Genomic DNA, 68,997 nt, shown 5'->3' with positions numbered 1-68,997 from the left:
CAACACCCCCCCGGGGGTTGGATTCTCTTGTTATCACTTCAAAGACGCTCATTCTTGTGAAAGTTGAGTTTCTTGTTAGAGTAAGCCTTATTTATGGCATAAGCAATAAATTTCAATTCCACTTATCTCTTTATTTTCTGTCTTGTTTTCGTTTCATAGTTGTGTTTCATTAGGTGACTCTGTCCTTGTGGCTCTCAACATCCTTGAGATGTTGAGACATCAGAACTGTTTAAAGTTATGAAAACATAGTTTAAGGAAACCTTAACATGACCTGCAGAATACAAGGCAGCCTCTTCATAAAAGACAGAGAAACCTGTTAAGCAATGCAGCAGTACATATTACATAGGTTTTTAATGCTTTTATCACAGCTGCATCACACTAGCGAATTGTAGGGTAGAAACTGTGAGACAAGACTATTTAGTCTAGAGCACTATTTATTTTAATTAAGGTGTATTAATAGATATAGTATGCCAGAGTCCCAGAGGTGCAGCAATAGGTCTCGAGAGGAATGTATGCAAAACATCCTCTCCTCGTACGGGAGATCTGCCTCATGTGCTGTATCTCCTGTGCAAAAAGTACTCGCAGAGGAAAACAACTACCTCTTGTAAGTGCTTAGGAAATATCGTTATGCTGGTGAACATGAGAAATGGAGTTTCAGGGGGAAAATATTGCTGCAACTCAGGGACTGAACATGTGGCAGAAGAGTCTCTCAGCTCCTGACCTAATGCATATTGATGGTGAACAAGTTTTGCTGGTTGGTGGCCTGGGGACATCCCTTGCTCGCTGCAGATGGTCTTACCTGTGGGCTGGCATCAGGCTGCGGTGAAGGGGCAGTGCAGGGGAAAGGGAGCCCTGCCCGGTGGCATCATCTCTGCCCACATGAGGGACACTTGGACCATGTCTAGCAGGCGAACGCTCCAGAGCAAAGCCACCAGGAGATCTGTGTTTTGTCCCTTTGAATGCATGTTCCCTATAAACGGAGAGGTGAGTTTTCCAGTGTTTCTTTTCCAGGCTCAGGGAGCACAGTTGTACCTGCACATCTTTCACCGGTGTCAAACAAAACTTCTGCCTAACATGGGCTGAGCTCGGAGCCACTGCCTGAAGTGGGGAGACACCGTAAACGGTGCTTTTGGTGTTTTCTGATGTTCCCAGCTGAACAGAAAAGCAGATAAAGGAAAAACGTCACACCCCAAAACCTACCCGGCCATCTATCCGGCTTTCCACCTGCTGAGCCTACCCTGGATGCTGCTCCCTGTGTCCTTGTCTGGATGGCAGCAGATGTCCCTGGGTTTGGCAGCTGCAGCCCTGCCTGTGCCATGGCCCCCGCTTGCCTCTCGGAGCTCCTGGGAGAAGAGCAGCCAAACCACCCAGCACAAGGCATCTCCTCGGGTAACACCGCTTTTGGATAAAACAATACTGTAAGATGAGCTTAGATAAAATGTCATGTACAGGGAGAGGCAATAGCTAAAAACGGAGCAGTCGCACCAAAGACTGAACTCAGACAATCTTTCACCCCGCAACTCAGGTTGCTAAATCCACGGGCAGAAATCCTAAACCCACAAGAGAGGGCGCTGAAGCAGGGATCAGGAGGAGCCTGGTGTTATGGCAAACAGGCAAACAGACCCTGGCAGGCAGCACCCTTCTCCCGCTGTTTCTACAGAGGAGATGGATCTCACCCTCCTGCTTTATGCCCACGATCAGTAGCCTTGGAGATCCCACACTAGGACGACAAGATTTCTCCTGGAATGCCCTAGGGCTTGGGGGTATTTTTAACAATGTTTCAGAACAGCTACTCATTTTAAGCCACTTCAGGAAAGTTACAACGCTTAATCACTACCATTTCCAGGAGTGGAAAAAAAAAGACCAGAAGTATCTCCAGAGAAAGCCTTCATCCCTGAAGACCAGAAAAACTGATTCCTGCCTCTTTGCAAGCAAGATCAGAAGGAAGAATTTTAATGTGTGCTTCTGCATGTGATTAACACCATGCGAGAAGATGGCAGCGGTGCTGCTGCCTTTCTGGAGAACTTAAGATTCACGTTGGCGGGGGAAGGAGAGGACAGACAAAGGTTATGGCAGGATCCAGGGATGTCCTCTGCAAGATCTCCTTTGCTCTCAGCGCACATGGAAGCAGCATTGACTGAGCTCTGCTCTGGGTTAATGCAACATATGGCCGGTGCAATCCCAGTCCAGCACCGCTTCGCCAGCCCATTTGACACCATCTTTGGTGTTGATGTATGAGTGGGGAAGAAGGAGCTGCCAAGAGCAGCCAGTGAGTCGGCATCTTTGTTGCACTTCCCCGTCTATAGTTATTGTTTTCTTGCACGCATGGATACCGAGGGGTCAGGCGAACCAGCCTAGCGTGAAGCCTCCCCACACCAGACACATGATCTCACATTATCTTGACTCCTTCACCTTTAAAAGCTGATCCGATTAATTGGACTCAAAAACCACAGGTGTCTACCAGGTAGGCGCCGGCGCCTGGGAGGGAGCCTCGGCTGGATGCAGGTCGAGGCAAGGTGATCTTCGGAGTCATCCTCAAGTAAAATAAGCAGTGAAACACGGCAGATGAGCCGTTCTCCAGGAGTGCAGCAGTAGCCCAGCCTGGGCAGCTTTGGATTGTGTGAGAGGCTGCAAAACGTCAGCAACAAACACTACCAGGCCACAAGCAGACGGGAGCAGGGATTTGTTCCTGGGACCATCTGAAGGTAGGAATTAAGCCCAAAGAAAAGCGATCTGGTAAACAGGAATTGTTTTTCTGTGTTATGCTGATGCCACATCTGCCTGCAACTTTCAGCTCATTCCACTTTTAATAAAGCTAAAACTGGAGTGAAAATGCTTAAGTGGCTTTGTTAAATTGCCGCCAAGAATACGAAGAGCAGAGCTGTAGAGTGTCTGCCCCTCCTTTTCCTGGGAGGTTTTTCTAGGGCGAGGGGAATCCCACAGACCCCGTGAGAGGAGGCTGCTCCTCAGCCCCCCGTCTCCCCGCGCCTCTGCTGTGGGCACACGGCGCTCCCTCTCTCCATCTCCGCCTCTAACGGAGGGACTAAAATCAATCGTATTGAAAAAAGGGAAGTCAAATTAACACAGTCCATACTAATGCTTATTAAACGGAGAGGAGAGCCTTTTCACAGCAACCTACGCAGATGCACACATCCACAATTATCTTTTTAAATTCTAAATCAAAGCAAATTAGCAGTCTAGCGCTGAGCAGTAAACATGATTTGATTAGGCGTTTCATACCCAGGATACAACAGGATTTTTTTTTTAAGAATTCAATTACGCTGGTGAATCCGGCTTTCGCTGGGTTATGAAGAGCTCACCACCCAGCAGTGACAGCTCAGACCACAGGGTCAGATTTTCAACCACAGCTCCAGCTCCTGGAGTCACCAAGTACAAGGTCCTGCAGCTGGGTGGGGGCAATCCCCAGCATGAATACGGGCTGGGGGACGAAGGGACTGAGAGCAGCCCTGCAGAGAAGGACCTGGGGACACTGGTGGATGAAAAGTTGGTGATGAGCCATCAATGTGCACTCACAGCCCCGAAAGCACAGAATCACAGAATCTTCAGAGTTGGAAGGGACCTCTAGAGATCATCTAGTCCAACTCCCCTGCTAAAGCAGGATTGCCCAGAGCACATTACTCAGGACCGCATCCAGGCGAGTCCTGAAAGTCTCCAGAGAAGGGGACTCCACACCCTCCCTGGGCAGCCTGTTCCAGTGCTCTGTCACCCTCACCGTAAAGAAGTTTTTCCTCATATTTGATCGGAACTTCCTGTGTTCCAACTTGTGCCCGTTACTCCTCGTCCTGTTACTGGGAACCATTGAAAAGAGTCTGGATCCATCCTCCTTCAACCCACCCTTTAGATACTTGTATGCCATAATAAGATCTCCCCTCAGCCTTCTCTTCTCCAGGCTAAAGAGTCCCAGCTCTCTCAGCCTTTCCTCATAAGGGAGATGCTCCAATCCCTTCATCATCTTTGTTGCCCTTCGCTGGACTCTCTCCAGCAGTTCCCTGTCCCTCTTGAACTGGGGAGCCCAGAGCTGGACACAGTATTCCAGTTGTGGCCTCACCAGTGCAGAGTAGAGGGGGAGAATGACCTCCTTCGACCTACTGGCCACACTCTTCTTGATGCACCCCAGGATGCCATTGGCCTTCTTGGCGACAAGGGCACACTGCTGGCTCATGGATAATTTGCTGTCTACCAGGACCCCCAGATCCTTCTCCTCAGAACTACTTCCCAGCAGGTCCACCCCTAACCTATACTGGTGCTTAGCATTCTTCCTCCCCAGGTGGAGGACCTTGCACTCGCTTTTGTTGAACCTCATTAGGTTCTTCTCTGCCCAGCTCTCCAGCCTGTCCAGGTCACGCTGGATGGCAGCATGGCCCTCTGGAGTGTCAGCCACCCCACCCAGTTTGGTATCATCAGCAAACTTGCTGAGGATACACTCTGTCCCCTCATCCAGGTCATTAATGAATATACTGAACAAAATTGGACCGAGTATTGACACCTGGGGGACACCACTGGTTACAGGCCTCCAACTAGAGTCTGTGCTGCTGATCACAACCCTCTGAGTTCTGTCACACAGCCAGCTCTCAATCCACCTCACTGTCACCTCATCTAGCCCATACTTCCTTAGCTTCCTAATGAGGATGTTATGGGAGACAGTGTCAAAAGCCTTGCTAAAGTCAAGGTAGATGACATCTATGGCTCTCCCCTCATCCAGCCAACCCGTTATAACATCATAGAAAGCTATCAGATCGGTCAAGCATGATTTACCCTTGGTAAATCCATGTTGACCACTTCCAATAACTTCCTGTTCCTCAACGTGTTTGGAGATGACATCCAGAATGAGTCGCTCCATTACCTTCCCAGGGACAGAGGTGAGACTAACCGGCCTGTAGTTCCCTGGGTCCTCCTTCTTGCCTCTTTTGAAGATTGGAGTGATGTTAGCCTTCCTCCAGTCCTCAGGCACCTCTCCTGTTCCCCATGACCTTTCAAAGACGATGGAGAGTGGTCTAGCAATAACATCTGCCAGCTCTCTCAGCACTCGCGGGTGCATCCCATCAGGGCCCATGGACTTACGAATGTCCAGCTTGGCCAAGTGGTCTCTGACCCGGTCCTCCTCAACTAAGGGAAAATCTTCCTCTCTCCAGACCTTCCCCCTTGCCTCCAGGGTATGGGATTCGTGAGGGACAGCTTTATCAGTGAAGACCGAAGAAAAGAAGGCATTCAGTAACTCCGCCTTCTCTGTGTCTTCCACCGCTAGGGCACCCGTCTCATTCATCCGTGGGCCTACATTTTCCCTAGTCTTCCTTTTCCTGTTGATATACTGAAAGAATCTCTTCTTATTGTCTTTAACTGCCGTGGCCAAGCTGAGTTCTGATTGAGCTTTGGCCCTTCTAATCTTCCCCCTGCATAGCTTCGTTATATCTTGATAATCTTCATAAGTCACCAACCTCCTTTTCCAGAGAATGTAAGCTTTCCTTTTTTTCCTGAGGTCCAGCCAAAGCTCTCTATTTAGCCAGGCTGGCCTTCTTCCCCATCGGCTCGTTTTTCGAGACATGGGGATGGCCTTCTCCTGTGCTTCTAAGAGCACCTCCTTGAAGTACGACCAGCCTTCCTGGGCACCTTTGCTCTTCAAAACTGCCTCCCAAGGGACACTCTCGACCATGCTCCTAAACAGGCTAAAGTCTGCCCTTTGGAAATCCAAGGTGTCAGTTCTGCTGGCTCCCCGCCTTGCTTCACCAAGAATTGAAAATTCTACCATTTCATGGTCACTGTGCCCAATCGTATGTGTACATCATATCCTGGGCTGCATCAAAAGAAGCGTGGCCAGCAGACCAAGAGAGGTGATTCTCCCACTCTACTCTGCTCTGGTGAGACCCCACCTGCAGTACTGCGTCCAGCTCTGGAGCCCTCAGCACACAAAGGACATGGACCTGTTGGAGGGGGTCCAGAGGAGGCCCACAAAAATAGTCAGAGGGGTGGAACACATCTCCTGTGAAGATGTGAAGAAATTTTTTATGCTGAAGGCGATGAGACTATGGAATATGTTGCCCAGACAACTTGTAGATCCTCCATCATCAGAAGTGTTCAGGGCCAGGTTGGATGGGGCTTTGAGCAACCTGATCTAGTGAGAGATGCCCCTGCCCATGGTGGAGGGGGGTGGGAACTAGATGATCTTTGAAGGTCCCTGCCAACCCTTCTATGATTCTAAGAATAACACCAACAACTTAGTTATCTAATTCCCTATTTAAAAGCATGTTTCTAACCCTGTGACTAATGAGAAAAGTTTGCCAATATGCTTTAATTGCCCAAAATTAGATGGCAAATCCGTGTTTTAAGTGTCATAAATCTCAAATCAGCTTCTGAATCCTAAGCCCTCTGGGGTGGCAATAGTGAGTGTTGGTGTTCACGTCACTCAAGTGAACCGCATAATTTCAGGTGGTCCTTGCACAGACAACCCCTTCTGCATGATGCTGCCGGACCGACAGAGGATGGGAGGGTCCAGAGGAACTTTACAATGACTTTGTCCATCACAAATGTCATGGCTTTGTGCTCAACAACTATATGGCAGGTGAACTCCAACATGAAACACAAGGATGTGTCTTTGGGAGACTCGGCATACAAATGCCTCAGCAGCCCATTAGAGTTGAATATACAGCTTTAGAGAAATGTTTAATGCTCACTTGCATTAGATATAAATAAATATATTCTTACAGGAGGGACATTTGCATTTGTGTCCAGCAAACATCACATGCTTAAAGCCGTTGTGATGGTGGATAAATAAACACTAAATCTCAGTTAACGAACCTGTCTGTAAATGGCTTGTTTCTCACAAGCTTCCGATGTACTCTAAAGGCGAAGCAGGAGGCGAACATCAGGAACACAGTGTTCTGCCAGGCTGCAGAGCCCAAGAAAATCAACAAACAAAATAAACCGGCATTAACAAGCTCATTACAGCCGCGGCAGAGCAAGACTCCACTATTCAATCTGGTCCTTCCAAGCACTTTTTTCCATGGCATCCTAAAGAAAAACCCTCTTGTGTTCAAGGCTGCCTTTAAAGCCGAAGGGTTTGGCCGTGCTTCTGCACGAGCAGCGCCGAGTCAAATATGAAGAACACAGCTGGGAGGAGAGGTGGAGTGTAGGTGCCAGATTGCAGGTGGACATGCCATGATTCCTTCCCTCCTTCCAGAAGGAGCATCCCTGCCCTTGCCGTGACCACGGAGCCCAAATGATCCTCTTTTTCCTGTTAGAAGTCACGGGACCCTGAAACTACAGCCAGTTTTGCTGAGAAAGCAGCACACTGGTGTGCCTCTACTCTGTGACACTGCCTTGCCTCTCTCTATTGTCACCTCCCGCCTGCTTTTAACAGGGCCTGGCAGGACCTATTCGTGTAGGAGGAGCAGCATGTTGAGGAGCTGCAAGTAATAATTATGATGGAAACCTTTGCCACATGTGTTAACCGGTAACTTGTCACTCAAAGAAGCTGAAGCTGCGGGTGGCAGATGACAGTGCAGAACTTGTCAGGCACCAGGAACGTGTCTTGACCTACGGTCTGGAAGAGGACAGGTGGCAAACACTCAACCGGGACTGAAAGAACCGTACAAGGCAACAGATCACGCTGTAAAGACTAGCAGTGTCTTCTACGCAGACACAATAACTAGCGTCGTCACACAGATTCACTGTTGTATCAAAGCAAGTTGCATATTCAGGGCGTTTTATGGGCAGGAGGAGTGAGGCAGGGATTATTATTCTTTTTTAACGCTGCTGAGTTATTATTATGAGTTTTCACCCATGCTGGAATCGGGATTCACTGCGAATTGGCAGAGCACAGAATCGCAAGAGACGCGTCGTCAATGCGACCAGAGGTCTGGCTGCGGGTGTTGGCAGCCACAAACCACACCTTTGGGGAGAAAACTGCCACGATGGGTAACGTTCACGGGGAGGATGGAGCCGTGTCGATGCAGGGGGGTGGGACTAGACGTCTGCGTTTCTGTCCGAGTAGCTCATTGGTAGGATGTCCTTCTGGTCCTTGGTTACCCTCAGCTTCGGTGCTCCCGCTGTGGGTTTAAATTTGGGGATGACCGCAAGAGAGGTCAGTACGGCTGCTTCCCCGCTTCACGTGAAACATGTGGTTTCATTCCCCAGGGGCTGAAGCTCCCTAGACTTCACTGGATTCAGCAGCTAAAGGGCAAAACCCAGGGGGAGCCATTGCTGATATACTAAATTCTTTTTTCAGGACACAAAGGGGTATATTGCCTTGCCGAAAATCCAGGGAGCCGTATTCACTGCGGCAAAGCAAAACAGACCATCCACAGAAAGAAGCAAAGCAAAACAACGCTGGGTGCAACAGCTCCTTCGACCTCCTTTGTCATTTCTGATTTGATAAGCAGAGAAGCCCAGGAATTGTATTTTCCACTATGAAACATAACCCAGTGCAGGCTGGGCTTTGGGAAAAGTATTTATCAGAGGGGAAGAAATGGAATTAAATTCCTTATAGGTAGAAAAAGAGCTCGGTTTCTGCCTTTATTTCCCAAGCTGTGCTTTTTAAGTTCATAGGATGGTGCTATCAAAGCTGTAATTTTCCTGACAGTCCTTTGAAGGACGCGCCTCTCCTTAGACTCCTGCCCCTCTTCTTTCTTGGCCCACTTGTGCAGAGGATGCTCAAGATGGAAACTCCTCTCGGTAGGGGCTAGAACAGCTCTTTGCAGCTTTTACGTGGAGGGTGGGTGATGAACTTCTGAAGGTCTGCGTAAGCGAAGGTTAAACAATTAATAACATCAGTAACGATCACCAAAATAAAAGACTGAACTGGCCTGAAGTGCTGCGTGATGTTGTGCTAGCAATTTTGTTAGAGGTGCTACAAGAAGTAGCTGGTAAGTTAGCAGTTATGCCCAGCGCGGCGCTTGAGGAAAAAATACACTTGAAAATTTCTCTCTTTATGTGTTCAGAGTTTGGATAAACCGCAACCTTCTGCAGCGTTTCAGCAGTTATCAAACAACGCTGCTGCAAAACTGGAAATGCGAATCCCCGCTTGAGTTTCCCTGCGGTGAACAGGTTTGATTACAGGGGTACAAAATGTCTTGTTTCGGCTTTGTTTTCTCAGGTAGTTTCATTCCAATTACTTCATTAGTTGATACTTTAATAATTCGTTTTGCTTTCCTAGTCAAAAAGTCCCAAACTAGTTTCATCAAAATTGACAGCTTCTTGTTTTGGGAGGAGGGTACATTTTCTTCCAGTGCCTGTAGGCACTAGCATGGAGTTCTCCCTATCGCTTGGTATTATCCCTGCATCTCTTCCAAAGCAAGCAGGGTAGTGCTATGCCTCCAGGGGATGCTCAGCTGTCCCAGTGACTCAGCTCTCCAGAACCATCCCAGCATGTACCTTCACATCTGTTGCACTCCCTCCTTGTCCTCGTTGACCCAACTATGGAGCTCAGTATTTCATTTAGCCTTTACACCTTTCTCGATTCTTAGAAAGTCCCTGCATCTCACATCCATGTGAAAATAGGTTTTATAATGGCTCTGTAAATAGTTTATCATTTGGAATGACCTGCAGAGAGAAGCACCACAGCTCCAGCCCGTGGGCAGGTTTTGTTCCCTTGCCATCATATTGCTCACGAGCGGCTGATGCTCCCAGGGGTTCACATGGCCCAGCTCACTGAAGCAGGGCAGCAAACGTGTTGGGAGGGATCACAGAATGCTTTGGGTTGGAAGGGACCTTAAAGATCACTTAGTTCCAACCCCCTGCCATGGGCAGGGACACCTCCCACTAGACCAGGCTGCTCAAAGCCCCATCCAGCCTGGCCTTGAACACCTCCAGGGATGGGGCATCCACAGCTTCTCTGGGCAGCCCGTTCCAGTGTCCAGTGATGTCTTTCACTTAATCAGGTGACATCGTCAGATAAAATACAGGAGTTTTCAATCAGAAAAGTCTTTCTCCAGGTGCACGCATGATCCAGATCTTGGCCACTTTGATCATCCATACCAGCTACCCTAGGAAGAGATTCTTGCTCTCCTTCTAAAGCTTTCTCTGATATTTCTGGGTCATCACAGAAATCACTGTAACAGCGTTTCCAAGGGTTTGTTAATATTGGCATTTCACCACAAATGTAAATTAATGGATATTCGATGGAGCCTGCATTTGATCCATGTGCATTTCCCTACCTTACAGCAAAACGCATCAGAGCAGTTTACGAACGTTGTTTTCTTCTACCTAACCTCTGTCTCCAAGATCCAGAGAGATACTTCTTGTAATAACTAGACTTTATTATATCATCTGTTCCGCGGAAGTAGAAATGCAGTTCGCAATAAAAAACTCCTCGGCAGGGTAGGGGAGGAAATGAAGGCGCATCAGTCACTGCCGACCGAGAGGGACGGGCTCTGTAAAACAGACACGTTGAGACATTCATTGCAAAGGAACTCTGGGGAACTTGCTCGCGAGCCAACTGCACGATTTCCTCTCCAGAGCCGTGCTGTGACCCCACGTTCATGTGAGGAACAGACAAGTCGAAGAGCACAGGAGGAAACGAGAGCTGCTGCTCACGCTGCAGACAGCATCCCGCAGGGTTTAGAGTCTGATCAGAGGCTGAGGATGCAAAATAATGCCCTCAGAAGCATTTTTAATATCCTGGATAGTTTATACACCACGCTGGGCACTCTATCAGAGAGATGGCGGTATTTGGGAGGCCAGGTAAAGCAGTCTTCAGCCCAAAAAGAGCTAGCAAGTCTGGCAAGTGAAATACACGGCCATTGCAGCCTCCTCTGGACAGAGAGGGAAAAGGAGGAGCCGTTGGGAAAAGCGGCATGGAATGGGAGGGTAAGAAGCACTGGACTGACCAACACGCTGCATGAGAAGCAAAGATGCTGGTATTGCCAGGGAGATGGGAGTCTCATTCCCACTCTCTCCAGGCAGAGCCAGAAATAGGAAAGATGGGCTTGCTGCCATTGAAACTCTGCTAAAGAGGTGATTTAAATTGCCTTGGACCACAGCTCCTCCGAGTCCTCCCCTTAGGTGATGCGAGCTGCAACCATTGAGCCCCTCAGCAGAAGGATGCTGGAAGATGAAGAGTATGTCTGTGTTTTGATTCCTCTTTCCCCCCCAGCACGTTTCAGTCATGTCTGCGGGGTCTCTCCCCCAGGCTCCCCTCCAGATGGGCTTAGAGCGCAAAAACGCGCTTGCCGGTACCATTTCTGTAACTACAGCAATATTCGGGTTTGAACCCTGGAGCGAGTCACCACAGAAGGGCTCTAACGGATGCACAAAACTTCACTGCACACAAAACGAAGCCGGTTTATTTCACATCTGTCCCAGCCTTGGAGTCCACAGCCCAGCCAGCGATCTCGAACTTTCTAACGCATCCTGATTCATCTGCAATTCAGATCCTTCTCCAGTCTAGCCCAGTGGCTCCCAGTCTGCCTCTCTCCATGCTGGGCTGGAAGCCACCATCATCATGTGAAAAATCAAACTCTTCTCTCCCCTTTTTTCTTCTTTGAAAATATTTCACTGCTTTATGGAACATAGAAAATTCTGAGCAGGTGAAAAATACTCAGATATTTTTCTTCAGAGGGTTCTTCCTGGGATGGCTAACCGCCTTCGGCTTGTCTCTTGGCTGGTGTATCCCTGAGCTCCTCTTCCTTTCTCTGCTCCAGCCTGGCCTCTGGAAGGCTGATGGGCTCCAGTTGTTTTGGGCCCCGTGGGTTAACCCCTCCCTTCCCAAATGTAGCTCAAATACAGAGCTTTTCCGACCAAAGCCATTTCTCCATCTTCTCTCACACAAAGGGATTGTAGGACATAGTTTTTTGTCCCTAAGAAGCTGCGAGTTTATCCAATTTAAATGTCAAATTCCAAATGCCATGAAAACCACGAGGAGGTATCATTGTTCAGTAAGATATTTTCAGTATCTGGAAAGAGAAACCTCCTGCCCACCAGCAAGGACTGCGCAATTTCCCACAACCCCAACGCCCCGAGATGAATGAAACCAAGTGAGGATCAGCCCTCTAAAGCCACGGAGAGCAGGGAGGGAATCCGCTGTTTCATCTCCTTTCTCTTTGATGTAGCTGCTTCATTTAAAAGTGCTTTAGTTGCCATACTAATAAAATCTGACCTCTGGAGCTTAAAATAGGATTGTGTTGGTTTTTTTCTTTTTAGCATAGCCTGCTATGAGGAAACATCGTAGGCAGGCCCAGTCAAAGCTGTGTCCGATCTGCCTGATCTGGGGTGCCCCTGACTACCATGCTTTCCCCTGGCAGACACAGCCTGGTCTCCTGACAAAACACTGCTTGAGGACCAGAGAGGTACCATACTGATATGGGTGGGAATACTTTTCCAAGCATCACTCGCTCATCACAATTGTCTGCGTATGTACTCCGTAGGTTAAAATTCCCTTGGCAGAGCTCCGAGCATCTCCCAAGGGCTCAGGCAGTCACTCTCCACTTGGCTTCCTCTAGGGAAAGCTCCTGTATCCCGCTGAGGAATCTTCTCAAGCATGCCTTTCCCTTGGGAGGGGCCTGTTGTATTTCAAAGAGACACGGGATGGCTTTTTTAAGAAAACCTAACCCACTTAGGTGCTAGCCTAACCCGCTCTTCCCTGAACAGACAGTACAGGGATCACATCCTCTCATCCGAAGAGCGTGGATGGGCAGCAAGCTCACGATGTTGACACGGAAAGTACCATCATTAGCATCCCAATGAAATGGGTTGGCTACTGCTGCTTGTGTCAGGGCTGCTGGTCCACGGTCTGCACAGGCCACAGCAATAGCCAGGCAGAGAGACGTTCAGGAACCATAATAACCAGAAAATATTTTTTTTTTTTTTTAACACTCGGAAGATTAAGAAAGCAGCAAGAAGGAAGCACCCGTAGCCTGCAGTGCTTCCTGCAGAGTTTGCAGAATGCGAAAGGACCCATTTTGGAGATAGTGTCTCTCAATCTCCCAGCCCTACAGGTAAAGTGAAACACATCCGCAACTTCCTTATTAACATTTTTTGTATTCGTTAGCGCCATTCCATAGAAATTCTAGGAAAACTTACTCCTAGTAAACCCTTTGAATTTAGCTAACCTGGGTTTTATTCCCTGCTTCACCACTCCAAGCGCAAACTTCTCTCTGAATCTTAATTTCTATCCATAAAAAGGGTAATTCTTCCTTAACATAGCCTACGTAATCTCCTAGCACCTTTTAAGGCATCGTGATATTTAAACATAAAACATATAAACACCAACAGAACTGTCTTCTCATCTACCCCTCTGCCTTGAGGCAGGACAAACTAACTAAACTGCGCTTAGAAAGCGTTTGATGAAATTTTAATAGTAGACCTGCGTAAAGGTTAAAGTTGCACAACCTTCCTAAACACAGCCGTTCTGGTACTTACCTGCTCCGCTCAGATGCTTCACACATCTTGAACTGTGCAGCTGTTTTTTTTTATTCAGGAGCAGCTCAGCCCAAGTTGAAACTAGCAAGAGATGTGAAAGGCAGCGTGAAAGGCTTCTGTAAATACATCACTGTCAAAAAAGAAAAGGAAAAGAAAGAAAAAAGAAAGTCTGCTGCTCAACGTGGCAGGGATGTAGTGACGGAAGACGCGAAAAAGGCCAAGGTGACCAGCACTTTTTTCTCTTTTCGGTTTTGGGCTCCCCCATACAGTAGGACAATGGAGCAAGTCCAGCAGAAGACCAACAAGACGATTAGGGGGTGTAAGTACGCAACGCACAAGGAGAAGCTGAGTGCACTCAGCCTTAAGAACAGAAGGTCTTACCGCTGTTTCCAACTCCCTGCTAGGAGAGTAGGAAGGATACAAGAGCCAGACTCTTCTTGGAGGTGCAGGGGCATGACATTAGATCCAACAGCTACTTGTGAAACAATGGGCATTCTGACTAGACATGAGGATGGTTCATTTGTTACCTCAAGGGTAGCAAAATACAGAAATGGGATGCCCACAGAGGCTGTGGCATCTCCATCCTTCGAGATACAGAAAACTTGCCTGGACCTCCAGAGGTCTCTTCCAGCTGCACTTCTACAATTCTGTTCTACAATTCTACTTTATGATTCATGGCAAAGCAAGCTGCAGGGTAACGAGCGGAGACCATTTCCCTGACTGCCGGCAGATCCCTAACCAGTGGAATGCCTCTGCTATCACACACAGGTTCTATATTTATCTTTAAATAACTGCTGTATCAGAACACATTTTCTACAAAGAACATAAGCTTCTATTATGGACCTAATGCCTCTGCAAGCAACCAAACGATTTGAAAGTTATTTTTTCCTGAGTACAGGAGACAGGATCAAATAGACACTTCAGTATGTTAACCTTCCACTAAAGAAAAGGCACGTTCGTAACAGCAATCTAGTATGAGCATACTTCATCAAATCCTTTATCACTAATCACATGCACGGTAACATCTGTGCAAGCCAGTTGGCTCTGGACACCTCCTGCGGTTCTTGAAAGACTATTTCTTGGCAGGTTCTGTTTTTTTACTCTAATTGAAAGGTTAATCAAATCAGTCATACTTGTATGTTGGCTAAATAAACACACTGTCTCCACTGATGATGAAACAGATGCATTACCACTCACGTTTCCCACGGGGTTCATTTGTTCCATGATTGCATTTGGTTTTCTTCAAGCTTCTCTACGCAGTATCTGACAGCATTTTGGATAGTTTTCATAAGGAAATCTACCTTTCAGCTGCTACTGCATTCACATATCTCTTGACTCTTTGGCAAAGGTGTTATATATCCTCAACACCGCTTCGTTGTGGAAGAAGTTAATCCTAAAAAAGGTGAGAACTTTTACTGAGGCAGAAATGCATTATCGAGTCTAGCAGTTTACGTTCCTGAGGCAGAACCTGCTAACACATTCAAGCCCGGTTTCTCTCTGCCTCTTCTCCCTCGGTGCTGGGTCTCATTCTGCAGGAAGCTGTTTTAGCAGGTCCTCTTCGCTTCTAGAACCCAGTCCTGCAAACTCATATGCCTCGCGTTTGATTTCACGCACAGTTAAACAGTGCCCCCGACTCATTACATCCACGTATCTCTTTTTAGTGCTTACATTTGCTACAGCAATTCATCGTTCCTGAGGCAGACAGAAGATATGCTGAATGCATGACAGGTAGGAAGTATTTATTCAAGGTAAGTTTCGTGTATCACATTTCCAAAAGTCCAAAAGCTACAACAGCTGGTGCTGGTTTTAAAGGAAAAGGCATTAAAAACTCTCTGCAACCTGGTAACTAGTATAGTGAAGGATACAAGCCATACAAAGATTAACACAAAGATTTAGGTGATTTCAGCATTAGTGTATTTGAAGGGATAAAAAAAAAAAAAAGGTGTACTTTTATCTACACAAAAAAAAAGTATCTATGCAATGCATTACTGTAGTTCTCTAGGGTGGGATTCATCTCACCTGTTCTAACAGATGTAGATTACTAAACTACTTTGCTAAACTGTTAAAAAATGCACCCTCCGCAGGGGTCTGGAAGTAACTCAGGTTTCAGAGAGATTCTCTCCCTCCACTGACAGTAAAGGGAGACCAGACTTGCCAGGTCTGCACGTCTAAACAACCTAAGTCATTTGCACAACAACTCATCAGCCAACAATTAACTCCCACTGCATTCCCTCCTCCTTTTTTTACTATTTTTAAAAGTTAAAGCCTAAAATTATGTTGTCAGCTTGCAATCTTAGGTCTCCACGTTAAAGACTTTGTCTTAATCTATCTCATAATGAAGAGGAAACTGTATTACGGAGAGCTGAACATCACACAAAGAAAAGGCACATCACTCTGCTGTTACAAGTAAATGGCATTTGGGGAAAAATACCACTTTCTTCCACCCTGTACCGCACTTTTTTAACTTCCAATGCACCCAAAACCATCTTGAGGCAAAGTATAACATTCTCATTTAGTACACTTTGTCACCTTACCAAAAGTCACGCTGATAGAAATTTTAGCTTCCCTGTTATCATCCTGTAGCCCCTTATTGATTACAACAGAAACGCCAAATCCAGGAATAAATTGGGATAGCTGGGAAACCCAGAGGCAGCAGTAACAGGCAAGAGGCACGGTACTGACCTCCGTGGGAATTCACCCATCTTGAAATTTACTCCCACTGTGTTTTTACAGCTTGAATTTGTCCTTCACTTGAGCACTTTGTTGAACTGAGATGTGGGAAAAAAGGCAACAGAAACAGTGGCCAAGTATCAGCTGGATTTACCTTTTAAGCCATAGCACAAAAGACATTTGAAATGAATAATTTCTCTGTAGAAAGCTTTGCATACGCTAAAAATAGCAGCTTACCTCAGTTTAATGACACTGTAATTGTAAAAGCTTCTCTGTAAAATGGTTCTGCATAGAAATACAAAATGTTTGAAAAAAAAAAATAGCATGATAAGCTATTGTTTAAAGTAGGTTTTTATCTTGTATTTTGAATCGTTCTGTGAATGGTTCACAAGGTGCTGTAATACACTTGATGACATACAGAGAAGGAGATATCTGCAATCCCCAGCCGGAGTTTAATGGCTTGCTGATCAAACAATAAATGCTTTTAGGATAACTTTTTCATCTACTAGAATCTGAACTGACAAAAATGGCAAAGTCAGGTTATTAGAACTGTGCGTGTATTAGGAAATACAACTGAATATAGATTTGGGAGACTAGTTTTTAATATTTATTTAGTAAAACTCACTATACAAACAAGTTATCACAACAGCATAATATGTGGGCTTATATTTCCTCCTTCCTTCAAGCTATTTCTTTGTTGCAGTAAAAACACATATATACATTTACAATGATTTCCCTTTAAAGCACTGGGATTTCATATATTAAAACATACCTGGTGAAATAAGCTTGAAATAATTGTACATTGCTTGGAAAAAGATTTGAGTAATTTACTCTTACCAGAGTGCCATTGTTGCACAGTATTCAAAAAAATGAACCACCACTAAAATATAGAGTAAAACATTTAAAAGTACATTTATTTAAAATGTGGGCAAAATATCAATATAAAAGAAAATAGAGTATAAGAAATAAAAATAAAGTACAAAACATTTTCATCTTCAACATCCATAATTTAATAGATAGCAAGCCCTTTTATTTTTACATCCAAATTACACTTTTGGCTGAAGTACCATCATTTACGTTAAAATGTTTAAAAACGGGCTAATCATGATAGCTAAAGTGGGCTCTTTTAAAATGGTAGTATAATACAAAACATAGTAAATTATGTTTCAGCATAATAAAATTACACATCCTAAAAAAGATGCAGTTTATTTTTGCTTTCCTGCTTTAAACTGGTCATCATCCCTAGGAAAACAGCTGGAAAACAGCATCCACAGGAAGTTTTAGTTGCTTTGTACAATGGCTGAACAGCTAGATTTAATGCTCCAAGGATTCCGAAGCAGTAAGGCATTTTACTACCCATCAAGTAAATTTATATGTATGTTTGTTAAGAAAGAACAACTTTAAGAAATGATTGCAAAATAGAACTTTTATAAAAAACATACATAAAGACATAGAACTCCTACTGGTTCCTACACTGCATTTATCAAACAGGGTTTATAATCCTCAGTAAAAAGCTATTTTCCTCATCCACAAGTAACTCGTGACCAATATTTTCCATCATGACAAGTTGTTTTCTTCCTATTGCTTCATATTCTAGTATTGTTATTTTCTGACAACCCCGACTCCCACCTCCACTGAAGTACTTCCTATCGAAAAGTAATTCCACTTCGAATTTAAGCTAGGTTTCTGGGTGTTAAACTGCCCTCCCATCAAGTAAACATTACACATCCTAAAACATTATAAATGATGAGTTCATAATTAAGAAAACCTTTCAGTAAACTACAGTTCCCCAAGCAGTGGACAGCCTTTACACAAAAAGGATATGATTCGTAATCCAGTGTTTGAGTAAGTACTCCAGTCAGGACAAACTCAGCATTGTGGACATCTGGAAATACCAAAAACATGCACAGATTTTACACCCTGCAAAGACATTCTGCCTCATGTCTGTCAGGAGGGGCCATTCTGTACCTTTCTGCTCTCCACGCAAAGGTGTAAGGGAGTATTGTCCCACCATTACCAGAGCCCTACTGTTAGCTGTTACACACGGCGCTAGGCTTCCAGCGCATGTCTTTATTAATAAACACACCGTGTCCTGGGGTTCTACAGTTCAGTAAAAATAGATAGTGAAAAACCCCAAATCTTTAACTAACTCGATGAATACTGAGACAGTAATCTTGCCTCAGGCAGGACAGAAGCCTCAAGTTCAAGCCAGTGATTTATGGTGATCTGGCTATAAAATACCTTTATTAGAAAATCTAGCAAACAGCTGGCTCAGATTTCTCTGCGGTTTGCAGGATAGACCACGTATTCCTCTGTTATTACCTGAGAGCTTCAAAAGATGTGTACTTGTAAAATAATAATAATAAAAAAATCAAAACACCAGTTGTATTGTTCAAATTACATTGACAGCTTATACATACCTATGGCTCTTGCGAAATATTCTCGGCATAAGTGAAGATCATTCTCACAGGAAATCAAGATTATCTCAGGCAAACTCTAAACAAAAGAAACTAATGGTGAGCTCAGAATAGCACAGTAAGGTATTACTAATACATTTTCAAAAGCAACACTGTACACACTTTGTTCTGCTTATGCTCCATGAGTTTTCGAAAAGAAGGTTGTTTAGATAATACTTTTCCTCCCGCACACTCCACAATAGCTTTCATGGTGGAAAGGCTGGGACAAATTCCAGGTGTAATGTAAAAATATTTTCCCTAAAAAGAGAAGAGAAAGAATAAGAAAAAAGCATTATTTTGTCAATTGATTTCTGCAAGACGTCAAGTTTTATTATCATGTTACTCCTATACAATCACAGGGCGGGCTTTGTAAGCTGGTGTTAGATACCACAGCTTAAAGCAACAAATTTCATCAGCTGTTGAGTTGTCCTTAATTAGCACTGATCTGTTTTCCCCGGTGAGGCAAACCCACAATTTTAATAAATATGAACAGCTCAGGTGTGCCTATTTCAACACCTTTAAAATAATAACCAGGAAACCTTCAAATGACCACAGGTTAAACTATGGTTAAAGAAAAATCAAAAAAAAGCCAAAAAACCAAACAAAAAATCCACCAACCCCCCCCAAAAAAAGTTAACTGCAGCTTGGTAAGACTATAGGAACAACAGTGTTCCTTGCTTCTTCAAGCACAGGGACATCTCAAGTGTCACAAAAGAACTTTCAGCTTTTAATTGGTAGCCAATGTATTACTTTCTGACAAAAATTATCCTCCTGCTTGACTGAGACTGATAGTGGTGATCAGATCACGTAGATTATCTTTGTTTACCAGCTAGGAATAAAAAAAACCAAACCACCTTGCCATTTAGACTGCAAAACTGAGTGAAATGTATTATTTAGCCTTAATAAGAGACACAGATTCTTTTTCATTACAAGTTGTAAAAATACCCTTTTTAGGTGGTTTGCCTCAAGAAGTCTCAAATTCAGTTACACTGAAGAATCTCTAGCAACTTTGATTTCTGCACTCTGCACTGTAACACAATTTTAACCAGAGGCATGAAAACCATCTTGCACCATCCCTGCAAACAGCCTGGTGCTAAGTACAGTCTTCAAGGAGAATTGGACCAGAACTCCCTGAGGCTGAAGTGCAAACTCACCCTCAGACCCCCAGTTTGAAGAGCAAGTGCTTTGACTATCAGGCCGGTATTGAAAAAAGAGCAAAGTCCCTTCCATAAGTGGCATTTTACAAATAATACAGCAGTGTTCTAAATTTTGTAAGAGAACAAATACTGTTAACTATACTGAGCGTATACTGAGCATGTTTTGTTCACATCTACAGGATCCAGTCACTTAGAGAGCTTAGACCCATCCCAACAATGCTTAGGCAGGATATAGGCATAAAGTAACAAACAAAATTTAAACCAAATGCTTCGCGTTATATGCTAGTCTGTTTTATAGCCCTCGACTACAAGAGCTGTGGTCCCAATGCCTAAAACATCAGGTTGAAAAGCTCCAAGTATTTAAATGTTCTTTTAAACCACTTACCTTGAACAGTGGAGCTACTTGTGCTCGCTTTAGAGACTCCTCTAAACTAAAGCAGAATAGCACCTCAGCTTCAGCATCTCTGAGCACAAAGTTCTGCTCATCTGAAAAAGAAAGACTGATGATGTAATGCAGGAAAGAAAAAAACATCCACGTCACTCAAGATCTAGTATGATCAGAAAACTTTGGTGGGAGAGTGCCTCTGAATGGTAAACACTCACTAATTTTAACATGATTAGGCATCTTGTAAGGATGACCCACGACTACTTGGAGAATAAAATTGTGTGTGTATTTTCCACTTGTGCATCTAGCAACAACCATTGTCCTATGAAGTCCCTTTTTCTAACTTATTGGGGGAACCTGCGAACTTTTATTTGTTGATTCTCTACAAAGAGGCAGAATGATTAAGTTTAAGTTCAAATCACTGTGAACAACTTATGAAAGCCCAGAAACTGTCTTCAACTCCTCACGCTGCCTTAACAGAACAACCTATCCATCTGGTTTTCCCTTGTCCTATTATTCACCTGATTTTTATTTATTTTTTTTTTTTTATTAGGGATGGAATTTTAGTCTTAACTTACCTTTTCACAAAAAGCTACATCAAACACATTTCGAAATCAGCTTTAATTCAAAATACTTAAGTTTAACGAAAAACAGAATGTATATGGAGAACAAATTGGTCTTTCCAAGTATAATTCTGACAACCTGCAAGAGATGGTGTTAACACTCTTCCATAAGACCAAGAAAACCAATAGGACAATTTTTCTAAACAATTGCTGTATTTTAAGTCATTGTACTAGGTACAAAATTGAAGGCAGCCCATTAGCTACAAATCGACTAAATTTCAGTAGACAAGTAAAGTACTTCAAGTCCTAGATCAAAACGGTCATCCTTCTGTATCCCCTGACCTTCTTTATCTTCTAACAGCTTTCAAAGGGATTGATTTCTCAGCTCACTGATGCTGAACCAAGCAAGTCGCTTTCTCCAGATTTATAAAAATGCTTATAAAAATGCTTGCTGTTTATTGATTTAAGTCTTTGTGATGGTTAGGCAGCAATGCTATACATTTGCTCCTTTCAAATGAATTATATAAAAAGCATAAAACAATCATAAAACAAATAATCAGCCTTTAAGAAGATTTTCTTCAGATTCAACATCCTTGTCAAGTAGACTTAAACCATCTATTTTTTTCTCTTCAGCTGTCAACAGAAAAGCGGTGCAAACACAAAGTCAACGTATTCCAAGACAGTTACGGTACTAGACCAATTAATTTTAATTATTTAAATGCATTTTTGTATTTACAACATTGGCTTCGTTCTTTACAACTAATACTTTAGAAAAAATATTGAAAACAAAAGCATTTGGGGTTTAAAAAGTAATGTAATCAAATCTGCAAAGGACCACATGAGAAAGAAATATAATGCTTAACAACATGCAACTATTTAAACACTCTAAAGTCAACTTTTAAAGTATTTTTTTTTACTTCATTTAATGGAAAGAAACAACATTACATGAAATAAAAACTAAAAGAAACAAAATGTTCTGTTGAAAGAACTTAATAAAAAAATAATACATAATTTCTTCTTATTTAATGACACCAAGTGAAATACAAACCTCAAGTGAAATACGAACTAGCTGCTAGTATAATTGTTTAAACATAACATGAGTTATTAACTATACTAGTCAGATTTGCTGTAGACTTAAAATCTCTGCTGTCAAAACTGAACTCTTTAGGAAACTGGCAAGAGAAGACACTAAAGTCAGAAGTCAAAACAATTAAGTGTATTTAAATATGCATGCTCTCTTCGCATACCTAAATCAGCAAACCTTCAGTTTACTATATAAGATGATACTAGTTTAACTTACCAACAAACTTCTGGCATTTGAAACACTCTTCTAACCACTCTGGAGTTACTATGTGCTTGACTACAGAAATTGCTGTCAGGAACTTGACGGTTCGGGTCACTTTACTGGCAATTAGGTGGGTACATTTCTGGGCAGATTCTGCTACTTCACCTCCGAGGATATATAGTTTCTGAAAGTTGTACAACACAGAAATCAGAATGGAACAGTCCTTTAAAAACTGGAGGAAAAAAACGAATCATAACATCACCATCAACTAAAACTAAGCTCCTAACGAAACAGTAAATGTAGGAAAATTCTGTATTACAGCCATTCGTTTACTAAAGATGATTAAAGGGCAGAATTTACAGCATTGAATATCCAGGTATTTCCAGACACAAATTTCATCTGGCAAGACTGAAAGCTACATTCTGCTTCTGCAGTTTTTCTGGTTTTTTTTTTTTTTTTTTAAGAAAGGAAAGAAATAATTATAAGATACAAATTAAAATCTAAGTACAACATGCTATTAAATTTAAGTAAGCAGAAAATTTAATGATTTTGCTCTTTTCTATGGAAGGTGTAACATACCCTGTAGCTACAGTAAACTTAATTTTGCTAGTATTTTCTTTGAAGAGAAAAGCAACTCATGAAAAACATGTGTTCTTTAAATACACTAGTTCCACATGTATTTTTGATGATACTGAGTAACTACCCCTCAGTAACTACCCCTTTCCTTGGTTTAAACTACCAAACCCAAACTAATTCTTCACAGTTGCTGTCTTGTCAGTTAGATAGAAGTCATTATCTGAAGGGATTAGTAATACAACTAATTAGCTGGTGAGGCATATCAAATTACCACAGGTGTTAGTTACAAGTAGAGTGCTCCCTCTCATAAACATTTAAAGAATGAAAAAATACTTGGACAGCTTCAGTATCTATGCACCAGGGATTTCTGATTTTCTATGACGAGCATTTTGTACAAAAGAATAAAAAACCCACCAATATCTTTAAGTATAAATATTTAACATACTGGGGTGATTTTACTACAAAAGTCATCAGGAGACACCCAAGCGAGAAGGCCTATGGGGTTATTAGAAGCCCTGAAAGATCTCTGCCATCCCTCTGTACTGCTCTGATAATAACGAACAAGTAGGTTAGACAGGGACAATGTTTTAAGGTTTTCTTTACCGTGCTGGCTTACTTTGACGGTTTGCATAAAGATTATATACAAAAATAGTATTCAGTGACACTGAACCTCTCTACTATTTATCCCCTTCGGGTACGTATAAACACACTGTGAATAGCACACCTGTACACCTACAAAAGGCAAAGGCTGTTATTTCCATAGTTAATACATGTTCACCTCAAACGCTGTATACCTATGAGGGCACATCTTGTAAGGTTTCCATCCTGACGTTCAAGGAACCCTTTGGGCATGCAGGAAAAAAAACCTACCCCTCCATCCCAAGAGGACGGGGAGTATCCAGACTCAGGTAGGTACCCGAACTCTGAAAGGTCTTGATGATATCATCGCTGACAAGTTTAGATTCAACTTCACAGGCCTCGAGGCTGAAGTTGATTTTTCATTTCTGTGAGCCATAGCTGTTACCAAAACAGATTCTCCATATAACTAACCCGGTACCAACATGACAAAAAAATGAGGAGCTGACACTGGAACTTTACATGACAAGCTAAAAAGTATTTTAAGTCCCAAAATATTTAATACCAAGCTCCAACCGCAAGGGAATAAACTCCAAAGTTTTTACTACTTTAAAAAGAAGTTTAGGTAAAATAAAGACATTAGGTATTTTTGAGTACACTGACTAGGCCTCATTTACTTTTGATTAGCTGGAGCAGGCATCGGCGTCAGGATCTTTCATGCACTACTGAGATCAGCAGTTAAAAAAACCCTGTGCCAACATGTGACAAATAACGTAAATTAAAAGTTCTTTTGGAACAAATATTTACTAGTTATTAAGGTTCAAGGAGTGATTGGATTTTTATACCATTAGAAGAATGTTACAAATTATTTAGAGGTAAATTCTGGTACAGCTTTATGAGGGAACAGAACAAAATCTCCATGGGAACTTATTATCTCACACCTGCCATAAGCTTTGTCATCAGCTTGCTTTGAAGCATTTGGCCTTACAGATAACAACTAGATTAGAAGAGTCTTGGGTCTCATCCAGTACAACCATCACTACTTTTCTCACCTAAATTTAGTCATGAAGTTTGCTGATTTAAAAACAAACGTGGAAGCAGCCTTCTTGCTTTTTAAATAATCGTATAGAAAGAACAAATAAGTAGCATAGAAGCACGAAGTAGTTAACTAAAGCTGAACACTTACCAAAGCTCATTTCACGTAAATCTATGCTCTAACCTCAGCCCCAGTAAGCATGGGGTTTTATCCACTAGATGTACCTTAATCAAGTCTTAGATAGCAAAAATTCAACATCAAGAAAAAAGTTAGGAGATGTTTCAATGTAGTTCACAGGAGATAAGCATGAAAGTCACCTTAATGTACTGTTGAACTTGCATAGGTTCAAATCCTGTGAAGAGCACCATCGGTGTCAATTCTGGGGTGAGTTTTTTAGTAGGTGGTGGTAGGTCTTCAATCCTACAAAATCCATGAAATACAGCAGAATGTGAAGTTTGGGGCCAAAGTTGTATTATTATTTTAAAACTACACAAGCACACTCTTGCAACTTTTATCAATGGAAGTACTCAGATGAATGAGAATTAGGCAGGATCAGTCTTGTGAAGAAAAAATTGCCATGCTGAGAACAGGACATTTTCTCCTGCTTCTATTCTCTCACAATTCTCTTAGTACTTCACTCTCTACTTATTATTTTATTCCTGCCAGTTGAGGAGCTGGCAATATGCAAAAACCATTTATAGTTATTTCAATTAGCAGGGCAGAGGATGGAACTAGACTGATGGCCAGCTGACACTTCTGTGGGAAAGTCAATTAAGGACTACCAGCACTGATGGCACACTCGTCTTACCTTGCTCTTTTGGCAGATGGCTGAAGACTGGATTCATTTTGCTTTGGTTTCAAAGGCAACCTCACACCCTGAAATTAGAATATCTACATGTTTACATCTGAATGGAGCAGGGAAACCAATTTCTGAAAGACGAAAACTATACATCGATATTCTGAGATTATATTAAAGAAAATTAAACATAAATGAAAAAAACAATACACACTGGTGCACCTATTGCTTACACAACTGACTCAAGAGCAAAGCTGAGAATTAACTAAAACTTCTCCACAAAGTTATGTAAACATGTAAGTGTACACCAAATAAAATATGGTGGGACTTTTTTTCCTTTAAATAAAGCTCGTAATCATCAATGGAAAACCCAAAGAAATAAATGAGAAAGAGAATGAAAAACTTGTCCATTTGTTAAATGCATGGTGACTACAATATTCTTCCAGGTGCTTAAATATCAACAGAAAATACTGGCACCTGCGTTTTAAACGCTCAAGTTCCCTAACTACATAAAGAGAAGCTCCAGTGGATGCTCAGGTACTCACTGGATAGACCCTCCTGTCTCCCCAGTACTAGATCAGCCACTAGAGCGTTTGCCCAGGAGTAGAGAAATGCAGCTTTTAGGCTCTCCCTGGCCTGAGTAACTTGAAACCACAGCTCTCACTTGCAGGAGCCTGTGACAACAATTCCTTTTTAACCTGCAAATCCACACCTGAAATTTAATGAGGAATGCTAGAGGCACATGACCAAAAAGAGACAGGCAGCATTATTCCAGCCTTGCTGTGAGGATGGTCCTTTGGGAGGAACAGGCCACGGGGGTTTGTCCCCTGCTCTCAGGAATGAGTGGTTTTATGCTAGACAATCGCTAGTAAGAGCAACTGGAAAGAAAAGCGCACACGCTCACTTTTTGATAGACATTTCAACTATGAAAATGCAAAAAGTAGATGGCATCAACACCGTCTGACAGGCAGCTATCCTCGAAAAAGATTTCTGGTGCTCTGCCTTAAAAACCCTCATGTGGCCTCATTTTCAGATAGTGTTAAGTATTGACTCAAAAAATACCAAGCCTTTTCTAAAGGTTTGACGTAAAAATTGAAGAGTGAAGCACTAGCTCAAGACGTCTCAAAAGTAACTTGATTTTGTACATCACAGTGCAGGTTCTTAGTTCTGCAAAAGATTATTGCTCAGATTTCTCAAAATAAAATAGAGAGAACACTAGCAGGAAGTAAAGCCAGGAGGTTCAGCACGGCTCTGCGTAAGTCCCTCTGGCCTGCTGCACACGACATACACGCATGTGCTCACCCATTAAAAACACTAAAGAGTAATCTTACAAAAATAGTTGTATATATACACAATAATTCAACATACCATTAGAAGTTCTGGTGATACCTTTAATGGGACTCTCCAAGCATCTAGGAAATGAAGAACAAAACACAAATGAAAGCACTGCAAAGTTCTTTAGAACAGAAGATGCATCTATCGATTAAACAGGTACATATATAAATGCTACAGAATACAGGATTTGGGGCCTGCCGCTCTTACCCAAAAGGTTTAGAACTAGATGTTGACTAGGAGAAAGCGGATCCTGAAGACTGAACACTGTATACCGACTGTGCTGTATCTGCCGTAAAGCTTCAAAATTTCCCAGCAGTATGTCACAGAGCCACTGCGCATTTACACATGGTATTCTCCACTCTTTAGCCTTCTCATACTTCAAGCCACTGGGCCTTATTGTTCAGAGATGAAGAAAAGAAAATATATTTTAATAAAACAGTTAAAACAGCAATTTCTAATAATAAACCTAAAATATCAGTATATGTGTGTTGGCCTATTATCCATTTTAACTGTGACAAAGTAGATACTCTGAAAAAATACTTTTCCTTTATGTGCTAGAACAAGTCAATTAGGGGAGTATTTCTGCCCCAAATGGAATCAAGTTAGACCTGGATTTAACTTAATTGTCCCACCCCTGACGTTTTAAAACAATTATTAAAAAAGAAGATATTTTACTTATAGATGATGTAACAGTCAGCATCTCTTATAAAATATTGTGAAACAGTGGAATTGGAAACGACTTCTCTTTTGCCCGTCTTCAGGCCAAATTTACCGTATTACAGTGTGCAGTAAATTAGCTCAAGAAAGAACATCACTAAGTTTATTGCTATGAAATCACAAAATTGATTAAAATTAACATTCTTATGATGACATGTAATTAGCACCTCACGTTAAGAAAAGCACTAACTGGCAACAGGCAACTGAGAAGCTGAATACTGCAGGGATAAACCACTTACTCTTTACAGATGAGAACTGTATTGCTGCGACACAGGTAGCCTGTGTATTTGGCACCTGCTAGGTAGGCCATCAGTTTGAGGTCATCTCTGTCACTATCAACAAATCCTGTCACCGAGATTATCTACAGATAGAAACAGACAGTTACGAATAACTGAACATAGATGGTACTTACAAAACACTCCTGTTGAAAGTATTTTTGTGTTACTAACTTTTTTACATTACAGCGAAATACACGGTATCGTAACTATGGCACATGGAAAATTAAAACATGGTTTGTAGAATAAATAAAGTACAATTTAAAAGTGATTTGTTTATACATAATCATTTCAGGTTTTCAGCACTAATTCTGACTAAGGAAGAGTCATTTTCATTTTGCTGGTCAGCTTTTTCTCATTTAAAGGCTACAAAGTTTTACTATGAAAGAGCTCACAGCTAGTTTTCTTCTGGCACATGCGTCGCGTCTTTCTTCTGCTGTTGTTTACATTCAGGGAGACAGAGAAACGCTTACACGTACTTGCTTGCCCTACTCTACTTTTAAAAATCTCCTGAACGCTGTGCTCTACCCCGCCATGGCGCCAAGTAAACTGTGTCAGCTGATCGTAGGTGGTGAACGGTAATTCCACCTCTCCCGTTCTTATCCTTAGTCTTGCCAACTTTTAATTTTTGCCATTCTCTCCTTTTATTTAGGAAAAGGCAACAGCAATGTTGTTGTTGATAATAAACTACATTTATTCCATATTACATTTACTACTAACCAGTGTGTTCACATGCATGTTGTTATATTCTAATTTTCCCAAACCTGTATTTCTTTTTATACCTTTTAGAACAGTCTAGTAGTAAGGCCATCATCCTGAATGCCTGCATCCGGCACAAAGAAATCCAATGCCAAGATATACTTTGGAATCTTGTTTTATGTTGCACAGTGTATTTCAAGATGTAACCGATTCAAATGCAAGTCTATGTTTCGACGCCACAAAATCCAACTTCCTCGGGGCTCCTCATTGCACAGGTTACTGGAACTGTAACCTCCTGCTCTCTGATTAACAGAACAGGCTTCCTTTTCTGGTATTTGCTAGGTATTGACCCAGAAAAACCCTCAAAAAATACCTTCAAAATATTTGGTTATGGTACAGGAAGCATATACTGTTAGACATGCTGTTAATCAAAAACTATGCACCTTGGCTTCCTGCCGTCCTGCTATGTATAACTCACATAATCTTTGCACCTCAGTTTTTAAGAGAACAATTCACAACACAGGTGTTACTCCTCACCCCTCAGAACTCAGTGAGACTTTCAAAGCACTCTGAATCACCCCGTAGCATGCACCACATCAACACAGGACCTTAAGAAGGTTTTCTTCCAAGACGAAAGAAATGTGTGTTTTGCTTTGATTAAGCACTTTCTAGCTATATTTTAACTGCTCATGTAATGAGCCGAGCATCTGTTAGAAGCTTTTTCTTCTTACGTGTTGAGAGCATGGCTTTCCTCCTGGTGGAAATGCCACTGGAAAATGAAGGGCTCGATGAGGTGGTACCATTTTCTTCTTCTTCAAGATTGAGTTCAGCCAATGTGCTGTAATACATCTCTTCCTTTCTCTTAAAGCCTACGAATACGTGCATAAACAGCCTTTAAAAACCAAAATACATCTTTATTTTATTTTAAACTTTTCCTACAATACAAAGCTTTGATTTTAATCATTTGTTTTCCCCTACTTTTTCAGGATCCCTCTTCTCATAGCATCTTCCTTCGTGTTCTCTGGGATAAATCTACTACATGCATTATGAAAGTTTGTTATACCACAAACGATAAAAAAGCACATCATGAAAAGCTTTAATTATAAGTACATACTGGAAAGGTCTACGTTTCCCGTAATAAAATTAAAGCATGCATGAATACACGTTACTGGTTTGCTTACCTGAGCATACATGTTACTGACTTGGCTTTCACAAAGAAGATGTGTACATCTGCTTGTAAGGGTAGGGTCCACCGTCCCACCATGTGCTTGAATGATCTGGTAAGAGAACAAACCCAAAACTTCTAATATATATATACATATATATATAACAATTTTAAAATTACCCTAAGAAATGAACAGTCTTAAATAAAGTCTGCTCTTTAGGACATTGTCACCATTAGCACCATTTCACTGAAGAGTTACCCCCCCAAAAATGTTTGTTATCTAGCTTAAAAACGTTTTTGAAAAAAAAAAAAAAAAAAAAAAAAAAAAAAAAGGGAAAAACCAAAATTAAATATGCACCTTTTCACTGAGCTACAAAAAGTCTATTTTTTTAGAATCAATTAAAAAAACCAAATAAAGATATATAAACAAAAAAACCCTTCTCATATTTTTTTTATTTTTGCAGTATAACTATTAAACAATTTTTCATGAACTATTCAATTCTATTTCAGCAATAAACACAAGTGCTGTTAAAAATGTCAACAGCTTACTTGATTATGCAAAATTGAAGGGAAAATTCAACTATAAAATCCATCAGAAGTTTCTGAAGAACACCAAAGTCCTCTCATTTAGGAAAGGATACAATCAGATTTTTCTGAAAAAGAAGTTGGCAAAAAATAGAAACACTCTGTTCTTCCATCTTTTTCACTCAGGTGGATACCTCACAGGCTACTAAATGCCAAGATTATATGCAAAAAAGTCTTTTTATACAATCAAGTTAAAGGTAGAGAGCAATGCAATATTACATTTGCTGCACGACAGCTGCCTAATTGAAAACATTCAGGAAATAGTTAAGGCTGTAACTTACTTAGCCAATATTTTGACTAAAGATCTAATTCAACCAGGCTTCATATCTAAAGCATTTTTATTACTTTTTCTGGTCAGCTGCAGTGGAATAATGTTTTTTAGGTTGTAACACAAACATTACACAAAAGGATGCCTAAAGAAAAGTGAAAAGTGCTGAAATACTTCCAATGATTTCTTTTAGAATATAGTTACTATGACATTATGTTATCATAGTTTTTTAAAAATATAGCGGAATCTTACCCGTTTCCAGGTCGCTAACAGCTGTTTGTCAGACATCTGTTCTGGGTAATCAGCAATTGCAAAGACACAGCCCAGTAGGAAATACTCTTCTGGAACTAGAATAGTTTAGCACAGAAAAGAACAAAAAATTAAATACTTGCAAGTCTAAAGAGTTCATCTCAGAACATATTTGCTACACTAATCTCTCCTATTACCAGGTTATAAACTTAATTTTGAAGAAAATCTTTATTGGAAAAAGTAGGATCCAAAATTTCCAAGCTGACAGCCACATCTAAAGGCGCAGTTCAGCCCAGGGTGTTTGGTCTGGGTGTTTTTTCCTGGAAAAAGACGGGCTAAAAGGGGGAGAGGAAGGGGCACCAAAAGGAAAACGTAAGACAACAACTTACTTTTTTATACAGATTAGCTATGAATAGTCAGAACAATTAAAAAGCTTTCAGTTCTACTAGCATGGACACAATTCAAGGCAAGGTACGACAACTTTCCGATACTGAATCCTCATTAATTTACTGGTATTTCCTAAATCTAAGCCGTCTTTCCCAGTGTTAGGCTGTTTGACAGCTTCCCCCTTCCCCTCTTCCAAAGGAAAAAAAAAAAATTACAAAAATTTATGGTATGCATAGGCTAACACTGTTCTTATAGTATAATTTATATGCTGGTGGCATAAAGTATGTATTTGAAAAGAGAATGTTCTCAGTGCTCTCATACTTTTCCGATTTTTGGATCATCCTTAGTTATAATTTAAATATGTTTGCCTAAAAATTAGTAAAACAGGTCCTGAGCCATGAATGGCATTTATAAGTGTTACAATCCCATACTGTAAACACAGCATTATTTTTTGGTATTCTAACCCACATTATGTCATGTCATTAGCCACTTTTCTCAGGATCAGAAGACAATGATTACTAACTCTCTGCTGCTGGATCATGCCCAAAAAGCGGCTGCTGCTGCTGCAGTTGTTGCTGTTGCTGCTGGTGGTGTTGTGGCTGCTGGGCTGCAACCTGATGCTGTAGCGTTTGAGATGTCTGCGTTAAGTGTTGCGTCGCCTGATTCTGCATTTGCTGCTGCTGATGCTGTTGGTGTAATCGCTGCAGGTGCTGCTGCTGCAGCTGCTGCTGCTGCATTTGCTGCTGCTGATGTTGTAGCTGCTGTTGCTGCAGATTCTGTTGCTGCAGCTGCTGCAATTGCTGCTGCTGTAGCTGCTGCTGCTGCAGCTGATGCAGTTGCTGTTGCAAAGCATGCTGCTGTTGGAACTGGAGCTGTTGCTGGGGACGGTGTAGCTGCTGTTGCGCGTGTAACTGCTGCTGTGGAAACTGAAGCTGCTGCTGTGCGAACTGGTGCTGCTGATGAACCTGCTGCTGCTGTTGCGGAAATTGATGAGGCTGTTGCTGTTGGAAAGTCTGCTGGGAAATCTGGGGTTGCTGCTGCTGCTGCTGGAGCTGCATGAGTTGTTGAGGTTGAAGGTGTAAGAGAGGATGGTGCTGTTGCTGCTGTGCTTGATGTGACTGCTGCAATAAATGTGTCTCTGGTGTTAGTTTCACTTGACTAAACAGCACCGCATTTGGATGTCCCTGTTGGCTATGATTTACTTGTTGTTCTAAACTTTTTGTAGGTGCTGAAAGTGATTGTAATATCTAGAAAACAAAGATTAGTTTTTGTGACCTTTTTGTTGCCATTCAGTTTTAAAAACACTTAAAGAACTACTGGGAAAACACAATTCTCAAAAGAAAAGAACTCTATGCTTAAATGCATTGCGAGCTAAACAAAAATCTTTACCTGTTAATAGCAAAATGAAAATACAGGACTTTCACGTAAGAGAAGCATGGAGCTACATGCGGCTCCTAATACAAGGCAATGCACATCTTAGCAAAATTTAAGAATAAAAACCATCCCCGTATTAGTAATGATATCTCTGGTAATATTATGACTATTAACACTATGTTAATAACTACACTGATCAGCTCAATCGACTATAACATTTACTTCACAATCCTCTTGGCCCATTAAGTTCATAGTTTAGTTCCATAGTCTTATTTTCTTTAACTTAAAAATTGCAAATAATGCCTCTAGTAATTAGAATAATGTTTGAAACATGGAAACTTAATACAACCTTGCTTTCTTTTGAACCAATTCAGGAATATTTAGCTCTATTTTTTAAACTGAATCTCAAAATACAAAGAAAAACATTGATCTGCTGAGCACTAATAATTTCTTGGAAAAAACCCAAAACCAATTAACCAACCCGTACTTAAGAATAACAGATTTTAGGTTTATACAGATTGCTGAAGTAATCTAGAGTTTAATTCCATTTTTAGATGCATAACTCACTGTTAAGGGAAAAAACGTTTCACACTAAGCAGATGTAAGTTAGCAAGTGAGTTTTTAAGGCATCAGAAAAGGGAAAAGTAGGCAAATTCCTAATAGATTAGGATGAGTTCTACATATTTATTAAAATATTTTAATATAAGCTACCTATTAAAAATTAGAAGGGACAATAGGAAACTCTAGACTCGCCATTCTTAAAGTCTTTTAAACATGAAATCAGCTTTGGTGAATCCTGCAAAGCTTATTTCCTTCACCCACTGTATTTCATCACATACAGTGTAAACTTCAGTGATGTGTGTGTGAGAGAGGGAGGAACCAAAGCACATCACTAAAACACAAAGCCAAATAACTGTATCCTCTCAATGAGGCCTCCACCTTCATTAGAGGTGGCTCAAGTGTTTTCTCAATGCACTTCGAAACATCTCAGGTTTCATGTAAGTAATTTTGATATTGTTGGTACAGCATACATTTACAACCACGATTATCAATGCATCACCCATCCCTAATATCTAGACAGCACCACAGTATAAACATTCAATAACTAAAAATAACATACACAAAAAGAATGTTTCCGTGGCTCAGTATGAGGAGAGATCTTCACGCTGCTCCCCACAAAAAGTCCCAAAAGTCAAAATTACAGAAGCTTCAGGACATATAGTTCAAAATAAAGGGATAAAACTTTCAAAAGTATCCTAGGGCTCTATTCAGCAAGTAACTTTGTATCTGCAAAATGCCTTATTATTACACATCTTGCCATTTGGCAGAAATCTGAGGTTCAAATTAAACAGTAACTTTCCAAGATTCCAAGACGTGGAATCCACCCAAGACTGGTACCCAAGCAGGATACAAAGTACAATTGAACCTAGGCAGAGGGATGTTACAAGGAAAAAAGTAGAATTGTTATTCCCCCCTCTAGGAAGCAGATTCACAATTCGAAGATGTAAAGCTTTTCTCCATGTGCTGGAACTAGCATGGCAACCTACACAGCAGCCCGATTTGGTACTGGAGTACAGTCCTTGCACAACATAGTCAAGTCCCTAGTGTAACTGACTTCTGGAGAACAAAGTCCACCTGAAGCACGATACCAACCCTGAGCTCTATAAATATTACTTAAAGAAAAATACTTCCACAGAGTATTAAGAGTAATAAAGAGTATATGACAGCACAATGTTGTTGTAGATGCGGTGTTCAGACATGAAAGCATCAGCCAACTTACCAGCACTGGCCAACCCACCAGGACTTTGGTGGTTCTGCTCAGTCCTTACCCAGAAGTCCCAGTCCTTAAACAATTCAAGGCACTGAGAAGAGTAATCTAAGACTCAGTTTTAAAAGGGAGCCCGTATTTCTGTTTCGTATTCAGCAGTCATATAGACAACAAAGAACGAACATTTCTGAGTGACTCCTCTTTTTCTGTTTGAGTACTAGCTGTAAACTTCTATATTATTCAGGCACCTTTGAAAGTTTTACCTTCAGATGAACATCCAAATAAATGCACCAGTACAATTATTTAAGTAAAAGATATGTCTAACATTTACCAGGACCTACTTTTCTCATGTTCCCTTCCCATGAACATCTCAGAATTTCAGTGCTGCAAGTTATCTCAGTGCATGCTCACTCGCTTTTTATTTTCTTCTAAAAATAAATTCAATACAAAAGCTGCAACTATTTCAACTATACGAGTGGCATAAGAACTTGTAAGTTAGGGCTTCTGCATCATAATCCTGACTATACGATATAACAACTTAATGATGCCCAGCAGAACAACACAGTATGGAACTGAACCTACTGTGAGAACAATCCATTTCATGGTTTTATGTGTTTATAGCACAAATAATTCCTTGCACTGAATAAAAAGCTTGAAGGGTATGAAATCAGGTTTCCTGAACTAGCCAAATAATTCTAAATTAATGAATTTTTTTTTGCTTTTATCAAGAAATCAATACTGAAACTCTAAACCACACTATAGTTAAACATAGCTTTACTCTTTCAAACATTTTTTCCAAATGCCTTTTTACTCCTGTGAACCTGCTAGGAATGAAGTTACTTATTAAGGGGAGGTTAGTAATTTGGCCACAACTTTTAACTAATATGCATAACTTTTAATCCCTTGTACATTTAAAGAACAATAAAAAGAAACTGAAGTTCTTGGATATGATAGTTCCTAAGAAAAAGTCCAATATCTTATAAATTAAAAATCCAACACTTACATGTGCTACATTTGATGGTCTATTAATCTGCTGAATATCAGCACTATTAGTAATATTCCTTAATGTCCGCACGGCTGGACTCCACGTAGCCATCATTTCCTGTCGATCAGAACCTTGGGCACCTTGGACTGAAGCCATTAGATTGCCTCTCAGATCTGGCGGCAAAATATTACCTGGCACTGGTGGGACATTGGCACATAAATTAATTAACCCAGAGTCTTTCCCTTGAGGCAACCTACGCTTTGCTGCAGATGCCTGTGGGACCTCAGCTGGTGTCCAATTCAAATTCCTCTCTTGCTTTTCTGGAGAGGAATCTGAAGAATCATCAAACATCAGTTCCCCTTTTGCCTTATCAGCAGTAGTAGATTTTGGTGAAAAAACTTGATCACCCAAAGGTGATCCTTCTCGAGAAGATGCTGGGCTTGATAATTTTTCATCAGTACTAGCTTCATTTTGAGAATCTTGTTCTTCATTTTCTGCTTCCTCCTCCTCTTCCTCCTCCTCCTCTTCTTCCTCCTCGTATATAATTAAACGAGGATGATAAGGAGTCTCTTCTTTTTTAGTCTTATCAGCTATAGAATCCAGTACCCAGTCTGGTGTCACAATTTTAATGCTGTCCCGTTTACAAGCACATTCATATTTTTCCTGGAAAAAAAAAGAAAAAAAGGATGGATTTTATTTATAGACAAAAAATCCAGAACTTCTTTGAGGGCAGGGCTAGAGCACGGAGAGGCAGATCACCAGAGGCTGTCCAGTAACAGAAAGCGATTTCTCCCAGAACCAATGGGACAAACTACACTGCTGTGTGTAACCACAGGTTCCAACAGATTAAAACAAAAACCTTCCCATTTACAATATAGAGGACTCTAAAAGGCACAACTGCAGATGATTAAGTCTTAGAAAAACACCATTACCCAAATTTTTTGCAAACCACATCATCACCAAAGGATTTGAAAATCATGAAATTTGGTTGTGAAAAAGCCTTCAGAACTCCAGCAGCTAGGAACATCACAGGCAATACTCAGATGCAGCTGATTTTCAGGTGGACATTAAAGTGAATCTAAATACGGCTTATACTTACATTTTCTCCACAAAAGCATTTAGGGAAAAATCAGAATTTCATAATAAAGCAGAGGCAAATATTTACAAGGTGATCACTGAAAAAAATGCATTTCAGCAGGAATACAAATCAGAAACTGGTCAGATATTTCCCATACACCTTCTCAGAAGCGGAAAACTGTAACGTTGCCCTCAACTTGAAAGTTACACTTCTGTCCAAATATTTACTAAATGCATTTCAATGAGAAGTTAGGATGCTGACAAAGTAGAAAACTTCTTTATCCCTCCCTCCTCCGTTATCATTTCAGCATTTAAAGATATATACAAATAGTGAGACTTCACTGTTTCCTTTCCTAAGAAAGAAATAGAAACAGAAGGAGTGCTCTGTTTGTTCAAAACTTCCTCTCTGATGGAAACCGCTCACAAATATCAAGAAGGGGAAAAAAAGAAAACTTTTTTCAGAATGTGTGAAACTAACTTCAGGATCTAATATTTAAAAGTGATTGAACTGGGATTTTCTTTGTATATCAAACAATATAAATTAACAACCAGCACATTCAGAGGAAATGAATTTAATTTAATGATTCTCTAGAGTTATTTCCTACAATGAAACTGTCATTCATACACAATAAAGAGATTACAGATGAAACCAAGTTTATTTGCAGATATGAGTTTTCATTCTTTCTTTGTGGTGAGAATATTAAGAATTTTGTTTTATCATCCTGTGTCTAGTCAAAGCAATCATTTACGGTTTCACTAGTGTCAAAACTGTTATTACAAACTGCTGCAGATTCCCTTGTAGTAGTATGTCAGAGCAGCGGGACGTAATCATCCTATAAAATTTTTCCCATTCAGTGATTACATAAATTAAACAAGCTATTTATTTTATGCTACAGATATTAAAAGCTAATGTGTCTTTTTCGGTTTCTTGATTGGCAAGCTCAAGACAACATCCTTTGCTCTAAAAACCTTATAACTTAAGGCAACACCTTACATGTGTACCATTGACTCTTAAAAACACCATTTTAGGTGGCAAAACTCTTCGTCCAAGCATTATGTTGTGATGGAGGAGACAATCAGGATGGCGTTCAGTACACCCTTCCAACTCTTCCACAGAAGAAGTGTGTCCAGAGAAGGGCAACCAAAATGGTGAAAGGTCTCAAGGGCAAGACTTATGAGGAGCAGCTGAGGTCACTTGGCTTGTTCAGCTTGGAGAAGAGAAAGAGAAGGCTGAGGGGTGACCTCATCACTGAGGGGTGACCTCATCACTGAGGGGTGACCTCATCGCAGTCTACAACTTCCTCAAGGCGGCAGCAGAGGGAAGGTGCTGATCCCCTCTCTCTGATGACCAGTGATAGGACATGAGGGAACGGAATGAAGCTATGTCAGGGGAAGTTCGGATTGGAAACTGGGAGAAGGTTCTTCACTGAGAGGCTGGTGGGTCACTGGAACAGGCTCCCCAGGGAAGCGATCATAGCACTAAGCCTGTCAGAATTCAAGGAGCATCTGGACAATGCTCTAAATCATATGGTTTAGTTTTAGGTAGTCCTGTGAGGAGCAGGGAGTTGGACTCAATGATCATTATGGGTCCCTTCCAACTTGAGATATTCTATGATTCTATGATGGGAGTGATCTGAAGTATGACTGCTTTATCAGCAGTTGGACAGGAATGCTGTGTACTGTTTATCCTACCATCTCTCTTTAAGAGGAATGACTTGAGGAATTTCAGAGTTCTTTTTTAAGAAAAAAAAACAACAAAAAAAGAAAATAACCTGTTCCTCCCCCTGCTGGCTTTATTCCTCTCTCCCTCATAACATCAAAGGGCATTTAATGCAATTTTTCAATTTTGTCCTTCATTTTTCTTCACTGATTCTGTATCTACACATTTACAAATCACAATCACTAATGATGATGACATGTCAAAATTAGGTTAAGATGAACAGAATAAAGAATGAAATGCTTTATTCGACCAGCAATACAAGTAACAATATGAAATTGAACATCTTTTGAATTAATCAACTGAATAGCTGCAATGCATAATTGTGTTGAATTTAGCTGTTCAAGACTAACCAACAGTCTTAAGAAACCTGACTTGAGGGAGATGGAAAATTTTTGATTATTGAAAAGCAAATGAGAGCTACAGCAAGAAGAATTGTACATGTAATAAACTCTTACCCCCTTTGGCTCAGGCACAATCAAATGAGTACACTTATTATTGAGGCTCAGCTGGCAATTCCCTCCATAAAAAGTAATCAAAGCCCACAGCGTACTTCGGTCTTCAGATGAAACCTAAAAGGAAGGTAAATAAGCCTTTTAGTTCTATGCAACCAGCTGCATTTTGCTTGAAGAACTTTAGTACAATACATGACATACCATTTACAAGTCTGGCTAATGTATTACCTACCACTTTTCAACACCAAATTAACATGAAACTTACAGAGAAAAAATGGTGACAAAGAGACACAAGAAAAAGACATTAAACAATGATTTTTAACCTGCACAGAGAAAAAGAAAACATCCTTCACTCCTGTAAAACTCAACACTAATATATCACCTTCCACAAGAGAAAAAAGTTAGTGATCAAGCAAACACGAATTATTTATCTTAGACAACCTGTTTAAATTCATTAAACAGAATTTTAGCAAGTAGACCAAATTAATAGCCTGTGTAAAAACATGAGGTGTTTACTTATAACAATTTATGTCACAGTGACGTCCCCCTCCCCTGCCAAGAAAGCCACACGTATTTAAGCCATTACTGTTCAGAGTTAGCGATGCTATTACAGGAATAATTTGTTAAAAAATCTAAAGCACATCTACGCATATATTCCATTAGCACCTAGGGCCTTATCCTGTCTGTCTGCACACACACACGTCGGTCACCCACAAGGCTACTCACGGATCTATAGAGCTGGCTATCAACACAAGCCACTGAGGCACCACCTTTCCACTTACTTTCCTCGCTGGCACCTTTGTCAAGGTTTCAGTGCATAAGTAGGTAAAACTTGTTAACTGAATATTGTGTTAAATGCAGAAATAGAACAATGGGAGCAAAGACTTTACAGTCTTGGTGTACTCTGCATTTTCGAATCACCTTACAGGCAAATACAAGACAAATTACTGGTTGAATGTCCACAGTTTGAAATGTTCATGCCCTCATTTTAAATGAAAAACTGGTTTAGATGATAATTCACCTAACATACAGAAAAAAGGTCATAGTACAACAGAAGAACTGGTATCTCTCCTAAAAGAAAAAAAGCACCGCACACATATTGTACACTGGAGTAGACTAAAATATGATTCACTTCTTACCTGAGAGAGACAGGCAGTGACTCCAAAAAAGATCTGACACGATTCTGGAGAAAAGCCATTTACACTGGAAAGCAGGTGTCAAGGATGCAAAATAATTTAAATGAGAGTTTCCTGATGGACAATAGAAGGAAATTAAATAGCGTGCATTTGTACTTCTCAGATAGTATCAAGTATTTGACCATTCAAAAACTTCTGTCTTTAAAAGCACGTTGTCTGTTTCCAATTCAAGTTATATGCATCAGGAAAAAACTGAGGTACAAACTGGGTCAGGACACCTCTGGCATTATGACCGATTTTGGTAACATTACAAACGTGCCTCTCCCCAGAACATCTCCCTCAGCCCATCTCAGGATGCTAAACACAAGAAGTTTAGCTTATAGGAGTCAAGTCATTACCAAGAGCTTCCTTTCATTATCAAGTGTTTATCTCCATGTTTAAAAATACAGGACAATCTGAAGAAGGTTCTAGGAGCTACTGTGAGAAACAAACTGAGAAAACATCACACTGGGATGTAAAAACAGAAACACGGCCTGAAACTAACATGAAGTTTTCCATGATGTTTCAGAATTCAACAAGACCTCTGACAGCAATGCGTATTGGTTTTCAGATGCATCAGAGACAGATAAATGAAAGAGTATGCAAAAAAGAGCATGCAAAAAAGAGCAGTGAGAATTTTTACAGACCTAGTAAATATGACTTAGAAGAAGAAACTGAAAGACCAGAATTGATGTGCTAAGGAGCTAAGACAACACATCTTCAAATCCTTTAAAGGCTGCCAAATGAAAAGAGAAGTAATTTGTTCTCCATGTTCAGAATGGCTCAGATAAATTGAAACAAGGTTAGACTGCAGCATGGTAATGGGGTTAAACTCTAGCAACACAATAGACTGAGGCACTGTAAAGTGCCAGCGGAGACTATGAAACCTCCACTACAGGAGGGGCTTTGTGAAACAGGAGAGAGCAGTGTGACAGAAGTGACCTGGGAAAGACAGACAGACCAGCTGACTTCTGTGACTTCCCTCCCTTTTCTACACTTTCATATGATTTTGTGTTTAAGATACACGCATACCTTGTTGGAAAAAAGGACTTCAGGAACAGATGTGCGTTGTATTACCAGTACGCACTGAGATTTTTGTAACGAAACAAAATTATTTCCCCCGTGCTATTGACAGATGCACCAGCAACACTTAAATTTTGAGACACGTAAGAGACAACACACAGCAAGCTGACAACAAAGCCCAGGGCACTTTAACACTTAAGAACAGATTACTGCCGTTATCCAGAACGCTCCAAGAAGTTCAAGTCTGATGAATGTCCTGTATTTCATGGTGTTGCTCAGTATCTCATCAAAGATAGAGATTCAGTACTGGGTCTTTCAAAAGTGTACAGTTGCCTACTCCCTGCCTTAACATCTGCTCCTAGCACATAAAACAGCAACAGCTCGGTATTTAACTTTTAAGAGGTCTATCAGTGTGACTACAGCTTGCACTCTCTAAAGAATAGGAGTGAAACAGATCCTCTTAAAACAGTTACGAGCAGCAAAACAATAAGGTTCCAAGCGGGTCTGCAAACCAAAAAAGGAGGAATGCAACAAAACTCACTTTTTTTTTTTCCCTCCCAGCAACAAAAATTCAGAAGTGCTTTGATCCTCTTTTATCTGTACAAGACCATGGAAAAATAATCCTTCCTCATTCTTGCTTTTGCTGCTATCAAGAGAATTAATTAAGAAATCACCAGCTCTCTTTATGGCATTACAACTGAGATTTTCACACACAAAATTGTATTTCCTTCTTCAAGAAGGCTGCTTTCAGATTAATTTTTCTGTAACTTCCCTTCAACCGTAGGTTAGTCTGATATTGCAAGCATCAGATAGGAGTGAACAGGAGAACACTCTGCCTTCTGAAGTTCGCCCTGATGAAAACGACTTTCACAGTGGAATGTTAAAACACATTTATAAGAAACAGGCAAAATTATTACGCTTCAATACTGTGTTAAATCTTTCTACGTTAAACTTCACCTTTAATAACTGACAGGCAAATGCCCATCAAATAAGTACCATAATTGACAAGCAAACATAAAATCTTTACGGCTCTTATTAGATCCATATGTCTAACTGACAAAAGATGTTTCTTTTGGACTTGCTTTTTCAGTAAATTCAATGACAACTTTGAGTATTACATCTCCAAATCAAAACACAACCAAAAGACGAAAATGCAGCACCTCAAACTTCTGCCTAAACAGGGTCCAAAAACAATCAACTGGAAAAAGTATGCTATTCCTACTAACTACATTTTTTAGATTGTGGCAGCACCCAAACCCCTAATGAAAGGCTGGACGACACGGCACTAGAAGTCGTAAAGAGACTGAAACAGCACAAAGTTAGGACTTAATAACCCATTTTAGTGAGCACCATAAGGTTCAGAATAAAATCTAAAACCACCAGGTTCTAAGGACATGAAGTGCTAGAAAGAATAAAGTCAAAGGTCCAAGGACACATTTACTGCTGACAGGTGTACAAAACTTCTTTCTTCCATACAACCCAAGAATATGATACTACTGAGACCTGGTCTTTTCATTTGGTCATTCCTATATACCCACAATAAAGGCTTCCTGAGCAATAGCCATTCAGGGCTACATTCACACATTTATTGCTACAATGTAGTTATGGACTGCATCACTCAATGGTTTTATCTGTTGATTTCTCTTCTGGGTATGTAATAACATCATCTCTTAGAGCATCCTTTTAAAAAAAACCTGGTTTCGGACAGAAGACCAATTTTCTAATAGTGCAACTTCTCCATGGGAAAGAATAACACTAATGATGCAATGCTAGATTACCTAAACCTGAAAATGTAGCTAATTCCAAGCTATTTTATTATTTTTTCAACCAGTCCTCAGGAACAGGGAGAAGGCTTACAGACATGCAACATAAACAACGATACACTTCCATTCTGATGATGAAAGGATGAGAAACACAGTTATTATTTCCAGATGCAAAACACAAAAATCAGCAGCTCAGATCACATCACAATAAACAAATTATTTTTCATACAGGAGTAGCTCTGCTAATTTGGGTTTTGCCATGTAATGGTTTGGTACCTTTTTTTCATTCGGAAGAGAAGTTATTAATGGAAAACTTATTCTTAGGTTTGAAGACTACCCATGACTATGGCAAGTGCTTCATACTAACTGCTGAATCCTATCCTACATGTTGATTATTGTGATCGAAACAGCTGCAAAGAGCTGACTATATCATTTTATCTGATTCATTCAATGCTTTCTCTTCCTACAGTTCACCCCCTGAGATTAGTTCTCCCAGGGAAGTAGAGAATATACAGGCTATTTCCAAAGTAGTCGAGACACAGCAAGATACAAAGGCACATACCTTGAAATACTGGGAATAAAACATGAATTCTGAATCACCAAAGCACACTAAGACCCGAATTCCTAATACGAACACCTGGACTCTTGTGTCTACCACCTCTTGTTTTCCATTATAGACACAACCACCTGCTAACCTGATTCCAAAATGAGATCTCATGCCTGGGAGCATACCTTCCCTAGTCCTGGCATTCTTTGTTGCAATCATCCGCTTGTACCTGTACTGAAATGTATTGCTCTGCTTCAGCTTTTCCACATACAGAATCTTTATTGTGAATGGTCTGAGAAAAAGATGCATGATTTTTTTTTCTATAGTAACAGCCATTACCACTGTTCCTATTATGCAAAGAAAAAAACTGAGGGGAACACAAACACGAAACACTAGTAACTGACAAGAAGATGAAGGAATATGCCATCCATATGCAAGAATATATTCTCCAAACAAGTTAAGAAACACAAATCTAGCCAAAATATGAACAAGGGTCTACCAAAGGCAAGGACAGACTATTCCAAAAATGGGAATACTAACACTATCTGTTAATAAAGTATTATTTATAATACAGTGTTGATATTAGTCATTGTGTATTTATCCCTTACTTAACTCTGCTTCTAGAAAAGGCAGAATAGGCCATTCTACTCAGAACCAACATTTGCCCACTTACTGCACTCCAGCATTTTTCCTGGATCCTCACAGTTAATTATCAACTTCCAGCTAAAATGTTTTGAGTCCATTTGATGACAGTTTTCTTCCAAGTGCCTATTAAGCATCAAAAAAAGCCAGAGGGACAGGAAAATGGAAGGAAGACAAAGAAGCACCAAGCACACTGCAATCTTGGCAGGCAAAACACATCCTATCATTTTAAAAATTTAACTGTACGTACTTGAAGCAGTCTTTAATCCCTCAATGGTATCTATTTTAACGTATTTCCTACAGAATTGATTCAAATTTGAACTTAAAGGATACGGCAGAAGAGCTCCACAGCGAACAGACAAGATCACCCAGGAAGGCTGAAAAACAAAAACCACAAGACATTAAAACCTTGGTCTGTGTCTGTGAAATGTGAATTACCTTACAAGTTCATACTATAGCTAGTTTCAATATATATCTCCCAGGTTCAAGTGTTTCACAGACATTGTACTTAGGTCTTTACAAAAAAGACTGTTCTGATTTATTTGTAAGAGTTAATACAAAGACTGCTCAAAGATTGTGCAGCAATATGGAAGCAAGATCCCTTTCTCTTGTCCTTCTATTGTGCCAGGAAAACCATTAATTATTCATCCTCTCCCATTTTTCAGTTTTCCCCGCTCTAAAAAAAAAACAAACCACCCTACCTTATGCTTATCACCAAGGAGTCAGGAACCATAACCTTATACAGAATCACACAGCGATATGGGCTGCTAAGCACACAGGTGATGACCCCTAACCGACAGTGTTCCGGGACAGTATCCCCCCCTCTAGGAAAGAGGGAGGTTGTGGAGAAGGCAAGAGATGTAGGACAGTGGTCCCAATAGAGCATATAAGGAAGAAGCGGGAAGGAGTGGCACGCGTTCCTGTGCAACCTGCTCTAAGATGACCCTGCTCTGGCAGGGGGGTTGGACTAGATGATCTCCAGAGGTCCCTTCCCATCCTGTGATTCTATGATTACTTTTTCTCAAAAAACAAACAAATATATTGTGGTAACTATGTATACAGTGTCAATTCTTGCTATTCTCTCTCCCTTACAAAAAGCCATAAAAATTATATAAAAACATCTAATTCATAACTCTAATCCTCTGCAAAAAATACCAGGAGATTTCCCTCCCTCAAGTTTTTCTCTTTCTTTTTTTTTTCTCTTATTGTCTATGCCTTTTCTCTCGATAACAAGCTACCTTTGCCTCTGACTTCCACGCCCTTAATAATTAGTCTAATCTTCTTGATTACAGATCATGCTGTGATGCTTTCAGGTCCAACTAAGTGACATTACTAAAAGACTTGTTCTCATTTGGCAAATGAAAAAGTTTAGTTAGTTATAAAGAAAATTAAATTATTTAAGTAAAAGGCATTAGAAAGCAGGAAGTGCTGCTACAACGCTTCACAGGAGAATGGCAGCAGTCTTCTTGTTTGTAAGATTAAAATTATGCCACAGAACACTTCACAAAAAGGTACTAAAAATTAATCAGCACACCCACTATAACCATAAGGTCTCTAGCTAAGCACCTTTTATTTTTTGGACTTAATTCATACTTCTACACTGTCAGGTGAACTCTCATGACACAAGCTATCAAAATTCTCTACTGCCACCTGCAACCATATGGAAAAAATAACCCCAAATCATGTACCGAAAGGTACTGGCAGTGAAATACTAATGTTTTTCTTCTAATCACTCTCATGACTTGCAGCATGACAAGTTTACATTTTCAAACATGAAGCCCAGAATTTTTCACGGGAAAAATAACCCAGTATTGCAAGACAGTAACAAAATAAGGGTAATTCCAGTATAAAAAAAAAAAACCAAAACCAAACTAAAATCAAGAGAAAAAAAAATATTTTTCTGCAAGTTCCCATTGCTTAAAATTAGTGTAGCCCACATATGCAGAATCAACAAAATCATTTTTCACCTTGCCAATTATGTGTCTAAAAAAAACCCTCAGCAGTCTACTGCTTATTCTAAATTGAGGTTTTCCATTGCCAGAAGCCTGTAAGAACCTTCCCACCAGAAACATTTCTGAAGTACAGCTAATAGGACACCACCTCACAGATGATGGGAGGAAGAATCTGTAAAAAAAAAAAACAAAACAGAAGAAAAAACCCCAACCCCCTGATAGATACAGAGCAACATGAGAAAGGAGAAAACAGAATTGTGAAAGGAGTCTGTAAGTCAGGATAAAAGTTTGTGTAACAAGGATAAAAGATTTTTAAAGATATGTTTCATTTGGTCATCATCTAAACATGAATATTTTCTGTTATAATAATGAAGTATTCACATCAGGACTTTCATAGTATCATGGATGAGTCATTCACCTTTACCACAGGGAGATCAAAAACTTCACGAGATTCTCCAACTTCTGGATTGTCCCCATCTTCTGAAATAATATGTGAAGCCAGTGCATTGTAAGAAACTTCCTTTGCTTTCCCAGCTTTCAGAAGTTGAATAACCTAAACCGAAAAGAGAACAGGAAGAAGTCAACAATTTTTAGCATCTTTTATTTGAGAAAAATTTTAACGCAGGAACACGCAAACACATGAGAGGAATGAATATGACCTTCTCTCTTGGTTGTCCTCCTGGTAAGTGGGTAACACTCTTTTTGAGGTTTCCAAATGCATTCCATTTAAAACATGATCAACAATGGTTTACATCTCTGCCATATTTTAATCATACAAGTTGAAGATTTTCTTTCCAAAATAATTCAGGCTAGGGCAGAAATCTGGAAAGTGTCAAAATTCCTCCAAAACATATATTCCTCAAAAAACATATCAAAATAATTTTATCTCAGGCAGAGTAAGAAAATCCTTCTCCTCGTTGTTTGTTTTTGTATACGGTATACAGCTTTTGTATATAGCTTTGAAAGAGTTTTAGTATACTTTAAAAGAGCTGGAAGTTTAAAAAAAAAGGTAACATCATGACTGCACATTGCAGTCTTCATGGGACTTTCTTCATCCGACTGGCCAATTCTTACAGATTTGGCCAATTTTGGCCACCTGCCTAGTTTAGATCATGTCAACTTCAAAACTCCTCTCAGAACACATGACTTCTTCAGTTTAAGTAGTGACTGGACTACTGTTGTATTGGCACAGTTAAAGAACTTCACCTATGCTAGTATCAACCATATACCTATAACTAGAAAATAAAATACTTAAAAGCCCTGATACGCTCATTGTAAAAATCTTGCACTTTAGGTGTTAGCTTAAATCTGTTAAGTGAAATTTCCTTTTTTTGGGCATATGAATTTTATCCTTGTTCTCTCCCACTAAAATCTGTGTTAGAAGAAACAAGAGGAATAGTTCAAAACTAAGTAAGACAATGGGCATAAAAAAAAAAGATAACAATAAACCAAGAGATAACCAGAAACCAAACATCCTTCTCAAAGTCCTTACGCTGCACTGCATTACTTTTTATCTTTCTGTATGAAATACTGATTTTAACTGGTGTTACCAAACCATGATGGTTTGGGTTTTAGGAAAGCAGGAAAAGCATTTATTTAAAAAATAATAGCTGATATCTACTCATCACCCCCTGTAAGGTGTGAGCAGCCAAGTGCACATCCCAATGGAATGGATTCGAAGTTGAAAGCCAGCAGCCTAATTCTCCCTCATTTGCCAAAACACATCTAGGCACAATTCCAGACTTTTGTTTCCCTTCTAGTTCATGCTGCATATGTTTTAACAGGTAGTGGGTTTGCAGTTACTCACCTGAATATATTACTTTTTTTCCTTACTCTTGGATTTGTTTTGATTAGAGTGCTCACTCGTGCTAGGCCTGTTTATTAAGACAACTGGTCTTCCATGAAACTATTTGGAAATTTAAGCTGATCAAAGTGTGCTCCTCTCCAAAAGATGAGGGAAGAAATTTCTTTTCAAAAATCAAGAAGTAAAAAATTTGAAATATATTTGTAAGTTTTATATTAGCAAAGGAACAACACTTCACTATAAAAACTGTGTTTAAAAGCTACTTCTAGAGTTCAGTTTAGAATTACTCCTTTCTGCCTCAGTTTAAAACACAACTGGTATATACTCCTCTTGTTCAGATTGCTTCCAGGGTACCACAGAGGGCAGCTGCAGAAGGAAGGACAAAAGCACCCAAGAAGAACCGTCTCCAAGCCCAGCACAGCACACCTACTCGCTCCAACTTGGCTCTGCAACCCAACCCAGGCAGGACTCTGCCCAACCTGGTGCCTCCTGCTCCCAAGGGCTCACCGGCACAAGCACCAGTGTGGACAGAAGCCGGCCCTGGCCTCCTTGTAACACTGGGCCATGCCAGCAAGCCATCTCAGAAACCAGAGAACCGGAAGGAACGGTGTTTAAACAGGCCAGCCAGCTGCAGAAACAACACAGGTCCACAGGACTTCTCAATTCAGGCATCACTCTTGATGAGAAAGTGGCTCAGCACGACCTGATCTCGAAAGCAGCGTGACCACCTCTGTGCAGCGCTGTGCCTGACCTCATCAGCTCCCCCAGATAAGACACCAGCTCCGGTGTCTGCCTGCAACCCAGGGAAGCCATCCACAAACAGAGGAGAATTTAGTGTACCTAATTAAGAGCAAGTCAAAGCCTTAAGACAATGGCAGTAACCGCTAAGAATAATAAAACTTTAAGAAAGAAAACTAGCTCAAGAAAAAGCTTGTTTACTAACTCTGTGGGAATACCGCTGATTGTCTTGCTATGTCAACACAAAGCTAACTACATGCCTTTTGGGACACTACTTATATGATAAATGATATACAAGAGTCCTATTGTTTTTTGCACTCATCTTCATATACATAATATTGCTGTTATAGGGTTTTTTTTAAATACAGGAATTGTTATTCAAGCTCTAATGCTTTGTGAAAAAATTTATGTCTAAAGACCTTTGGGGTTTTTTTTCCTGCTGTTTAACTGTATTCCTAGCCCGTGTTACTTTCAGCATATAATCCTATTCCTTTGAATAAAAATCATCTCCATGGGTCAGTGCCTACATCTCAAGTTCACTTAAAGGCCTACAAGACTAGAGTGCTCGGACACAAGATTAAAGGAACCCAATGCTGAACAAAGATTCAACTGCAGCAACTACCAACGAAGCAAAGACTTTCATTTCTGTGTGAAACATGCGGGAACCTGCTCGCACGAAGGTGCTGTCCTAAAGCTAGATATGGCATACTTCAAACACTTCTCTAATTGGACACGCCACAGAAACTTTGTTTTTAACCACCTTTGCCCAACACGACTGGGTGTTATCAACAATAAGGCCAAGCTTGTTATCCAGGTTATGGCCTTAGGCCAGAGCAGGCCAACCCTGTCATCCCGGGTACGGCCTTAGGCCGGAGGGTCGTCTGTCAGCTCCTTCTGCCCCTCGCCCCCACAGGACGCGGGCAGGAAAAACGCGGACACGACATCGCACCCATCGGATGGCTCTGGGCCACCTCTGGGCACCCAACGGCTCTGGAAGGTGGCGGGGGGGGGGGGGACGGACACACACCAGGGGGGTGCGGAACGAGGCGGGCAGGGAGGGGACAGCCCGCCTCGCCCCTCCGGGAGCGGCCTGTCACCCTCCCCGTCCTGGGTGCGGGCAGAGCGGCGGGGCGGGGGCCGGCTCAGCGGGACGCTGCGGGCGGGGGGAGCCAAGCGCGGCCCGGAGGAGCGTCGGGCAGAGCCGCTGCCCCCCGCCCGGCCCGGGCTCTGACAGGAAGTCCCTGCGACCGCCCCTCCTCCGCTCCGGCGGCCACGGGGCCTGCGCGGCGGGGGCCGCGGGCTCCCATGGCGGGTGGCGGCCCGCGGGCACCGCCGTTAACGGCCATTAACGGCCGTTACCTCCCCTCAACACCCCCCCTCCCGGTGAGACCCGGGCCCGCACCGGGAAGTGCCCGGGGGGAGTGTGGGGGGGGTGGTTTTGAGGAGCTGGACGATCCCACAGTGGCCCCCCCGGGGGGGGGGAGGTGTGTGGGGGCGGGAGGAAGGCGCTGAGGGAAGGGGGCGAGGGTGACCCGGTACCTTGGGGTCGATGTCTCCCACCACGAAGAACTTGACATCTTTGAACATCTCCTCCGGCACTTTCAGCTCTTCCTCGTCCGCCGACATGATGCCGGCCGCCCCCGCCGCGGCCCCCCCCCCGCCCCGCGCCCGCCGTGGAGAAGCGCCGGGGCCCGGGTCTCCCGTCCCCCTCCCCCCGCCGAGCCGCCGAACCGCGCGAGCAAGGCGCGCGCTGCGGGACACACCATCCCCCGCCGGGGCGCAGGGGGGGCGGAAGGGGGAGGGGAGAGCCGCCCGGACCAAGCGGCTCCCCCCGCCCGATCAGTCACCCCCGCTGCCGCAGGACAAGACCCGCTCCTGAGCCACCGCCGTTGTCTCTGCTCCTCCTTCCCTCTCCGAACCGGACCGGCAACCAGCATCCGGGTCCGAAGTTCCCCCCCCCCGTACGGAACGCAATGGACTCGCCCCGACCGACAGAGGCGGGCGGCGGGGATACCCGGCCCCGCCCATCGGCGAACGCGCGAGGGAGGGGGGGAGGGCAGCGCACCGCCCTCAAGCCACGCCCCCTATGCCACGCCCCCGCCCAGGCCACGCCCCCTCGCTCGCGCGCTGTGGGCAATGGCCGCCATGGCGGCGTGTCCCCTCAGCCGCCCTGGAGGGCGGAGGGGGCCGGGGGGGCCCGGGGGGTGGCGGGTTCCAGTGTCCCCGTCCCCAGTCCCGGTCCCTGGGCCGGGCCTCGCAGGGCTCTGAAGGCCCGAGCGGGGCTGGAGCCGCGGCCGCGGGCTCCAAAGGGCGGTGGAAGGCAGGAGTGGAGGCCTGCGGTGCTCCCGGTTCCTTCGGTATTGCCGGGTCTCGTCTCTCTGCAGCGGGGAAACGGGCAACAAACCGGTGACTTCACCGCTGCAAGCGGTGACGGACAATATATACAACATATAAAAAATATATGCAATATATAGACAATATATGCAATATACTATATATGCTCTACCTGAGTTACAACATTTTGCACTTTCCAATTTTGAACCGTTGTTTCAGTTCATCGCGAACATTTGAAAATTCAGTTCCCTCTCAAAATATCCAGCTCTCTGCAAATCCAAGAGGTGTAATACGTATTCCAGCATCCAAACCATTAATGAACGTATTGACTACTACCCAAATCAGGCGTTTCCCTCAAAAGCCTACTCCAAGCATCCACCATCCAAACCTGGAGGGGGGTGTTTGTCCACTAACTTTAGATAACTGATCAGAAAACTGAAATCATCACTTTAAATTACCTTTGTAGTCGACAGAGAGAAATGAGCACTTTCAGAGCCTGATTCATCTGGCATATTTTAAACATCCGTGTACTGTCAGATAAATCTTGCCCCCGCACTATGCTTTCCAAAGGAATTTTGGACCCCTCATAATACTTCTACGTGGACAATATTTCCCTCCCATACGTACGAGTGATGTTACAAGATGGCATCAAAAGTCTTATTGAAATAGAAAGAGAGAACACTTATACCTTGTCTTCTATCTGCAAGGCCTTCACACTTTCCCAGGCAAAAAAATCATGTTTATTTAACTCTACTTATTCTTGTAACAGACATGGCAGAAACTATTGATCTATTTACAAGAAATATATTATTTATCTAGCATTTTGGAGGGAGTTAAAGGGAAATTTGTAATATCCAAGTTCCTAACTTCCTTTTCCTTTTTCAAGGAAGGTGCTTCATCTGCCTTTCTTCTGTTCTCCTGGATCTCCACATGACATCTACCCCTTTCTGTCCAGCTGTGTAAGAAATACACAACCAATTGCCTGTTCTTTTTCTACTCCGGAAAGAGATCTTACCCTTTGGTTGCAGGTTTTATTGTATTGCCCTCCCAATTACAATTTACTTTTTAAATGAAAACCAAGGTAAGAAGTCCTTAAACTTTTATATGATACACTTTTTTTTCATAGTACGGGGATAAAAATTAGACATCTGCTTTTAAATCTGTGTATCCCTTTCATCCAATCATTCATATTCTCATATCTTTTCTAATAACTCTTGTTTAGAGTCATTTTCTTTTGCCCCAAGTATTTCCTGGACTGCCTTTGAAAAACACTTCTCTGAGCCTTGCCTTCCTTCATCACCACCATGTCCAGGCCCCAAAGTCCATCCCTCACTTTCTTTGCTCCGTAATTTTCACTCTTTTCAACTCCTTTTTTGATCCATTTTGTCTTCTCACTGAATTAGAACTACTTTGACCAAAATCTTCATTCACCTGCAGCGAAATATTTTTCTTATTCTTCTTGACCTATCAGATATCATTAACATTATTGCTTCCTGAGTCCTTTCCTTTTGGATTTCGGTGCCGCTGTAATCATGTGCAACTTCCAGCACAGGTAATTCTCACCTCTTTTCTTTCATAAGTATCGCTGTCTCTCAGGTTTCTGTTCCACATTTTTTTCTGAGGGTTTTTTTGCTTCATGATGTCATTTATTACTTGGCTTCATCTTCTTGCTCAGTGTGATTGATTGCTAAATTGCCCCTTCTCACAAGAGTACTCTCTTTATATCAAATCTCATACACTATTGCATATTCCCACTCCACGCAAAGAAAACCGATTTGTCCTCTTGATTTCCCTTCTCAGCCTATTTTCTTTGTTACTCTAATGAGTTCCCCTGGCCTTCCTATCCTTTGCATTTACCATAGCCACGTTATTTTTAGTTCCTCATACCACTCCAAGATTACAAGTATTTCAAATCAGGCTATGCTAATACTGACAAAGAAGCATAATGGAAACAACCGGCACACTTTGAACGTAATTTTTAATAATAATAATTCCCCTTTCCAAACCTACAGCTGAAATTGTGCTATTGCAGCACCAGGTTGGGCCGCTGTTTGTTCAGCTAGTCAAATCAGAAGAATATGAGATAAAATCAGTATTTTAAATCCCAACAATTTGAAAATTCTCTACCATATATCATATATTAGCAGTACAAGGTCAGATTACTGCGTTAAATCACTGGAATTCATTGCAAAAGCAGTTTTCCACAAAAAGGTACCCATTAATAAGGTGTCAACCCTAACCAGAATTGTTCTTTTTGACTAATTATGACAAAAACACAAGAATAAAGTTTAATTTCATCCACAGTATGGAATTCTAATGCGATGTCAAAAAAAAAAGAATTTTTGTAAAGAAAAAGTTTTGTAAATCTTCATATTGGGCTTCAGGTCACGTAAAGTGTCTATTGGCAGTGACAGTAATCTCCCTACACAAAAGTATCTCTTCCTTATCCACAGTTTTGTTGGCTTCAAGATGACCACTCCCAGAAGAAAAGACTACTCACATCAGTCACAAATTCTTCCCCTTAATTATCTTCTAAATAAGCAGTATAATTAAATTAATGAACCTATTTTTTACTTCTTTATGTATTTCATGAGTCACCTGTCAACAAGTTATTTAAATTCTAGTGATCTGCTTTAAGAACCGTAAGAAGAGAAAACTAGATTGACAAAGTGTGTTATTGAGCATGAAAAATATCCCCTGTGTTTGCCAGAAATAAATTCTGGGTTCCGCTCGCGGGTCAGCACACACAACTGAGTCAAATCAAGTGGGCTGGTGCCACTGCTAAGTCATAGCAAGGTGTAGAACAAAGTGCTCACCTATATCTAGCCTCAGTACGGGTTTGTTTATGAGATAAAGCTCATCTGCATGAGCTCAGAGTGTCAATGGCAGGAGGAGGAGCCCAAAGAACACCCTGACAGGCTGCTCCCAAGCCCATCCAAGCGGCCATCAAAGGCCCATCTGCACAAGCCGGAGGAGCACAGGGGCACCACCAGCAGGTGGGAACCCAAACCAAGGTACTACCACTTTGTCTGGACCCCTCCCAGGGCTGTCCCGGCAAAGCTGTCAGCCCCAGATCAATCTGGAGCAGGCAGTGAGTATGTGAAGTGGCCCAGGGGCAGTGGATGAGTGTGTCTCCAAGGGCCAGCTCTGGTTGTGACAGTGCCTGTGTATCTCCAGGGGCAAGAGCACAATGAGGTTATCTGTGCGACCTGAGAAGTCATTCAGATTCAGAAGGTGCAGATTCATTTCATCCTCTTTCAGAAGGGTCTGCAGATGTTCCCTGTGACATCACAGAATCATAGAGCTGTCTAGGTTGGAAGGGACCTTCAAGATCATCGAGTCCAACCATCAACCTAAGACTGACAAAACCACCACAAAACTTCGCTGGACCTAACATGGGATACTCGTGTGTTGACCCTAGTGACTGTTGGATGCACGTAGGTCCAATCACCACACACAGGGATGAGACTGGTTCAAAGGAACTTGACTCTCGCAGAGGCGCTAAGCACATGGCAGAACCTTAATCTACCCAAGAAACATCCAAGACTGGACTCTTACTTTAAGTACAGCCTCTGCTCTGATGCAGCCACGACATCAACTGCATGGGAGCAACCACTTGCAGAGATCAATTATGCCTTAATATGAGTTCATTTCTGGGCTTAATTACTCTAGTGAAGAGACTGAACAGACACGGTGCACGTTGCCACAGTCCACAGTGATCTGCACAGCACATTATCTGTACTATAAACACACCAAGCACAGCATCTAATGTGTCTTAACCATAAGAGTTCTGGACACAGAAGTTTATGGCCATGTTTCCAGAAAAGCTGTAAAGCGGTGTTTATTTTGCCATGGGCGTTGCTTGCACATAGTGAAAGCCCACTGAGTTGACAAGATTTGTGCGGACAATTAGTCTTTGCTTACATAAGTGCCTTATTTGTGTGCACAAATGATTAAATTAAAAATTCATATGCACCTACAATATCATATTTAGGCATAATTGCTTGTGAAAAAAACCCAACACTTTGATTTTTTTCTTGCAGTTAAATTCAGAGCTTAGATTAAATTGTATATTTGTTTTACTCCGATGAGCAGAAGGCTTTCCGAGCCCTTTGTTAATAATACATACTCGTTTGGTAGCAGCCGGCTCTCTAGGTGTTACTTTTCCAATAAAATATATATCTTCACACAGTACCCAGTTTTTTACAGAAAGCTGATGTTCGTTTCAATGTATCTGGGAAGCTGTTGAGCAGTCACAGGAGGCGTGCTTCCTGCATTATTACCGTACCGACTTCTTCACGTCAGTAAGAATCTGTTTTTTTATAATCCGAACCAAAATACGCAAAACGGGTACATAGAGGGCTCCGCTTTGGCTTGAACTGTCTATGCATTTTTCCTCTTCCCTTCAGTGAGACTACTTGCAACAACAAATATGATTTATAATTAAAAACTTTCTTTTTATCTGTGCTGCATCACTGAATCCTAAAAGGCTCTCTTGGAACTGATCGTTTCGTTTCTTTTCCAGTTCCAGAGCTTCACTGAGAATGCCTTTGTCATTTGCTTGACAGTTTTCTTTTTTAACGTAATAGTTACAAAATGTTTTGCAATGCCAAGTACCTTTACTATGTGCATAAATGGGCAGGGGAGGAGAATGCTCTCATTAGCACACCTAACATCAGCGCATTTTTTATCAGAAGTGAGAGGTAGTATTAAAGGAGGAGATATTCTCCTTTCTGTTACCTGCTAAGGAATGCGGCTGGCATATTAGCCCGCAGGGAAAGGTGAATGAGACGTTGTGTGTCACATTGCAAGGATAAAAAACCCAGCCCTGAGCTGCAGCAGGGATGTCTTTATCAAAATCTAGCTAGTGGGATGGTACACGGTGTAATTGCACGTGTTACGTTGTCTGAAGCCGCTCCTGCTCCAAGAGCTTCTCCAACAAGCGCAACACTGCATCACACCGTTACAGGGCTTGCTGGAACTACATCTATCGGGAGGGCTGCATAGTAGTTTTTAGCTAATAAGGGAATTAATTATGCAGGCTGGAGCAGGGCTTTTCAAAACTGCAGAGTCTCCACGTAAAAAACTGAAAGGAGCTGCCAGCATGGATGGGGGAGAGCAGGAGGAGACCCTAGTTAATCCCTCTCCTTTAAAACTTCCAGTGATAACGTCTACACAGCCTTCCCAGTACCTTGGTCTTGTCTTGTAAAAATTCCTTATGGTTAGACAGTCTTCCCTGATATCTGATCTAAATCTTCTGTTCTGTAAATGAGGCTGATTCTTGCTTTCTGTCTTTCCCTTAGACTACCAATAACCCTCCATAGATACATTTTCTAGCTACGTACATACTTTTATATCTATATAAGCATAGAAAAAAATATATAACATTATTTTATAATGATTTCTTAATAACTTCTCAACCTGATTGTAATGCACCAGGAAAGAAGAATGTAAGTCCTGCCAGTGCTCTGGGTAAGAACAAATGATTTGCCATAAATAAAATGTGATACTATAATTTATAGGCTCCGTTCTTTGCATCTCAGGAGAAGTCTTTGCTTCTGCCCCTACTAAGTTACCTACTAATTCCTGTATATTTTCCAAGTTTCAGAAAAAATGCTTGTGAAACGTGGTGGGTAATTATCCCTATAGCCCTTTCTTGTAGCTTGTCAAGACTTCCTTCATTTACAGGCTTCCCATTTGGGTAAATTAGTGTCAGCCAAAGAATGGAGAATGCAATTTTCCTTTAAGCCTAGGCTTTCATTCATTGAAAAAAAAAAAAAGTTAATGAAACCTGGAGTTACTGAAATGAGTTTTTCTAGAAAGGAACAAACTTGGCACTATTTGTGCCAAATCTTTATTATGTGATTCAAAGGACGCTAACACTTGTATTTATTTTTTACATTATTAATGCATAAATGCAGAAAAAGGCAGCTGAAGTTGGTGGAATTCCAGAGCATGTTACAGAGCAGTGTGAAGAGTGACTCTGGGTACTTCTCTGAGATGATCTTCATTATTCATTTATGGCTTTGTGTTTATGAGTAGAGTAAAAATCCTCAATTCATGCTGATTAAACCTTTACATCACATTGCTGTCTTTGTGTATGTTGTCCAGGAAGTTAAATGTTTGTTTTATGCATTGGGAAAGAGGAATGGACAGAAGACACTTGCCTGAGGATGTGGCATCACATCACAGCTGTGCTATTCTGCTGGGTCCCTGATGCTGCAAAGAGGGGCAGATTTCCTCCCTCCTTTCCTGGTAGATTGGTTGTTTTTTGCAACACTTCTGTTGCTCCTCTTGAACAGGTTGTGACTCTTCTCAGACCAACGTGGAGCCAAACTCACTAAAAGCGAACCATCTGGTTTAGTTCTTTCAGCCAGCTCAGCCTGGATTTATAGAATCATAGAATCACAGAATGATTTGGGTCAGAAGGGACCTTAAAGATCATCTAGTCCCAACCCCCCTGCCATGGGCAGGGACACCTCCCACTAGACCAGGCTGCTCCAAGCCCCGTCCAGCCTGGCCTGGAACACCTCCAGGGATGGGGCATCCACAGCTTCCCTGGGCAACCTGTGCCAGTGTCTCACCACCCTCACAGTAAAGAATTTATTCCTAATATCCAATCTAAATCTACCCTCCTTCAGTTTGAAACTGTTACCCCTCATCCTACCATTACGCTCCCTGATAAAGAGTCCCTCTCCACCTTTCCTGTAGCCCCCTTTAAGTACTGAAAGGCCACTATAAGGTCTCCCTGGAGCCTTCTCTTCTCCAGGCTGAACAACCCCAGCTCTCTCAGCCTGTCCTCATAGCAGAGGTGCTCCAGCCCTCTGATCATCTTTGTGGCCCTCCGCTGGACCCGCTCCAACAGGTCCACGTCCTTCTTGCGCTGAGGACTCCAGAACTGGACGCAGTACTCCAGGTGGGGTCTCACCAGAGTGGAGTAGAGGGGCAGAATCACCTCCCTCGACCTGCTAGCCATACTTCTTTTGATGTAGCCCAGGATGTAGTTGGCTTTCTGGGCTGCAAGCGCGCACTGCCGGCTCATGTTGATCTTCTTGTCTACCAGCACCCCCAAGCCCTTCTCCTCAGGGCTGCTCTCAAGCCATTCTCTACCCAAGAAGAATGTAAGGCCTGAAGCAGCGTGAAGGAGAAGTCCATACTGCTGAGATGGGAGGAGTTGTCTTCTGCTAACTTAGAGCCTCCAACCTGCAATCTCACTTAAGTTGACTTGAACCACCCCAAAACCTCCCCTGGTTCTGGTCGCTCATTTTTCCCTCTATACTTTTTTCAGTTCTACGCTCACACAAAAGTTTCAGTGCCTCAGGGTGACCCACGCTGATCTTGCTGAGAACAGGCTATTAAAAATGGTTGTTTTTTACACAAGGTCATTCTCCTGACTCAGTTGACCTCCTGGTGCTGGCTCGGGGTGGGCAGTGACTCAGGGATCGCGGAGTGGGAGACGGAGGGCAGCAGCCACACGAGCCCGTCTGGCTGCCTGTGCCGCCAGGGAAATTCATATGTAGCCACGGGGTCTTAGTGCTAAAACCAATGAAAAATATTTCTGCTGGGAAATTTTCCCTGGCTGACGTCAGTTCATAGCAACTCCATCGTCTTCGGAGCAGTTCCTCCAGCTTCCAGAGTGTAAGGCCAGAAGGTCACTTAGATTAACCTTTTTCACATGGAGCGCTGGGAGCAGAATTGATCACACCATTGTTTTTCCTCTAAAACCCGCCCCAGTCTGGGAGCACGTTTCTGCCTTACCACCTTCCCAAATGCTGAATGAAGCTCAGAGCAGCATTTTCAGGGTAGCCGAAAGACACGTGCCCGCATGCCCTTAAGCACAGACGCAGAGCTGTAGACGCTCATCTGCCTGCGATACGGGACAAACGGAGAAGCTGATTGCATTTGTCACAGGTTGTGGCTGCGGCTTTGGGGGGCTCCCGGCACCTACAGGTGGATGTTGCTGTGCTATGCAGACAAGGAGTTATTGCCGGCAGGTTCGACTACCGCTTTCTTTTTCTGTGGAAGGAACCTGACTTCTATTTCTCATGTATTTTCAAATGAAACGAAGAACTGACATCGACATTCTTGAAAAATGTGTTCTGACAGCATTCTGGTAACAGCCTCGTGGCTAGAAGACATCAGTAGATCTTCTGGACAGCCTTTCTTGTAATTTGCCCCTAAATTTCATCCAAAATATTCTTGCTCTGAGCTGAGTACCTTGAGTGACTGGTTAGTCAAAGTGGAACTTCCTGGAAGATATTGAATCTTAATCTGAAGACATCAAGAGATGAAGAATCCACTTCTGCTCTTAGCTGATCAATAATTTTAACACAACCTCGGAGCCAGCTTAATTAATTAGCGATTGATAGCTAGAACTCTCTGCCTCTTTAGTATGCCAAGCAAAAAACATTATGAAGTAACACATTTGTTACTTAAGTCCCTAATTGTCTGCCGCTCTTCAATGCAAAAAAAAAAAAAAATTAGGATTATTGATTGGGTATGTAGGTAAGTCTGTTTTAATGATCTCAGCTACTGGGTACTAACCAGGAGTTGGGATTCAAGGAATTGCGTCTCACTGTCCAGACTTCTCTCATTAGAGCTAAACTCAGGACGAATGCAGGCAAACTGCTTATTCTCTCTGGCCACTCCTGGCTTTAATCCTCTTTTTATGCTTCCAGGAGGGTTTCAGGGAAATAAATAAGTCCCTAAATGTCCTGTATATTTGAGAGATATGCTCTGTGATATCCTGAAACACCCTTAGTATGAACAAATATTTCTCTGAACCAAGAAACCCTGTGATCGATATATGTCTCAGGGTCCAATTCCTCCGTGAACTGGCTGAGGCCAAAGGCCAAATAAGGATTAAGTTCACGTGTGGCTCCATCAGTGTCTAACAAGATCTTTCATCCCTACCATATCCCTGATTCCTCTACATCCCAGTCAGATACGGTTGAAACTAAAGCCGAATTGAGGAAAAGGGACAACTGCCATACCACATGCAAGAAAAAGTCATCACATTGAACCTCTCCAAGACACCATGCTAGGAAGAAGCTGTTTCTTTTGATTTTGGCATACTACAGCCTGAACTTGTTAGCTCTCCCATGTGCTTAAAGGACCGTCCTCCTCCTCAAGGCACCATCCTTCTCCTTAAAGGACCGTCCTCCTCCTTCAACCCTGAAGCTTCTGCCATATTCATGTCAGTGTTGGTCATTTTTAATCTACGACAGTGCAGTAGACACTCACAGCTACAAGTTTAACCTTCAAAGAAGCCACTGAAAACTTCTCTGGGTTTATTTCCAGCTTGCTGAGTTCCCTATAGAAATTAGAGGAGCCTCAGGGGTGCAGGATTTGCCAACTCTGAGTTCTCAGTGTTGCAAATGGAAGAGAGGGAGGCATGAGGCAGCGAGCACCAAAGCCGTAATGATCTTCCTTCGGGGTGTCAATTACATTTGCTGTTTGCCTTATGGCACACGTAGGTGATTACAGTGTGAAGGCCAGGATGCATTTGTTTAATATATCCTTGAACTCTGTTACATTTTCCACTCGTCTTGCTAGAGCCTTATCTTCAATTACACTCCTTTCCATATGCCCCAAGCTGTTACTTGTTACAAGACCAACCTGACCCTCTTGTATCCAAAATGTCAGTGAATTAAATCAAATTTTTATACTTTTCAACTTGAACAGTTATCTCACGATGCACATAACAAACAGATAATGAGATCTGCATTTTATTAGACACAGTAGCGCTTACTGATGTTTAACTATTAGGCAGAACCATTTTGCTGCTCGCAGTTACAATTACATTATTTTTCTCTGTGGATAGCCGTCAATTGATTTAATTCATTCTAAATGTCTAGTATAGTATTTTCCTTAGCGCTGCTTGCACTCATACTTAGAGAACTGGACACATTTCTATTCTTTTTTCCTAAAAGGGAAGAGACATTTCCATAGTTACATTTCTCTACAGTCAAAGCTTTTTGCCTCCGAGATTTTGTGACATTTTTCCCAAGCTTTCTCTCTGAGTCAGGGATGCTCCAAAATCACAGTCTTAGCTTTAAGCGTACCCTCAAACCCTGCTCGTTTTGATAGGACTAAAGCAGATACTTGAAATTAAACACATAAGGATGCGTTCCTGAAATAAGTCCATGTGAAAAATGACCCACTGGGCACGTTCCAATGGCGAACGTGTACACCAGCTAGTTGTAGTGCTCTACACATTTTATGCTTTCTATGCACATGCTTATAATTTGTGATTCATACAGTACTCATAACCATTAAATGATAAAAGCACTAAACTGGGATCTAATCAATGCAAATATTTAGGTCCATCGGGGGACACACGAAGATCCGCCCTCCCCAGAAGAGCCGAGCTACCGCGTGGCTCTCCTACACGCCGGGAGTCGACTCACACATTCATAAATAATCCAGTTGGCAAATATCAAAATGTTACATACCCTCACTGGGTTTCTCTGCATACTCCTGTTCTGGCTCAGGGCAAGGGAAGGAAGAGAGCCACGCCGGGAGGCAAATCTAACCCTCTTTACATTAAGCCGACAAGAACAGAAACACATACATCATCGTTTACTGCACCTCAATTTGCGGAGGGTAATTTCTCGTAATAGGCTGACTTGATTGCTTACTGAACATACCTCGGAGGCTGTTTGGTCTTGCTTTTGTACAGCAAAAGCTCACCCACGTCTCTCTTGACTCTGAAAGGATAAAGGATATAAAAGCTACTATAGGGATATTATTATTCAGATAAAGAAAAGAAAGCTTGATTCAGATAGGGATGTCTTTTTGAGATTTACTAAGCAGTCCAGAGGATTTAGTACCTATGTTCTTGCCATTTCAGTTTTATAAAAAAATCTTATTACATTTTAAAATCATAATCCCCCCTGAAACGAATGGAAGAGAGGCACCCGGAGCCATGGATTGCGTAAGAAAATCTATTTCCTCACCTATTTCGCCGATGCTCACAGAAAGCAGCTGCCGTAAATCTTTATAATAAACGCTAGGCATATTGATGGCTAACTCTGTTTACACAACCCAAGCCCTTGCACTGAACCTCACCTGTGTAAAATAGTCCAGCTGGGTGTTTATCGGTAATTGTTTGCGAGGTGCACGCTAATGAACTCCTTGTGCTTCTCCACGACCCATGGTGCTCTTCTCTAACACTTGTCATTAATCTGAAGCTGTAATGCGGCGTTTAATGAGGCATGCCTCTCACTGGGCAGGAGGGATTATCTGGGGCAAGGACATCGGGATTTATGGTTCCTTACAGTCACAGCTGTCATAAAAACGGAAAAACTGTAAGAAAACCTCCTTGGAACAGAGAACATGCACTGTGGCAGAGACTATTTGTTGTATCAACGTACCAAGCCCTGGACTGCCCTTACAGACTCCCACCAAGCTGTGGCCGTGCTGCAGGAGGGACAATAGCAGGAGAAGGACGGAGCACCAGCAGCCAGACTGGCTGGAGTGATACCAAACCCGGAGGGATGGGGAGTTCCACGTGTGTGTGGGCGGCTCTGCAGGACTGAGGAAAGGGCTAGGAGTCAAAGCTGAGGGACGGGAGACGTTGTACGTGTGAATGTTGGATGAAAGGCTTTAAACCAGCAAAATGTTAAGTGGTTTTTGTCTCATTTTTCTATTCAATTATTGGCCATGGTTACAAAATGGCACTTATAACCCTACTGCCAAGCCAGTTGCTAGTGGTGATGGCTTAAAAGCTGACCATGTTAACTATTCTAGTGCTCAGTAAAGGACGGAAGAAAGAAGAGGCATTAGCATACAGTGAAGATGTTGAAGTGTCTGGAGGAGGAAGGACACTGACAGTCTGCCCAGAAAGCTCTGAAGATGTATCAGGTCAGATGAGGACTCCTTTTAAAAAATACAGCAAGATTTCTTTGTTTTCAAAATGAGATTCAGCTTTTACATGAGCCATCTTCTGTGCAGATGGATAATACCTTCTTTAATGAAGACACCCCATGAACTGTGCTCCTATGAGACCCTGAAAGAATTCAGTGGTATCGAAACGGAAGATTTTGACTAAATTTATGCTGAAATTCTGATAAGGAAGTCGCTTTTGGTTCCTTTAGCAGCTGAGTTCAGACCCACTGCGATACAGTCAAAACCTGAAAGTAGAGAGTAACCACAGAAGAGGGTCTGTGGTACTTACAGGTAGAAGAAGGACATATGGGAAATGCACTTACAGAAGCCACCAGCTTAACAAGGCCAGCCAGGTCCCTTGCCTTTCTGGTGACATGCTAAAATCTGTGCAGGGACAAGAATTCCAAGACAGATTGCATCTACCTGGAGGCACCTGAATAAAGGTGCGGCTCCAAAAAGGAAGGTGAAACTTAACTGGTGGCCGGTGCCAGCAGCTTCCTCCAAGCCTGGTGGCTTCCCTGCAGGACAGGGCATGGATGGGCACCCAGAAGGTAACTCAGAGATGCTGGCCTCAGCCGCTCTTGCTGGATGGGTTTTCCCACCACCAGCTCTTGCACAAGCACATTCCCGCTGTCACACGCCATGTCCCCAGCGTGGGAGCAGAAGGTGAACCGCTGGTCAGCTGCTGCAGCTCACAGACCACTGGGCCACCACTTCTCAGTGACAGTTGACCAACCACACCTCTCAGACCAGCAGACAGAAAAAAAAATCAGCTATTCTATAATAAAATGCATTGCTAGACGATTAAGAAAGGTCTGGCAACATTTTGCTGTCAAAGTAGCGAATACCGGTTGTCAAAAACAACGATGCTACCAATAGAAGTCCTTGTGAAAAATAGAGGCACATTTAGACACATTTATATGACCACTTTCATCCCATGGGTTCAGAGAATTTTATAGCTGTAGCAAGAAGACACTGCTTGATCAGGTGCCTGCTGCGGTGGAAGGAACCAAAATAAAATATTTGTCACATGGTACTGCCAAATTCTGAGAGAAATGATGGTTTAGGTCCTTTAAAAACGGCTCTCTCTGTTCAAATAGCTGGAAAAGTTTGCTGTCTTGCCCGTGATCAAAAGGCAAGCTTTTTGTCAGCCCACAGGAGACGTCTGCAAACGCTTTTCTTGCACAGGCAGGTGAGGAGACTCATTTTAGTTACAGAAAGAAATTGCGTGGTCTTATCCTACCAGTTGGCTTTTTGTCAGTTGTAAATAATTCCTCTTATTTGTATGAGCCTCTCACTAGCTTAAATAGCAACACGGATATGAAAGATAAGTAAAATTCCACAGCTTTCCCATTTTCTCTAATGACCTGCCATGTTGCACGGCTTGAAAATAGTGGGAATTTACCTTGCTTAAATTAATAGCAGTTTTGCTGATCTGTGTGACCTGGGCAGGCAGGAGCAGGGAAACATACAGGAATGATCAGGGGGAGGAAAAAATATTCCACAGCTGGAAGGAAACGGCAAGCGAATATGAATCTGAGACTCTCATCAGCGATACCCAAGCTGAGAAAGCTGCACAACTATGCTGGTGCTTCCTTTGGCAGGTAGAGATGTGGCTGTGGCTGTTCAGAAATCTCCAGGGAAGAAGGCGGCAGCCAACATATAAAGAAATTAGGCTGTTGGGGTGGAAGAAGAGAAAAGAATCTCCCACTGAAGACGTCGTTTGATGACGGACATCGATGGTTTCAGTTTTGCACATACTGCCAATTTGTTACAGTTAGAAAACCAGTCTTGAATGCTAAAGTTAATGGTGGTTTGGGGACAAGGTATTCCAACCAAGGAAGATATGGGCATGGGAACACACCGCCCAGGAGCCACAGGGAGAAGAATGGGGGTGGAAGGAGGTATAAGAAAAAAAGTTGAACGACTGCTGGCCTAGAATACTGTTTAGAGTGATTTCTCTCCTTATGGTAAATGGATCTTAAAATGTTTTGCCTATGGAGTTCTGAAAGAGCATTTCCAGACTTGTTCAGCCTGGAGGAAAGGAGGCTGAGGGGAGACCTTATCACTCGCTACAGCTACCTGAAAGGAGGGGGTAGAAAGGTGGGGGTCGGTCTCTTCTCCCAAGTAACAGGCGACAGGACAAGAGGAAACGGCCTCAAGTTGCGCCAGGGGAGGTTTAGATTGGATATTCGGAAAAAATTTTAGACTGAAAATTTTATTAAGCATTGGAACAGGCTGCCTGGTAATTGAGGCACCATCCCTGGAGGTATTTAAAACATGGGTAGACATGGTGCTTAGAGATACGGGTCAGTGATGGCTTTTGTCAGAGTTAGGTTGATGGTTGGACTAGATGATCTGAAAGGTCCCCTCCAACCTAGGTGATTCTGTGATTCTGTCATTCTATGACTACGGATGGATTTATGTAAATAACGGTTGAGAAACCTACCACCTGCAAGGAAGCAGAAAGGTAACCTGGAAAACAACACACAACAGAAAAACCCATGTTCGGCCCAACACTATCACAGCCTTCCCTATAGCTTCACACCTATGCAAATTATCTGCCAAAATGCATAAAGCTCAAGATAAACAAATCTCTTCCACAACTTGGCATACGGAAAAAGGGTCTGAACTGAAATGATAATTGAGTTTTAGAGACCCATCCATTTGCTGTCATCATGCCATCTGTCTCCCTGGCAGAGTCCTGATAGTTTGCATTGGCAGCTTTGGTTGCCAAAGCTCGTGTATTAAGTTAGAGGTACCTAGTCTTCCCCCACACAGTTTCTTATTATTTTTCTATTGGCCTGCTGTTCTAGATGATTGACAGAACTGCAGGGTGCCGTGTATTCCCAGAAGCATAATATATTTTGACATAATATTTTTATTTTTTTTTTAGTCAGAAATATGGTTAATTTTCCATTGCAGTCAAGTCCATCAGGGTCCAGAGAAAGGTCTACATCTCAGGGACTGACGACAGGTAAAGAAGATCACAGGTGTTGGTGTATATATGTGTTAAGTATTTGCTATCACCAGAGTAATAAATGGAAACTGTGGATGGCTTATGAGGGCAGCACCCCCTGAGGCTGGCTCCAAGTTATTGCATTACTGTCATAACTGCTCACTGCAATATGACACCTAGCACAACTCTGCTGACTCCCCTGAAATTACACAGCTGATTAATGTTGTCCCTTAAGGTACAAAAGAAGTGATAAAATTGTTTACATTTCATTTATTTACACAGAGCGCAACTTTAACTGCGGCGGTGAATGATGTGGGAGTTGCCCTAAGACTTTATGAAGTTATGTTCCATCTGGTCCTTTGACCGTGAACATGTTTTTTTCCTATGCAAAACCAAAGGGTCTAATTCCAGCAGGAGTTAATTCACATTGGGCAGAAGACAGATAAACACTCCTGGCAGTTCATTTACCGAGACATACACAGTAGCATGAGGTACTGGAGTCCATCCTCCCTTTGGGCTGGCTGTGTGATAGATTGTGGCCAAATTCAAGAGGCACAAGGACCAAGACACTTACCAGGGACTTTACAGAAGAGAGGGCTGTGCTCTAGGCAAGTTGGATACACAGAGGGGCTGCTCTGTGGAACAGCTTTTGGTCTTGTTCTGCTTTGTTCCTATTGCAGAATTAAACAATGCTTTAGTTATGTCACTGAAGTCATGCAATTGGTGACAATTCCTAAAGGAAAGCTTGCATGCCCTAAACCGAACGAGACCTGTCATTAGAGGCTGGATGAGGAATAGTTTTCCGGGCATGCAAACAAAAAGAGAACAGGATTTCAACTCGTTTTAATTTCTGCCCCAAGACAGAGAGACTTTCCGAAGTTCCTCATAAGCATCTGAAGGAAGGGAACCCAGTTTGGCAACCAGGTCGGTCACTGGGGCACTCTGGGGACGTGGAACACTCAGGTCCTCCTTGTTCCTGCTCCAACGTGCTCCCACAGTCCTGCTGAGTGTCCTACTAACGCACGGCAGGATTAATCTCTGCTTTGCAGCCAGTAGGAATTGCTCCACTTTGCACTAAGTAATTACATGTTACTGGGAGAGAAAGGCTGACTCCGTCCTTCAGTTGCTGCGGCACTTGGCTGGGATGTTAGAAAACCTCAGGAAGGTCAATGCTCCAGTAAACAGGTGATTATTAAACAGCTTCAGCATAAGAAACCTGAAAGATAGCTACCCAGAACAGCCAGCCACTTGGCAATGAAATTGCTTCCATGGGATATGAGGTATCATGATTCAAGCCCGTAGCCTGAGCTGGGATGCTTTAAACCTTGGTTGCCTATGCCCCAAATAAATGCTCAAACTCGTGGACCATTGGAGAGGGAGGGGATCACTGAGTCCTCCTCCCAGTCAGAGCTACTACCCTGGACCTGAGACCGCTTTTATGGAATGAATTAGGCAAAGAGATGAAAGTCCCATAAAAGCTGGTGCGTGTCCACGAAGAGCTCTGGGTCATCATTCCCCCTCTCCACTCCTGCAATGACATTCCTAACACCACAGGACACTCGAGCCAGAGGTGGGACATCATGAGAGTCTATCACAGTGCAGATAGACTCGAGTGGAAGACTAGAGTGAGACTCAGATGCGTGGAGGGGCTCTGGGGGTGTGAGAACAACCTCACGCTCTGTGCATTTTAACTGTGCTCGTATTTGAACGTTTTGTTTTTTACAGAGGAGGAGCGGGTGGTCTGCAAGGCTGTTCAACAAGCCAGTCTGCGTGTAAAAAGAGCTGGAGTTGATGAATGCGAAACGAAATTTAAGCGCTGATTACCTGGGTGTTAGAAATTGCCTTGATAGGATGCAGACGTAGGGAGCAGTCTGGCTGGCAACTGAGCAGAGCCTTCAGTGGTGGTGCATGTATGCAGCGAGTATACGTGTTCCTTTAATCCTTGTTTAACCTAGCAGCTCCACCTACCCTCTAGACTGAGATTCTCCTGTACGCATTAAGTATGCTCAACAAAAACACCTCCTGAGCCATTTCCTCTCCTTTTCCTTCCAGATACAAGTGCAGAGGTTCAAAAGATCTGCACGCAGGTTCACAATACAAGTCCCTTCACCCTGTCCCCAAGAGCAGATGCTACTTGGTGCACACAGGCAGTGGCACTGATTGTGTTGGGGATTCCCTCCCAGCCTCCAGCTGTCATCTACATATTCTTAACCGGAAGGTACCTCTAGTAAATGGTGTTTAGTAGCAAGCGGAATTTCATGGTCTCTACTGGAGGGAACCCTGCAAAATCTAAGGAAGTCCTGTCACTTTTAATTCCTTCTGGCTCCATCAGCGCGGACATGAGATAATCCTGACTTTGTAGTGTAGATCCTGTTCTTAGAGGGTTTCATAGATGTGATCATTCCACAAACATTACCCACTCATCCCAGCCTTCCACTCACTTTATAAATATCAACAGTTCTGAGGAAATCAATGGGTTTACTAATCTGTGTAAAGTAAACAACATCTTGTCCTTAAAAATAACAACATTCAGTTGCCTCCTGGTGCATTCAGCCAACATGTTTAAAGATCACAAAATCAGAATCGTGGAATGATCTAGGTTGGGAGGGACCTCTGGAGATCACCTAGTCCCACCACCATTAAAGAAGGGCCAAGATCAGAGCTGGATCAGGTCACTCACAGTACTGTCCAGCTGAATTTTGAGCATCATCAAGGATGGAGATTGCACACCCTCTCTGGACCCATTTCAGTGTTTGACCACTCTCCAGGTGTATATTTATTTCCTAATTTCTAATTGGAATATCTGATGTTGTGACTTGCATTCATTACATCTTGTCCTACCGCTGTGCACCTCTAAGAAGAGTTTGCCTCCACCCCCTGTATATCCTCCCCTGAGGTAGCTGGAGACAGCGGTAACATTTGCCCCTAAACCTTCTCCTTTTTAAGATTGAAAACCTCAGTCATTCCTCGCCGTATACATCATACGCCAATCCGCTTATCGTCTTGATGACCTTTCACTGGACTTCATAGAATCACAGAATGGTTTGGGTTGGAAGGGACCTTAAAGATCATCCAGTTCCAACCTCCCTGCCATGGGCAGGGACACCTCCTGCTAGACCAGGTTCCTCAAAGCCCATCCAACCTGGCCTTGAACACCTCCAGGGATGGGGACTTCCACCAGTATGTCAGTGTCTTGCACTGAGGAACCCCAAAATGGACATAAAATTCCAAAGTTTGTTGCACAGAGGGGGAATAGTTAAATCCCTCAATCTGACAGCCACACTCTGGCCAATACAGAGCAGGATGCTACTGGCCTTCTTTGCCATGATGGCAACTTGCAAACTGCAACTTCTTGTCCAAGAGGTCACCCAGGTCCTCTTCTGCAAAATGCCGTCTCCCCAGTCCGTCCCCAGCCTGTACTGTTGTATAGGGTTCTTCCACCCCAGGTGCAGAACTTTGCATTTCCATATATGTTATCTATATATGTGTTTGTCTACATTTTCTATTTCCAATTAGTACTCAGCTGACCCATTCAACTCCAGAATCTGCTAATATATACTGTTAAAGTCCACTAAGATAATGAAAATATTCATAATTTTTCATTAGACCGTAATCTAGTTTTACTTCTTCAGATTTAATACATTTTATTTCCATTTCCCTTTAAATGTAATTTTTGCCTATTTGTTCCTGAAGCAAAAAATAATAATATCTTTTCAGAGGCACATATTCCATAATTTGTGGTTGACTCCGTTAATTCTGGGCTTCACAGGCTTCTCTGGGAAGGGCCCACGCAACAAAAAGCTCTCAGTCCTAGCAGTTGCTAAGTGTTTTCATCAATTGAATGACAGTCAAGGATGTTTGGCACCTTGCAAACCAGGAATTTTAAATCAGGAGGCTTTATGAAAGCCTCCAAACCCCATTTGTCCTTTGAGTTGTAAGTAAAAAACCTACCCGTTCCAAAATTGTCTAAAATTGTCTGTATTCATGTGTATAAAAGATAAAATAATCATCTCTCCCCCAAAAAGATGGCAGTATATTTCCAAAATTAAGTTACAGTCTCTAAGGCTACATCTGTTCTAGTAACTACAATAGGCCAAGTCCTGTTCTCTGGTTCTGAGGATGAATATCGCAGCACAACACGAGTCCATATGGGGAAATTCCCATCCCACCAAAACAAGGTCCCAGACCTTTTTGGGATACGCTGCCCTGTGGTTCGCTTGGCAGCATGGAGAAACAAGTAGCAG

The 68,997-nt window shown here is 42.1% G+C and overlaps 1 protein-coding gene across 1 annotated transcript; it reads right to left on the bottom strand.

The window, feature by feature from the left end:
• Positions 1 to 16,927: 16,927 nt before the first annotated feature.
• PAXIP1 (PAX interacting protein 1) lies at positions 16,928 to 49,252 on the bottom strand. The gene is made up of 21 exons (XM_054191840.1): positions 49,111 to 49,252; positions 45,448 to 45,582; positions 43,411 to 43,454; positions 39,067 to 39,130; positions 37,931 to 38,044; positions 34,697 to 35,341; positions 31,075 to 31,798; positions 30,168 to 30,262; positions 29,079 to 29,174; positions 28,629 to 28,766; positions 27,163 to 27,284; positions 26,414 to 26,598; positions 26,240 to 26,283; positions 24,884 to 24,951; positions 24,393 to 24,495; positions 21,903 to 22,071; positions 20,040 to 20,140; positions 18,621 to 18,755; positions 18,462 to 18,537; positions 17,867 to 17,926; positions 16,928 to 17,417 (listed from the first exon to the last, which is right to left on the bottom strand). Exons 1-21 carry the CDS (start codon positions 49,195 to 49,197, stop codon positions 17,401 to 17,403), a joined length of 3,222 nt encoding a protein of 1,073 aa, XP_054047815.1. The 5' UTR covers positions 49,198 to 49,252; the 3' UTR covers positions 16,928 to 17,400.
• Positions 49,253 to 68,997: the final 19,745 nt, after the last annotated feature.

This window comes from Rissa tridactyla, chromosome 2, assembly GCF_028500815.1.
Source record: "Rissa tridactyla isolate bRisTri1 chromosome 2, bRisTri1.patW.cur.20221130, whole genome shotgun sequence".
In the NCBI taxonomy this organism is placed as follows: Eukaryota; Metazoa; Chordata; class Aves; order Charadriiformes; family Laridae; genus Rissa; species Rissa tridactyla.
The sequence above is the reverse complement of the archived record's forward strand: the minus strand, read 5'-3'. Positions and strand labels throughout refer to the sequence as shown.

Bases quoted from the DNA above. Each gene is read 5' to 3' on its own strand.
- PAXIP1 (XM_054191840.1), bottom strand. From the start codon at position 49,197: ATGTCGGCGGACGAGGAAGAGCTGAAAGTGCCGGAGGAGATGTTCAAA. The intron at 38,045-39,066 runs GTAAGAAGTGAA...CCTTCCTTTTAG, and splicing joins TCACTGCCTGTCTCTCTCAG to GTTTCATCTGAAGACCGAAG. The intron at 35,342-37,930 runs GTAAGAGTTTAT...TTTTTTTTCCAG, and splicing joins TTGTGCCTGAGCCAAAGGGG to GAAAAATATGAATGTGCTTG.